Source organism: Poromitra crassiceps (assembly GCF_964638095.1).
Source record: "Poromitra crassiceps genome assembly, chromosome: 29".
NCBI lineage: Eukaryota > Metazoa > Chordata > Actinopteri > Beryciformes > Melamphaidae > Poromitra > Poromitra crassiceps.
The window spans coordinates 14211731-14274200 of NC_139641.1; the positions used below are offsets into that span (position 1 = coordinate 14211731).

Below are 62470 nucleotides of genomic sequence, written 5' to 3' on the forward strand. Positions count from 1 at the left end.
CCTCCTGTTCCTCTTTAATGTCTGGGGGCTCTGGTCCCTCCTGAAGCTGCTCTCCCTCCTGACTGGTCCGGGGCTCATCTTTAATGTCTGGGGGCTCTGGTCCCTCCTGAAGTTGCTCTCCCTCCCTCCTGATCCAGAGTTCCTCCTGTTCCTCTTTAAAGTGTGGGGGCTCTGGTCCCTCCTGAAGCTGCTCTCCCTCCCTCCTGATCCAGAGTTCCTCCTGTTCCTCTTTAATGTCTGGGGGCTCTGGTCCCTCCTGAAGCTGCTCTCCCTCCCTCCTGATCCAGAGTTCCTCCTGTTCCTCTTTAATGTCTGGGGGCTCTGGGTCCTCCTGAAGCTGCTCTCCCTCCCTCCTGATCCAGAGTTCCTCCTGATCCTCTTTAATGTCTGGGGGCTCTGGGTCCTCCTGAAGCTGCTCTCCCTCCTGACTGATCCAGAGTTCCTCCTGTTCCTCTTTAATGTCTGGGGGCTCTGGTCCCTCCTGAAGCTGCTCTCCCTCCCTCCTGATCCAGAGTTCCTCCTGTTCCTCTTTAATGTTTGGGGGCTCTGGTCCCTCCTGACTGATCCAGAGTTCCTCTTTAATGTGTGGGGGCTCTGGTCCCTCCTGAAGCTGCTCTCCCTCCTGACTGCTCCGGGGTTCCTCTTTAATGTCTGGGGACTCTGGGTCCTCCTGGTCGAGACTGGGGCTCCACTCCTGCTGCTCAGCGGGAACTAACAGCTGATGGAGGTCTGGAGGCAAGGCTTCTCTGTGTATCCGCACAGCGTCCAGCAGTTTATCTTCATCACCCGCAGTTAGGTGCTGCTTCACCACAGCTCTCAGCTTCTGGACTTTAGACATTTTAATTTTCACACAGTGACAGGAACTTTTCCTCCTGAACTTTACTGACAAACTTCCTTCAAAGCTCCAATAGCTTCACAGCTAACGTTAGCTTCACAGCTAAACCATTCATCTGAGTCCAGTGAGTCTTCTTCCTCTGATCAACGGAGCCCTGGTTCCACTTCATATATTCGTGATAATATCGTCCGCACATACGAGTCTTCTGTTTGTAAATTAAACTTCTTAAAGTATTATAAACGGGAAATAGGCTAGTATGCTACTGCTAGTGCTAACGTTACCCTTTTGTTGTTACAAGCATATATCTATGGTTACAAGAACGTTTGCATGATGGCCGCTTCAACACGTCACCCAATACCCAGAATGCCTTGGGGTAAGAAATGCGAGCGGGGTCGGGGGGAGGGAGGTGATGGGGGAGGGGCGCAGTGAGAACCTGCTGAGAACACAACAAAACTGCTGCCTACGCACTGTAGGGCTACGTTGATGTAGAAAAAATATATATATTTTTAAGGAAGTAATCATTACTTACTGGTTCGTTAACATTGTAACTAATGGTCGTTCTTAAGTACCGTAACTACTATTAAGGAACTACCTATTAATACCCTACTGCCGCGGAATCACACCAATCCTCCTAGTCCATCTGATGAACCTTAACGGGAATACTGTAGGCTACTAATTTATAAATATTAATTTAAATTTTTAAATTTTTGACTGTTTATAATTCATTGGTAACTTCTTCCCTAATACCTCATACCAACATTTCATACCTATTCGAATTTTAACCCCTCAAATGCCAGTGTACAGTAAGTACAGTAAAAAAATAATAAGTAGGCCTACATAAAAAAAAAAAGTTATTTTTTTCCCCCCTTTCCATAAAGACAAACTGGCTTTGGGTCTGATATTATGGACAGGTTGGGGTGTTTTACAAAAGTCACCACTGCAAGATGCCTAGTGTCAAAGATTGGCAGGAATGATGTCACAATACCTATGACATCACTAGCCTATGACATCATCAGTGATGTCATGAGATGATTTTTGGTCAATAATGTCACTGATGATGTCACCGACATTGTGACATCATCAGTGGGTTTTTGTATTTTTTTGTAAAAATAGTATTTTTTCATATTTTGAGCCAAAAATCCAAAAAGCGCATGTTTTGGACTACCAGCCATTTTCCCCAAAAAACACAAACGAGCTTTAGTCCAGCATCTATCCTGGTCTAAAGGCTTCAAATCAGTAGTGTGGACTGTCAAATTCAGTTTTCTAATATTTTCCCATCTTTGGCATAGGAATCAGTTTTTTTTACATTTCATGTAAACTGTATGGAATTGATTGCTATGCCAAAACTGGGGGAATATGGGGAAATAGGCAAACACAGTAGAAACTACAATTTTAACCCCTTGAGTCAAGGTGAGATGTGTAACATCAAGGAAATAATGATTTTTTGAAAAATTTGCTGGAAGTCCAAAAAAAAAGTTATTTTTGTGCAAAATTAACATTGAAATCAATGTGACAACTATGCAATGGACTTTGAGACCATGTAACTCCCCCAAAGTTTCTACCAACTCCAAGGTTAGATATTAAGGTCAAAGTTCAAGGTATTTGGTCCAGGATGCCCGCTGAAACAAATGAAATAAATTAATTTTGTTAAAATTTGCTGGGAGTACCAATAGAGTGTTTTCAATGGAAGTCAATGGGTCCATCAGATGGATTAGGAGTAAATTGAGGAGTATTTTTGAAACAAGGTCTTAGGATCGTAGAAAGATGATAGATATGATTGATTTTTGTCAAATACCCCCCAAAAAATACCTAGCCTTAATTTCAGACCATTTAAGCAAAAAATGTCGAAACGGCCCATACGCGACTACAGGAAATATCCATCAGATGGACTAGGAGGGTACAAGGGACTATTCATGAACTATTCATGAACTAATGATTAGTTCCTGACTAGTTCCTCAATAACTACCCATTTTTTGTGTTACAGTATTGTAAAGTGTTACCGACTGATGTAGGAAAAATGTGATCCTGTATTGCATACTCCGGTAAAGTAGGTGGCGGTATGCTCCTTTACAATTAGATTGCAATCTGCCAAAAAACGCAAAGAAGAAGAAATCAGCCAAATCAACTTCCGGATGACTTCGATATACAAAATAGTGTAAGAAGAGAGCATTGTTATTTAGGGAGTGAGAGAAGACACACAGTTGTGATGACTAGATTGAGACTGGGGCACTGTGGACTGGCATGGGACTTGTGCAACATGCAAAAAACAACAAACTGTGAAACATGTACTCATGGAATGTAACTGTTACACACAAGAAAGAGAAAGGATGTATGCTGCTGTATTAAGCCTGGGCACAAAGACTGTATCAATGAAGAGCCTGCTGAATCCCACTGAGAATCAGGCAAGGACTGTGAAAGCAGTCCTTGAATTCATCGCTGCCACAGGAGTACTTCTGTGGAATTAGAAACACCATAAACAGTAATATTTCCGACCAGTGAGAGGCAGCAATGTGCCGTAAGGCATCTAGTCTGCCGGAAAGCTATCAGAAGAAGAAGAAGAATCCACGCCATGACGTTTGTTGGCTGACGGTAAAAGTGAACTAGCAGCTCCGTTCTTGTTTTCTTTTTTGACAAAAAAGCGAGTTAATCGACTTCATGGGTCGTTTCCGTTTAACTAACAAATATGTTATAAAGTGAGTGAGCATAAAATTAAGGAGAACAGTAAAAACGTAAAATGACAAAGTCAGGACAACTGGAACGAAACGTTTGACAACCATGTTTTAATAGAGCAGAGTGGTGTATAAATAACTAAAATGAAACAGGAAAAAGGTTTACAAAAAGTCATCTTCGTGGTCCAATGGTGCCACCTGGCTGCCAGCCTCTGTACTTCATACTGGTGTTTGGTTGGCGTCTCACTAAGGTATCGCCTCGATCTATGTCTTTGGGTTGATCGAACACTGTGGTTATATGAAAGCCTGGTCTGGCCTTCTTTACAGGGCCGGAGTTCAACTTCTCTCCATGATACCTGCACAAAAACACAGGAATGCTCATTAGCATCATGAAAGCATTCTGAAATGACCATGTCCTCTCAGCGCTCATATAGCGTGTTGGTATGTAATGTAATTTTTTATTCAGTCATTATAAATAACATAATCACAGTATAAACACAGTCAAAACAACCAGAGACTGAACAGGCTCAGGCAGAAGCAAAATGCTTGCCTGACCTCATTTCTACTCAGTTAAGCTCTCCTCCAAAATGAAAGAAAAAATAACAGAAAAGTAATTTGCAACAGTCAATGTTTACAACACATTTTTTTTTTTTAACAGCATCAGAAACATTTATTCACACTTATAACGCTCAAAAATAGCTTCAGAAACCTTCTTTTTTTTTAAACCAAAAGCGAATTACACATCTTCAAATTTATATGTGCATCATTCTAAAGTTTCACCCCAACAGTAGAAACACATCTCCTTTTAATCTCTTTTTTAGCTTTTTGCACATTAAACTTGCACACACCTCTTAGATCGTACTTGCTGTCCCGTATAGAAAATAACTTTTGCACAGAGAATGGGAGTGACTTTGATTTTGCTTTAAACATTATTTGCATTATCTTATAATAGAACAAGTCGTTACATTTCATGACACGGGAATTTAGAAACAGTGGATTTGTGACAGGACATCATTAGTTCTGTTTTGTCAAGTCTGTATTTACTTAGTTTTTACTCACCCAAAGCCCCTTTTGCACTTGGGATGTTGTCCGTCATGTCCGTCAAGGGCGTCTGGGATCCCAGCCTGACTGTTCCCCAGACCTTCACCGTCCTTCCAGCCCTGCATCTCCATCACACGCCGGCCAAAGCCCTAACCCAAGAGAAGAGATGTTGAAAACATGTCTAGTATAGAGACACTGCATGAAATAGGCCACGCCCATCACGGGGGAAAAGCTCTGTTCATTTCCACACACCAGCATCATTTTCCTTGAATTAAACAGAGCTAAAAGCTGTTGTGTGGTGGGGCCGCGCAGACAACAAATGTAAAAAATTGCCAGTTCAAGTTTTTTTGTACTCCTGAGCAAAACAAGGAAGCCATTGGGAATTGACGAGAAGAAAAATGTGGATCTAGCTGTCAAGGAAGTAAGTTGGAGTGTTCATCTTCCGTATATACAATCTTTTTGTGCAACACGCAACCATGCACGCGACATAGGAGAACGCCAGGATTGGAGAGGGGGTTTCTGTTTTCCCCCGTCTTGGGCGTGGCTTCTGAATGATGACGCGTTACGCAGTGTCTCTATAGGCTCCATACACAGATTGGAGTCAAATCAACTGTTGTGGAGACCTCCTTACCTTAGTGAACTTCTCAAAGCTGCCGATCGTCTGGCTGTGTCCTGACCTATCTTCAAGTCCGTCCCTCAGCCTCTTTTCATAGCGCATGCGGACGTAGTCGCGGGAATCCATGTCTCCTCCATCTGTGGGAGGAAGATCTGAGTTCAAGGCAATCTGGCTCCACATGAACAATTAAGGAGCATTCTCAGACCAGCCTAGTTCTTGATTTGCACCAAATGCAACATTGTTGAGTTTTTCAGCTGGTTTTGGTTCAGTTTCACACCAGGTCAAAAGCAAGCGGACCACATAGCGCTGCCAACCGTCCCGGATTGGCTGGGAGAAAATGTAAATTCCCACTTCCCAGATATTTTGTATTGACAGCTGAAATGATAAGAATGTGACTGTGCGCGCGTGCTTTAGCCTACTCCCTTTTATATACAGTCTATAGAGACACTGCATGAAATAGGCCACGCCCATCACGGGGGAAATCGCTTCGTTCAGTCCCATTCACCAACGTCATTTTCCTTGAATTAAACATAGCTAAAAGCTGTTGTGTGGTGGGCTGCGCACACAATAAATGTAAAAATCGCCAATTAAAGTTTTTTTGCACTCCCGCAAAACAAGGAAGCCATTGAGCATTCGCAAGAAGAAAATGTGAATTTAGCTGTCAAGGAAGTAAGTTGGAGTGTTCATGATCTTTGTGTGCAACTACGTGACATACTGTAGGAGAACGCCAGCGCGTCTGATGCCATCTGTCTGATGTTACACCAGCGTTATTTTCATTCATTTAAACGTGCCTAAAAGCTCATGTCATAGTATTTCACTTCAGGCCACTGTGTGTGGGATCGTTTATCCAGCGTTGTTTGGGCAATGAAAAGGGACACTGCTCCAGGCCAACTGAGTTCATTTTCTCGATGTACCTTTCCCTCTCCATTGGAGGAAGTGTACTGAAATAATCTTTTGACATTATCTAAAAAGAAAACTGTCCGAATCCCTGTAAAACCCCGCAAAACTATTTATATCTGATGAGAGTTCCTCCGTTCGCCCCGGTTAGCCGCGGTTTGTTTTGCCAGCTGCAGTCGTCAGGCAGTGCTTCCTTGTGTTTTCCCCCGTCTTGGGCGTGGCTTCTGAATGATGACGCGTTTTGCAGTGTCTCTATGGTCGAGACCGGTGTGCGTATTTGCCATTGGGTGATGGTGACAGCGAATGTGTGTGTGTGAGAGAGAGAGACAGACAGACAGACAGACGGAGGAAGGGAGACGTCGGGTGCCAACCACAGCAGCAACCAGAATGTGCATCTGAACAGCCCTCTGTCTGAATCCCCAAATCTGAACCGATGTCTGTCATTCAACTCGCTCTGTATTCTCAAGGTCCCGCACGACATTTCCCTGTGTCAAGCATGCTTCTATCAAGAGTCGGGCTAAGGCGGCGTTCACGCCCAAAGCGCTTTTTTCAGTCAGAACGCTATGAAAATCATGTGGAGAGCGCTTCCATTGTGCACAAAACACAGCGCACGGAGCGGTTTTTTTGTGCTCCGTTTGTTTTCCCCTGTAGTGGCGTGCAGTACGGATCAGAACACAAGACCACACGGACGGTAGCCAGCTGGTTTTGTCTGTTTGATGTTGTTCACTGTCAACATGAAAGCCAGATTATTGCTAAGTCTGGCAGCAGCAGAGGTTGAAAATCCCTCGGGAGGAGAAAATGTAGGAAGAGTGAAAAAGACGAACAGGGCGCTTTTCCTCAATGTTCAACTTTTTTCAGCTTAAAAACGCCCACAGCGCTCCTCCAAAAACAACAAGACGCCACCAGCGCTGAAACACTCATTAAAAGTTAATTAAAAGAGGAGCACGTCTAGCGTGTCCTTGCATAGAGAATTAATTGCAGAAAGACCCTGGCAGCTCCAAAAACGCGTTTGGTCTGAATGTAGCCTAATATGTGTCATTAACGCGCGGTCATTTGGTAAAAAATAAAAATAAAACCTTCGAAACTTCTGCCTAAAGTAGGCTACTATCATGGAGAATATATATATATATACATATATATATATATATATATATATATTCCCCCCCCCCGATTTTTTATCCCATTTTATCCCCCATTAGTGCTCATTTGATTTCTCTGTCCTGGTTGCTGCTCCATCCTCTGCAGATCTGGGGAGAGCCGAAACTGGCTCCATGCTTCCTCCGAGACATGTTAGCAGTTAGCCAGCCGCTTCTTTTCACCTGACAGAGGAAGCTTCACCGGTAGGACATAGCACGTGGGAGGTTCACGCTATTCCAACCGGTTCCCCTCCCTCTGAACAGGCGCCCTCAACGACCAGAGGATGAACCACATTAGCAACCAGGATATTAAGAAGGAAACCCCCGGGAGGCACGGGGAGAACATGCAAACTCCACACAGAGAGGCCCTTTTGACGACCCCACCCGGGCGGTGGGCACTCGAGGACATGCGGACGGGCACGCATTTCTTCAGCGTTCACATCGTCCCAGGTGGGAATCGAACCCACGACCTTCGAGCTGTGAGGCGATAGTGCTTACCACTGCACCACCATACCTCCTCAATATCATGGAGAATATGACCGCTGTCAAGAATAAAATAATAACTTATAAAGATGCTGCGATCAGACAATCTTATCACATAAGAAAGCAATCATGCAAAAAAATATCCCCAAAGAATAATCCACCGTTTCGCCAGCCAACAAAACAGCATGTGAAGAATGAAGATGTTGTTTTTGGGGCCGTTGTGCAGAATGCACAGCAGGGCCCTTACATTCCACTCTGTCGCCCAGACCATTTTAGCATGGATTCACGGAGGATTCAGGCGATGTAATGTCTTTCCGCTTTCCAGTCCGGTAGGTGGCGGTAATGCACCTCTGGCTAATATTGTGGCTAGCTCGTTCAGAGAGTTCCACAAGAGCCGGTCGTCGGACATTTCACCGTCTGGTGCCTCTCTCGATCCGACTAGGAATTTATTGATTTGATTTTTGAGGAGTTGACATGTATCGTCTTTTTTGTCCTAATGTAAAGCAGCTGTGAATGTGACTAATCGTTTGCTCCTCGGACTAGGGCTGTCCCGGCGAGTCGACGTAATCGATGACGTCGACGCACGCTACGTGCCTCGACGCGCCCCAATCGTCACAAAATAAAAATAGTGTAGCTCATGTTTGCGGCTAACTGTTACTTGTCGTTACTTTACATGGCAGTATAATGCCACTGAATGACCAAATTGATTTAACTTTTAACCATTTCGATTTCCACTTTCCATACGGACCGCTAGCATTGGTTAGTTGTTAACGTCGTGACAATTTATAACGTTTATAACATACTCCGACTGGTTTGCGGTGTTGCGCAACAGATCCAACCCCTGGCTGTATTCAGACTGATAGTATAAACCGGAAGCTGGAGCACGTTATAAACATTATAAATATAGTCACGTTATAAAATAACCAATGCTGGCGGTCCGTATGGAAAGTGGAAATCGAGATGGTTAAAAGTTAAATCAATTTGGTCATTCGGTGGCGTTTTACTGCCATGTAAAGTAACGACAAGTAACAGTTAGCCGCTAACATATTAGCCACATTACCCATCAGCGGAGCGTCATTTGACGTCAGCACACTCTTCCAAACATGTCGCGTGCCTCATTCCAGTCGATTCCACGATTTCAGACGGACAAGCCCGTCTTTATTGTCACACGATTACACATCAACACATGCACGGATGGCCACAAACACACACATGCTTCCAGTGCGCATTCCCATGCTTTCACATGGACCCATGTTGGGTGTGGATGCTACTAACAGTCTTGTGTCTGGATGATGTGTGTACAGTAAATGTGTGTGACCATCTTACATGGAGCATTTTGTCTTTCTCCAAAATTAAGAGCACTGTTACTGTAAATTGCACACCATTGTACTGTAAGATGATGATTTTATGTTGGACTGCTGCTAAACTCAGTTGACATTGCACAAGGTTTTTGGTATTCCTCCTGAAAGTGACTTGAATTTAATTTATTCTACTATTTTATTTTGAATTGCACTATATTCATTTTATTTGAGGCTCTTGCTTTAATTTTATTTGATAGATTTAATGTTGGACTGTTAAAGAGAATGAGATGGTTAAATAATATAGACATCAGCAGGTGGTGGTGGAGGTGAGTCAGAAAATATTAGTGTTTTACCTATATGGCTACATCTGGGCAAGAGCAGTGCCACTCACTCAGCAAATTGATGGTTAAGACTGAAAAACAGTCTAATCTTAATGTAAATGGTCCTCTAATCTGGTTTCAAGGGGCCAAAATTTTAGACTGAACACAAATGACTCTACACCTTGGCAGAGTTCTGCACTTTACTGAGCACACCATGCCCTATGCCAGGTTTCGACCTGGCCTTGTTTTAACCATAAAATGCTCGTCCTCAGCCCGATTACCCACAATGCAGCTGGCTATGGCAGCTGTTGAATCAAAAATGATCTTGGTCGGATCACCAAATGAGGCAGGTACTGAAAACGCCCTAACACTTTGTGCATTTTCTGTTTGGTTCCATTTGTCAACCGAGGGAATGACAGTTGAATAATAGTGCATTTTAATTACCTTTGTCATAATAAACGCTCATGTCAACATCCCAGTCGTCTGCTGTTTGTTCATCAAAATCTAAAGAAAGGGGAGTAAAGAGACATCATCAATATTTCATCAAGTAAACATAATTCATGTATGGCAGTGGTATTCAACCCTGGTCTTCTAAACCCAGAGTATTACTGGTTTTCTTGGATTTTAGATCTGGGACGTCAGGTGAACGCAGTTAACCAATAACCACCTAATAGGACAGAAAACCAGCATTACTCTTTGTCTGAAGGACTGAAGTTGGGAACAATTGAGTTATGTCTTGATCCAAGAACATTTTTTTTTTTTTTTTTTTACAACCGTTATGTTAATGTTAGTTTGTGTGAAGTGTCTGTATACCTCCTTCTTCCTCCTGCCAGTACTGGGCATCAGTGTAGAACACCAGGCCTGAACCACCCTTTTCCCATTTCAGCTCAATCTCCTCTTCATAGAGCCTCTCCTTGCTCCGCTCCTGGCTCGTTACGTCCTCGTGCAAAGCTTCATGGCGCTCCCACTCCTCACATCGGTCATCATCCTGCACCCGAGGAGGAGAAGAACAAATGATGATAGCAATTCTTCCAGCAAAATACCACAGCCCCCTAGACATCCTATCACTAATACACTATGATTTTTTCCCCACATTGACTACTGCTTAACGAGCTGGTCGTTGGCATGTAAAACAGCTCTTAAGCCAATTGAATCTTTATTTAAAAAAGCCCTAAAGATCTTCGATAAAAAAACAATCTTTACCCATATCATCATGGGTCAACATTATAAAGAAGTATGATTTCCTTGATTTTGACCATTTTAACACGTTGAGTGCCAATGACGAGATATCTCGGCTTACAGGATCCAACCGTTGAGTGCCAAGGACGAGATATCTCGGCTTACATAAACATTTTTTTTTTTTGACGGTGGGACATCGATCAACCCCTTTTACGTCTCCTATACCAATATTGGAGGAAGAGAATGTGTATAATCTATTTTACCGACCAGCTAGGTGGCGACAGTGCTCTCCAGACAGAGAGAAAGCAGAGCAAAAAACAGCCGCGGGTCCGCGGGAGAAAGCCATTCTAATTTTCAAGGAAATAGCTGGGCGAAAACGCTTTCGATTTCACACACACACACACACACACACACACACACACACTCGAGTACCTTTGAGCATAAATAAGACCAGAATCGCAAAAGCTTCTTCAAAGCTCTCAGCCGACACCTCAAGAAACGAACGAGCCCGTTTTACAGTAATCCAGACTGCCCGAGAGCGGCCGCGGAGCCAGCAGGAGCCAGCAGCAGCAGCACAGACGGAGGGAGGAGTTTGGAGACACACACACACACACACACACACACACACACACACACACACACACACAATACAGTATACAGACTTGCCCAAGGGCACCCATAATCACAGGCACGTGAGGTGGTTCTAAAAATCCATTTATCTCAAAACTCTCTGAAAATATCTGAAACCATGCTGTACTCAACGGCTAATATCTACATAACTACTAACTCTACAAACTAACTATTTTAGACAGAGAAAGCACACATTCTATTAGTTCTTTTTAGATGATTGGTGTTCACGAAGTCTTAACAGAAAAGAATCCTCGGCTCTTGTAAAATGAGCCAGAATCCTCAAAAAAAAACCTGGCAGAACCTACCTACAGCATTGAAAAAAGGGCTGGCAGTCAATGTGTTAAAACCTTCAGACAGGCCTGTTTTGTTTTTAAGTGTCTCCATGGTCTCGCCCCACCCCCTCTGGGAGAGTTTTTTAAACGGAGGTCCGTGGAGGGCATGACCACCAGGGCGTGCCTAAGAGGAGACTGTGAGCTGGGCCAGAGACGCACCACTTTGGGGAAGAACGTCCTGTCCATTGTGGGCAGAAAGATATGGAACAGTCTCCCGGCCACAGTGAGGGAATGTCCCACTTACCCTACTTTTAAAGTCAAAATCAAGGAATGGCTCAAAACGACACAACAGTGCACCCATATTCAATAGCCTTCTCTTGGACATTTTATTTTTCTATCATTTTATTATCTTATCTGTTTGTGTGTATTGCTTCTATTCTGTGTATGTATTGTTATCCCTTGTGCATTTTTATTAGATTGCTTTTTTATTCCCGTATTCTGTATTTATCTTGTAGTTTTTAGTTGTTGATGTCCCGACGACTGCGGGTGAAAATTAGCTTGGGCTAACCCCGGCACTTTTACCGTTGTCACGTATGGATGATTCTGTACATGTATAACTGTCTTATTAATGTGCACTGTCCTGTCCAAATAAACAATAAAGTAAAGTACGGTAAGTAAAGTAAGTAAGGTAAGTAAGGTGCAAACAGATATAAAACCCACATCATTTGCATTTGACTGCACATCCTCCTCCTCCTCCTCCGGGTCATCGGTGTCGTCTGTTGTTTCTCGGTGGTCACCTAGCTGCTTGGCTCGTGAGGATGGAGCGACCACACCGCCTGGCCCTGATATTTCATGTCCAGCAGCTGTGAAGATATTCTCTTCTGTGGCTGGTACTGTGTGGGCGTCGTAGTACTGGAAAGGCACATTGCCATAGCGGCGGTTGGAGCTGGTCTTGGGGAAAGTGAGGCCCAACTTGCGGATGAGACGCGGAGGCAGACGGCACGACTGGATGAGCTGCAGGAATACTTTCACCGGTGTGCCCACGTTCCCATTGTGCATCAGGGAGGGTGGGTTTAACTCACATAAGCCTCGGAGGTCAGCCTCTGTGAAACGTTCTGTTAAGGACACGCGGTGCCGCTGCTCACACTTTGTCTTATAAGGGAAGCACTCCTCATCTGAAAACATAATAACAAGAGTTACAAAGTGCTTTATGATAATATTAACATTAAAAAAAGACAAAAGATGTAAGGTGACAAACATAATATCGACGTGGAAAACACTGATCAACTTAAAAACAACAAACCTTGAGACAACCACTAAGCAGAGAGACTGATCTAATAATTTACTTTTCTTCAACCCAACATCCTCAGACAAGAACTCATATAGGGTGGGTAATTAGGACACACTGAGGCCATTTACACCTGGCGCTAACATGTGTTTTCTGTGATCAGATTGCAATCAGATTGTGTTTTATCACTTGAAATGCCAGGTGTAAACACCCCCAAAACGCATTGAAGAAGGATTGCAATCTGATCGGCCAAACCACCTCCGGAGGTGGTCAGGGATGCATTGTGTACACATTGAACACAAGTGTAAATGCAATGTGTCCTCTCAATCTGGATACAGCAACTTTATGCGGATTGAGAGGACAACCATTTCTGCAATCTGATTGCAATCAACAAACAACAAACACAAGGTTGGTTGACCCGACGTCTACTAACTAACCTGTGTCATATGAAACTTTGACTCTCTTGATAACACAGCGTCTCGCCAGCCAGCTTCCTTTCGAGTCAATCCACTGGTTCCCTGAGTACATCTTGATCAATCTGTCCGCTTCCTTGGCATCGTGGACTGAGACTATACAGCAACAGGATTTCACGCGTGGCTTCGACGAGGAGGAATAGTCTTGTTTTGTGGTCTCCGAGGAGGAGATCGAGCTGTCCACCGTGCTCTCATCCGACGGGCCACCAGGTCCTCCAGCTCCTCCGTGTGTCGGCTCGTCGGACTCCTGCTTTGAGCCCTCCTCCTCCTCCTCCTCTTCGGTCTCTCTGAGAACCTCTGGTCGGTGTCGGTAGTGGAAACACTGGAACCCACCGCTTTCTATCAACTGGCTGAAGTAATTTCTGAGGTCCGCTGAACGAAAGGCGACAGGAATGTTGCTAATTGCGAGATACACAAGTGGTACGGAGTCCGCCATGATTGTTTGTTTCTGTGAGCTGTGAGCTGTAGTATCGTCCTACGTCATCAGTATCGTCCTACGTCATCGGAACGCGACGTGCCAAGCGTGCGTCAGATCACGTGAGCACTGGGTGTCGTGTGGAAGCGGCCATCATGCAAACGTTCTTGTAACAACACAGAGTAACGTTAGCACTAGCAGTAGCATACTAGCCTATTTCCCGTTTATAATACTTTAAGAAGTTTAATTTACAAACAGAATACTCGTATGTGCGGACGATATTATCACGAATATATGAAGTGGAACCAGGGCTCCGTTGATCAGAGGAAGAAGACTCACTGGACTCAGATCAGATGAATGGTTTAGCTGTGAAGCTAACGTTAGCTGTGAAGCTATTGGAGCTTTGAAGGAAGTTTGTCAGTAAAGTTCAGGAGGAAAAGTTCCTGTCACTGTGTGAAAATTAAAATGTCTAAAGTCCAGAAGCTGAGAGCTGTGGTGAAGCAGCACCTAACTGCGGGTGATGAAGATAAACTGCTGGACGCTGTGCGGTTACACAGAGAAGCCTTGCCTCCAGACCTCCAGCAGCTGTTAGTTCCCGCTGAGCAGCAGGAGTGGAGCCCCAGTCTCGACCAGGAGGACCCAGAGCCCCCACACATTAAAGAGGAACCCCGGACCTGTCAGGAGGGAGAGCAGCTTCAGGAGGGACCAGAGCCCCCAGACATTAAAGAGGAACAGGAGGAACTCTGGATCAGTCAGGAGGGAGAGCAGCTTCAGGAGGGACCAGAGCCCCCAGATATCAAAGAGGAACAGGAGGAACTCTGGATCAGGAGGGAGGGAGAGCAGCTTCAGGAGGGACCAGAGCCCCCAGACATTAAAGAGGAACAGGAGGAACTCTGGATCAGGAGGGAGGGAGAGCAGCTTCAGGAGGGACCAGAGCCCCCAGACATTAAAGAGGAACAGGAGGAACTGTGGATCAGGGGGGAGGGAGAGCAGCTTCAGGAGGGACCAGAGCCCCCACACCTTAAAGAGGAACAGGAGGAACTCTGGATCAGTCAGAAGGGAGAGCAGCTTCAGGAGGCCCCAGAGCCCCCAGACATTAAAGAGGAACCCCGGACCAGTCAGGAGGGACCAGAGCCCCCAGACATTAAAGCGGAACAGGAGGAACTCTGGATCAGGAGGGAGGGAGAGCAGCTTCAGGAGGGACCAGAGCCCCCAGACATTAAAGAGGAACAGGAGGAACTCTGGATCAGGAGGGAGGGAGAGCAGCTTCAACAGCTGGAGGAGGCTGATATCACCATGTTCCCATTCTCTGTTGTCCCTGTGAAGAGTGAAGAGGAGGAAGAGAAACCTCAGTCCTCACAGCTTCATCAAAGCCAAACTGAAGAGAACAGAGAGGCAGAGCCTGTAGCCACCTGCTCAACTGAACAGATGAAAACAGAAGCTGATGAAGAGGACTGTGGAGTATCAGAACCAGCCAGGAACTGTATATACTTACATCTAGCTAGTAATTCACAACCAACTAGTGATGACAAGACTTCAGACTCTTCTGAGACTGAAGACAATGATGGTGAATGGGTGGAAACTAGTGAACTTCAGTCAGGTTTAGGCTCACAGAAAAACAGTGACGTTCCAAGGAAGAAACACTTCAGCTGCTCAGTTTGTGGTAAAATATTTGCTTATGAAGCACACTTGAAGAGACACATGATAGTCCACACAGGTGACAAACAATTTAATTGCTCACTCTGTGGTAAATGTTTTGGTCATAAAGCAGTCTTGAAGAGACACATGATAGTCCACACAGGAGATAAACAATGTATTTGCTCAGTCTGTGGTAAATGTTTTGGTCATAAAGGAAACTTGAAGACACACATGGTAGTCCACACAGGAGATAAACAATTTAATTGCTCAGTCTGTGGTAAAGGTTTTGGTCATAAAGTTAACTTGAAGACACACATGATAGTCCACACAGGAGATAAACAATTTAATTGCTCAGTCTGTGGTAAAAGTTTTGGTCATAAAGGATCCTTGAAGATACACATGATAGTCCACACAGGAGATAAACAATTTAATTGTTCACTCTGTGGTAAAAGTTTTGGTTACAAAGGAGACTTGAAGAAACACATGGTAGTCCACACAGGACTTAAACAATTTAATTGCTCACTCTGTGGTAAAAGTTTTGGTCGTCAAGAATCCTTGAAGACACACATGATAGTCCACACAGGAGATAAACAATTTAATTGCTCAGTCTGTGGTAAAAGTTTTGGTCAGAAAGGACACTTGAAGAGACACATGCTAGTCCACACAGGAGATACACAATTTAATTGCTCAGTCTGTGGTAAAGGTTTTGGTCAGAAAGGAGACTTGAAGAGACACATGATAGTCCACACAGGAGATACACAATTTAATTGCTCAGTCTGTGGTAAAAGTTTTGGTCGTAAAGACAGCTTGAAGACACACATGATAGTCCACACGGGAGATAAACAATTTAATTGCTCACTCTGTGGTAAAAGTTTTGGTCGTAAAGGTCAATTGAAGACGCACATGGTAGTCCACACAGGAGATAAACAATTTAATTGCTCAGTCTGTGGTAAAGGTTTGGGTCAGAAAGAAGACTTGAAGAGACACATGATAGTCCACACAGGAGAGTAAACAATTTAATTGCTCAGTCTGTGGTAAAGGTTTCGGTTGTAAAGGAGACTTGAAGAGAGAAACATTTAACTCAGGGTTCCCACGGCCATGGAAAACCTGGAAAAGTCATGGGATTTCAAAATCTTGTTTTCCAGGCCTGTAAAACTCATGGAATTGTTCAAACCCATGAAAGTGTATGAAAAGTTGTGACATTTTGTTGTGTTTAATGCAATTGTTCCAGTAATCTTCCCGTGTATAACCTGCCATGTAATGTAACATAACGGTAACAGTAAATGTATTCTCTGTAGCTGTTGACGTAACGTAGCTCTAACTTGTTTGTCGATTTTAGTGCTTCTTGTATTTTATATTAATATTTTTGTGGAAAATTCCTGTTTTAGTTCAATAGCTTCCATGATGCAGTAAACGCACTAAAAACCAATATAAGGAGAAGCTGTGTCTATTTGTCTATAATCATTTCTGGTATTTAAAAACAGTACAAAAGTGTAGGCTACTACTGTATTACTGACTCAATAAATATGGGGGGGGGGGAAACAATGTTTATGTTGAAATAAAAAAAAGTTTATGTTCAAATAAATATACCAAGTAGTTATATAAGCTCTCTGGTTGTATTGCTTTGCCACGCACGCAATTTTTATTTATTTTAGTATTTTAATATATTCAAACAAATATGTTTTGTTTAGAGGGAATATTCAAATATGATTTTGGGGCTATTTTGACAGCCCTACATCCCACGCTCCAGAATCTCATCTAGCCTGATACGGGCTCTGCTGGGGAGTGCACTAATGCAGACAGGTGGAGCAGAGGAAAGGGGGGGAGGGGGGGTCCTTTAGGTCCTAACTAAAGGATAGTGTCTGTCAGACACTATCAACATGTAGTGATTACATTCTTATTACAATCAATCTATCTATTGCAATTGCATAATAAGTTGTTATAATAAAGTGAGTTATAAACAGTGTTGGGGGGTAACTCATTACAAAAGTAACATATTACATGTAATATATTACTTTTAGCAGTAACTCGGTAATATAACTTATTACTTATAGGATTTCAGTAATATTATACCAGTTACTTTGTCAAGTAACTCAAGTTACAAATTGAGTTTTTTTTTTAAATCAAAGCACATATTTAAATGAAGATACAATCATTTCCTAATCAAACTGTGTGTGTTTATGCAAATAACCACTATAGATGACAATAACAAAGGAAAAGGATAACATTTAGAATTTTGGATTGTTTACACTGACTTCAAGGCGGTTCAAAATTATTTTTCGGGATGTTCCGGGGTGGCGATGTCATTCTGCTGCTGCTGTTGTTTTGGTAAAAGTAATGCAAAAGTAGCGTAATAAGTAACAAGTTACTCTACACAGAAAGTAATATTGTAATGTAACTTATTACTTTCAAATGAAAGTAACTAGTAATATGTAGTATATTACATTTTGAAAGTAACTTGCCCAACACTGGTTATAAAGTGAGTGCGCATAAAATTAAGGAGAACAGTAAAAACGTAAAATGACAAAGTCAAGACAACTGGAACGAAACGTTTGACAACCATGTTTTAATAGAGCAGAGTGGTGTATAAATAACTCAAATAAAACACTAAAAAAGGTTTACAAAAAGTCATCTTCGTGGTCCAATGGTGCCACCTGGCTGCCAGCCTCTGTACTTCATACTGGTGTTTGGTTGGCGTCTCAGTAAGGTATCGCCTCGATCTATGTCTTTGGGTTGATCGAACACTGTGGTTATATGAAAGCCTGGTCTGGCCTTCTTTACAGGGCCGGAGTTCAACTTCTCTCCATGATACCTGCACAAAAACACAGGAATGCTCATTAGCATCATGAACGCATGCTGAAAGACCATGTCCTCTCAGCGCTCATATACGCGTGTAGCCCCATAACGTGACACCACTTTATACTGTACTCAGAGATATTCTCCTACAGTAAAGCGGCCCCACACAGCGTTAGAATCCTCAATAGGTGGACAAGGCTGTTCAAAAAGCTCTCCTACCCGTATCCCACCTCCGATTGCAGATCTGAAGATATGATCGTCCACCCAGTGAAGCCAGTAATTCAGCCGGAACACGGCGCTGTTAAAATGATACTGCTTGCGTGAAACAACCGTTTAGAAGCAGTCTTTGCACAGCCTGTGCTGTATTAAGGACAGGAACTTTGGGAGTTTGAGTATTTCATGACATGTTTTGCTTCCCAGGTGCGCTGGATTTGCGTTGATCACTAACAGCCGCCGTCTCCTGACTGCATGTGTTGTTTGCTCGCCGCGTGCAAGCAGTGCACCATGTTAGTAAGATCAAACACACCCTGCTGTAAGTGTAAATTCAGCTGCGCAGGCTGTGGAAAGACTGCTTCTAAACGGTTGTTTCACGCAAGCAGTGTCATTTTAACAGCGCCGGTGTTCCGGCTAAATTACTGGCTTCACTGGGCGGACGATCATATCTTCAGATCTGCAATCGGAGGTGGGATACGGGTAGGAGAGCTTTTTGAACAGCCTTGTCCACCTATTGAGGATTCTAACGCTGTGTGGCGCCGCTTTACTGTACGAGAATATCTCGGAGTACAGTATAAAGCGGCGTCACAGGGCTAATACGCGTGTTGGTATGTGACAGGACATCATTAGTTCTGTTTTGTCAACTCTGTATTTACTTAGTTTTTACTCACCCAAAGCCCCTTTTGCACTTGGGATGTTGTCCGTCATTCTCAAGGGCGTCTGGGATCCCAGCCTGACTGTTCCCCAGCCCTTCACCGTCCTTCCAGCCCTGCTTCTCCATCACACGACGGCCAAAGCCCTAACCCAAGAAAAGAGATGTTGAAAACATGTCTCTATAGGCTCCATACAGATTGGAGTCAAATCAACTGTTGTGGAGACCTCCTTACCTTAGTGAACTTCTCAAAGCTGCCGATCGTCTGGCTGTGTCCTGACCGATCTTCAAGGCCGTCCCTCAGCCTCTTTTCATAGCGCATGCGGACGTAGTCACGGGAATCCATGTCTCCTCCATCTGTGGGAGGAAGATCTGAGTTCAAGGCAATCTGGCTCCACATGAACAATTAAGGAGCATTCTCAGACCAGTCTAGTTCCTGATTTGCACCAAATGCAACATTGTTGAGTTTTTCAGCTGGTTTTGGTTCAGTTTCACACCAGGTCAAAAGCAAGCGGACCACATAGCGCTGCCAACCGTCCTGGATTGGCTGGGAGAAAATGTAAATTCCCACTTCCCAGAGATTTTGTTTTGACAGCTGAAATGATAAGAATGTGACTGTGCGCGCGTGCTTTAGCCTACTCCCTTTTATATACAGTCTATGGTCGAGACCGGTGTGCGTATTTGCCATTGGGTGATGGTGACAGAGTGTGTCTGTGTGTGTGTGTGTGTGTGTGTGTGAGAGAGAGAGAGAGAGAGACAGACAGACAGACAGACAAGACAGACAGACAGACAGACAGACAGAGGAAGGGAGACGGCGCGTACCAACCACAGCAGTGAACCAGAATGTGCATCTGAACAGGCCTCTGTCTGAATCCCCAAATCTGAACCGATGTCTGTCCTTCAACTCGCTCTGTATTCTCAAAGTCCCGCACGACATTTCCCCGTGTCAAGCATGCTTCTATCACCTGTCAATCAATGATCGCAACGTGAGACGCAAGAGTCGGGCTAAGGCGGCGTTCACACCCAAAGCGCTTTTTCCAGTCAGAACGCTATGAAAATCATGTTGAGAGCGCTTCCATTGTGCACAAAACACAGCGCACGGAGCGTTTTTTTTGTGCTCCGTTTGTTTTCCCCTGTAGTCGCGTGCAGTACAGATCAGAACACAACGACCACACGGACGGTAACCAGATAGTTTTATCTGTTTGATGTTGTTCACTGTCAACATGAAAGCCAGATTATTGCTAATTCTGGCAGGAGCGGAGGTTGAAAATCCCTCGGGAGGAGAAAAGGTAGGAAGAGTGAAAAAGACGAACAGGGCGTTCAACTTTTTTCAGCTTAAAAACGCCCACAGCGCTCCTCCAAAAACAACAGATGCCACCAGCGCTGAAACGCCAGGTGCGTTCATTAAAAGAGGAGCACGTCTAGCGCGTCCTTACATAGAGAATGAATTGCAGAAAGACGCTGGCAGCTCCAAAAACGTGTTTGGTCTGAATGTAGCCTAATATGTGTCATTAACACGCGGTCATTTGGTAAAAATAAAACTAAAACCCTTGCAACTTCTGCCTAAAGTAGTAGGCTACTATCATGGAGAATATGACCGCTGTCAAGAATAAAATAATAACTTATAAAGATGCTGCAATCAGACAATCTTATCGCATAAGAAAGCAATCGTGCAAAAAAAATCCCCAAAGAATAATCCACAGTTTCGCCAGCCAACAAAACAGCATGTGAAGAATTAAGATGTTGTTTTTTTAACCATAAAATGCTCGTCCTCAGCCCGATTACCCACAATGCAGCTGGCTATGGCAGCTGTTGAATCAAAAATGCGCTTGGTCGGATCACCAAATGAGGTAGGTAGTGAAAACGCCCTAACACTTTGTGCATTTTCTGTTTGGTTCCATTTGTCAATCGAGGGAATGACAGTTGAATAATAGTGCATTTTAATTACCTTTGTCATAATAAACGCTCATGTCAACATCCCAGTCGTCTGCTGTTTGTTCATCAAAATCTAAAGAAAGGGGAGTAAAGAGACATAATCAATATTTCATCAAGTAAACATAATTCATGTATGGCAGTGGTATTCAACCCTGGTCTTCTAAACCCAGAGTATTACTGGTTTTCTTTGATTTTAGATCTGGGATGTCAGGTGAACGCAGTTAACCAATAACCACCTAATAGGACAGAAAACCAGCATTACTCTTTGTCTGAAGGACTGAAGTTGGGAACAATTGAGTTATGTCTTGATCCAAGAACATTTTTTTTTTTTTTTTTTTTACAACCGTTATGTTAATGTTAGTTTGTGTGAAGTGTCTGTATACCTCCTTCTTCCTCCTGCCAGTACTGGGCATCAGTGTAGAACACCAGGCCTGAACCACCCTTTTCCCATTTCAGCTCAATCTCCTCTTCATAGAGCCTCTCCTTGCTCCGCTCCTGGCTCGTTACGTCCTCGTGCAAAGCTTCATGGCGCTCCCACTCCTCACATCGGTCATCATCCTGCACCCGAGGAGGAGAAGAACAAATGATGATAGCAATTCTTCCAGCAAAATACCACAGCCCCCTAGACATCCTATCACTAATACACTATGATTTTTTCCCCACATTGACTACTGCTTAACGAGCTGGTCGTTGGCATGTAAAACAGCTCTTAAGCCAATTGAATCTTTATTTAAAAAAGCCCTAAAGATCTTCGATAAAAAAACAATCTTTACCCATATCATCATGGGTCAACATTATAAAGAAGTATGATTTCCTTGATTTTGACCATTTTAACACGTTGAGTGCCAATGACGAGATATCTCGGCTTACAGGATCCAACCGTTGAGTGCCAAGGACGAGATATCTCGGCTTACATAAAAAAAAAAAAAATTTTGACGGTGGGACATCGATCAACCCCTTTTACGTCTCCTATACCAATATTGGAGGAAGAGAATGTGTATAATCTATTTTACCGACCAGCTAGGTGGCGACAGTGCTCTCCAGACAGAGAGAAAGCCGAGCAAAAAACAGCCGCGGGTCCGCGGGAGAAAGCCATTCTAATTTTCAAGGAAATAGCTGGGCGAAAACGCTTTCGATTTCACACACACACACACACACACACACACTCGAGTACCTTTGAGCATAAATAAGACCAGAATCGCAAAAGCTTCTTCAAAGCTCTCAGCCGACACCTCAAGAAACGAACGAGCCCGTTTTACAGTAATCCAGACTGCCCGAGAGCGGCCGCGGAGCCAGCAGGAGCCAGCAGCAGCAGCACAGACGGAGGGAGGAGTTTGGAGACACACACACACACACACACACAATACAGTATACAGACTTGCCCAAGGGCACCCATAATCACAGGCACGTGAGGTGGTTCTAAAAATCCATTTATCTCAAAACTCTCTGAAAATCTCTGAAACCATGCTGTACTCAACGGCTAATATCTACATAACTACTAACTCTACAAACTAACTCTTTTAGACAGAGAAAGCACACATTCTATTAGTTCTTTTTAGATGATTTGTGTTCACGAAGTCTTAACAGAAAAGAATCCTCGGCTCTTGTAAAATGAGCCAGAATCCTCAAAAAAAAACCTGGCAGAACCTACCTACAGCATTGAAAAAAGGGCTGGCAGTCAATGTGTTAAAACCTTCAGACAGGCCTGTTTTGTTTTTAAGTGTCTCCATGCTTTAGCTTGGGCTAACCCCGGCACTTTTACCGTTGTCACGTATGGATGATTCTGTACATGTATAACTGTCTTATTAATGTGCACTGTCCTGTCTAAATAAACAATAAAGCAAAGTAAGTAAAGTAAGTAAGTAATAAGGTGCAAACAGATATAAAACCCACATCATTTGCATTTGATTGCACATCCTCCTCCTCCTCCTCCGGGTCATCGGTGTCGTCTGTTGTTTCTCGGTGGTCACCTAGCTGCTTGGCTTGTGAGGATGGAGCGACCACACCGCCTGGCCCTGATATTTCATGTCCAGCAGCTGTGAAGATATTCTCTTCTGTGGCTGGTACTGTGTGGGCGTCGTAGTACTGGAAAGGCACATTGCCATAGCGGCGGTTGGAGCTGGTCTTGGGGAAAGTGAGGCCCAACTTGCGGATGAGACGCGGAGGCAGACGGCACGACTGGATGAGCTGCAGGAATACTTTCACCGGTGTGCCCACGTTCCCATTGTGCATCAGGGAGGGTGGGTTTAACTCACATAAGCCTCGGAGGTCAGCCTCTGTGAAACGTTCTGTTAAGGACACGCGGTGCCGCTGCTCACACTTTGTCTTATAAGGGAAGCACTCCTCATCTGAAAACATAATAACAAGAGTTACAAAGTGCTTTATGTTAATATTAACATTAAAAAAAGACAAAAGATGTAAGGTGACAAACATAATATCGACGTGGAAAACACTGATCAACTTAAAAACAACAAACCTTGAGACAACCACTAAGCAGAGAGACTGATCTAATAATTTACTTTTCTTCAACCCAACATCCTCAGACAAGAACTCATATAGGGTGGGTAATACTGAGGCCATTTACACCTGGCGCTAACATGTGTTTTCTGTGATCAGATTGCAATCAGATTGTGTTTTATCACTTGAAATGCCAGGTGTAAACACCCCCAAAACGCATTGAAGAAGGATTGCAATCTGATCGGCCAAACCACCTCCGGAGGTGGTCAGGGATGCATTGTGTACACATTGAACACAAGTGTAAATGCAATGTGTCCTCTCAATCTGGATACAGCAACTTTATGCGGATTGAGAGGACAACCATTTCTGCAATCTGATTGCAATCAGATTGCAGGAAATGCATGTTAACGCCAGGTGTAAATGGAATCAGGCTGAAGTGATCAAATACAATCTGATTGCAATCTGATCACAGAAAACGCATGTTAGCGCCAGGTAATGGCCTCAGTGAATTGCACAACAGAAACATACGGGCCAAACAACAAACACAAGGTTGGTTGACCCGACGTCTTCTAACTAACCTGTGTCATATGAAACTTTGACTCTCTTGATAACACAGCGTCTCGCCAGCCAGCTTCCTTTCGAGTCAATCCACTGGTTCCCTGAGTACATCTTGATCAATCTGTCCGCTTCCTTGGCATCGTGGACTGAGACTATACAGCAACAGGATTTCACGCGTGGCTTCGACGAGGAGGAATAGTCTTGTTTTGTGTTTCTCTCCGAGGAGGAGATCGAGCTGTCCACCGTGCTCTCATCCGACGGGCCACCAGGTCCTCCAGCTCCTCCGTGTGTCGGCTCGTCGGACTCCTGCTTTGAGCCCTCCTCCTCCTCCTCCTCCTCCTCCTCCTCCTCCTCCTCCTCCTCCTCCTCCTCCTCCTCCTCCTCCTCCTCCTCCTCCTCCTCCTCCTCCTCTTCGGTCTCTCTGAGAACCTCTGGTCGGTGTCGGTAGTGGAAACACTGGAACCCACCGCTTTCTATCAACTGGCTGAAGTAATTTCTGAGGTCCGCTGAACGAAAGGCGACAGGAATGTTGCTAATTGCGAGATACACAAGTGGTACGGAGTCCGCCATGATTGTTTGTTTCTGTGAGCTGTGAGCTGTAGTATCGTCCTACGTCATCAGTATCGTCCTACGTCATCGGAACGCGACGTGCCAAGCGTGCGTCAGATCACGTGAGCACTAGCAGTAGCATACCATAGATATCTATGTAGCATACTAGCCTATTTCCCGTTTATAATACTTTAAGAAGTTTAATTTACAAACAGAAGACTCGTATGTGCGGACGATATTATCACGAATATATGAAGTGGAACCAGGGCTCCGTTGATCAGAGGAAGAAGACTCACTGGACTCAGATGAATGGTTTAGCTGTGAAGCTAACGTTAGCTGTGAAGCTATTGGAGCTTTGAAGGAAGTTTGTCAGTAAAGTTCAGGAGGAAAAGTTCCTGTCACTGTGTGAAAATTAAAATGTCTAAAGTCCAGAAGCTGAGAGCTGTGGTGAAGCAGCACCTAACTGCGGGTGATGAAGATAAACTGCTGGACGCTGTGCGGTTACACAGAGAAGCCTTGCCTCCAGACCTCCAGCAGCTGTTAGTTCCCGCTGAGCAGCAGGAGTGGAGCCCCAGTCTCGACCAGGAGGACCCAGAGCCCCCACACATTAAAGAGGAACCCCGGACCAGTCAGGAGGGAGAGCAGCTTCAGGAGGGACCAGAGCCCCCAGACATTAAAGAGGAACAGGAGGAACTCTGGATCAGTCAGGAGGGAGAGCAGCTTCAGGAGGGACCAGAGCCCCCAGACATTAAAGAGGAACAGGAGGAACTCTGGATCAGGAGGGAGGGAGAGCAGCTTCAGGAGGGACCAGAGCCCCCAGACATTAAAGAGGAACAGGAGGAACTCTGGATCAGGAGGGAGGGAGAGCAGCTTCAGGAGGGACCAGAGCCCCTAGACATTAAAGAGGAACAGGAGGAACTCTGGATCAGGAGGGAGGGAGAGCAGCTTCAGGAGGGACCAGAGCACCCAGACATTAAAGAGGAACAGGAGGAACTCTGGATCAGGATGGAGGGAGAGCAGCTTCAGGAGGGACCAGAGCCCCCAGACATTAAAGAGGAACAGGAGGAACTCTGGATCAGGAGGGAGGGAGAGCAGCTTCAGGAGGGACCAGAGCCCCCAGACATTAAAGAGGAACAGGAGGAACTGTGGATCAGGGGGGAGGGAGAGCAGCTTCAGGAGGGACCAGAGCCCCCACACCTTAAAGAGGAACAGGAGGAACTCTGGATCAGTCAGAAGGGAGAGCAGCTTCAGGAGGCCCCAGAGCCCCCAGACATTAAAGAGGAACCCCGGACCAGTCAGGAAGGACCAGAGCCCCCAGACATTAAAGCGGAACAGGAGGAACTCTGGATCAGGAGGGAGGGAGAGCAGCTTCAGGAGGGACCAGAGCCCCCAGACATTAAAGAGGAACAGGAGGAACTCTGGATCAGGAGGGAGGGAGAGCAGCTTCAGGAGGGACCAGAGCCCCCAGACATTAAAGAGGAACAGGAGGAACTCTGGATCAGGAGGGAGGGAGAGCAGCTTCAACGGCTGGAGGAGGCTGATATCACCATGTTCCCATTCTCTGTTGTCCCTGTGAAGAGTGAAGAGGAGGAAGAGAAACCTCAGTCCTCACAGCTTCATCAAAACCAAACTGAAGAGAACAGAGAGGCAGAGCCTGTAGCCACCTGCTCAACTGAACAGATGAAAACAGAAGCTGATGAAGAGGACTGTGGAGTATCAGAACCAGCCAGGAACTTTATATACTTACATCTAGCTAGTAATTCACAACCAACTAGTGATGACAAGACTTCAGACTCTTCTGAGACTGAAGACAATGATGGTGAATGGGTGGAAACTAGTGAACTTCAGTCAGGTTTAGGTTCACAGAAAAACAGTGACGTTCCAAGGAAGAAACACTTCAGCTGCTCAGTTTGTGGTAAAAGATTTGCTAATGAAGCACACTTGAAGAGACACATGATAGTCCACACAGGAGATAAACAATATAATTGCTCAGTCTGTGGTAAAGGTTTTGGTCAGAAAGGGAACTTGAAGACACACATGGTAGTCCACACAGGAGATAAACAAGTTAATTGCTCAGTCTGTGGTAAAGGTTTTGGTCGTAAAGTAGACTTGAAGACACACATGATAGTCCACACAGGAGATAAACAATTTAATTGCTCAGTCTGTGGTAAAAGTTTTGGTCAGAAAGGAACCTTGAAGACACACATGGTAGTCCACACAGGAGATAAACAATTTAATTGCTCAGTCTGTGGTAAAGGTTTTGGTTATAAACACACCTTGAAGTCACACATGGTAGTCCACTCAGGAGATACCCAATTTAATTGCTCAGTCTGTGGTAAAAGTTTTGGTCATAAAGGAGCCTTGAATACACACATGATAGTCCACACAGGAGATAAACAATTTAATTGCTCAGTCTGTGGTAAAGGTTTTGGTCACAAAGGATCCTTGAAGACACACATGATAGTCCACACAGGAGATAAACAATTTAATTGCTCACTCTGTGGTAAAAGTTTTGGTCAGAAAGGATCATTGAAGAAACACATGATAGTCCACACAAGAGAGTAAACAATGTAATTGTTCAGTCTGTGGTAAAGGTTTTGGTTGTAAAGGAGACTTGAAGAGAGAAACATTTAACTCAGGGTTCCCACGGCCATGGAAAACCTGGAAAAGTCATGGGATTTCAAAATCTTGTTTTCCAGGCCTGTAAAACTCATGGAATTGTTCAAACCCATGAAAGTGTATGAAAAGTTGTGACATTTTGTTGTGTTTAATGCAATTGTTCCAGTAATCTTCCCGTGTATAACCTTCCATGTAATGTAACATAACGGTAATGGTAAATTTATTCTCTGTAGCTGTTGACGTAACATAGCTCTAACTTGTTTGTCGATTTTAGTGCTTCTTGTATTTTATATTAATATCTTTATGGAAAATTCCTGTTTTAGTTCAATAGCTTCCATGATGCAGTAAACACACTAAAAACCAATATAAGGAGAAGCTGTGTCTATTTGTCTATAATAATAATTTCTGGTATTTAAAAACAGTACAAAAGTGTAGGCTACTACTGTATTACTGACTCAATAAATATGGGGGGGGGGGACAATGTTTATGTTCAAATAAAAAAAAGTTTATGTTCAAATAAATATACCAAGTAAGTAGTTATATAAGCTCTCTGGTTGTATTGATTTGCCACGCACGCAATTTTTATTTATTTTAGTATTTTAATATAATCAAACGAATATGTTTTGTTTAGAGGGAATATTCGAATATGATTTTGGGGCTATTTTGACAGCCCTACTACATCCCACGCTCCAGAATCTCATCTAGCCTGATATGGGCTCTGCTGGGGAGTGCACTAATGCAGACAGGTGGAGCAGAGGAAAGGGGGGGGGGGGGGGGGGGGGGGGGGGGGGGGGATTATTTAGGTCCTAACTAAAGGATAGTGTCTGTCAGACACTATCAACATGCCAAAAGTGAAGAGTTACTACCATCCTGGATGTGTTGTACTGGCTTCATACAGCCTGTAGTCGGGTTCAGGAGCACTGAGGAGGCTGATTTTTGGACAAAATAAATTAAAACTACTTTTTTCCCTACCACCTCCTCCTTTGTTACAGCAGTCTACCACAGTAACATAGCCTAACCAAAACCACCAAGAGCAACCAACACATGCTTTATTGGCTCACATCTCTTTGCAACCTTGATTCAACACATTAAAATGGTAAAATAAGCTTTGATTCTCATACAGATAATAATTTAAATAAATACCATAATTATCATCAACAAATGTGATAACCAGTATCATTGAACAAAGCCTACAGGCTTCTTGATTTTTTCTGGAGCATTTGACTCCCCCCCCCCCCCCCCCCCTATCCTTTTCAGGGGAGGCTATGTTTAAATATGCATCAATAAGTAAACAGTTAACAGCTGATTCTTTTCTTTTGGCATCATCACAGTCATTTGTGAAAACTCAATTTTTATTATACAATCATTTCTGCAAAGTGCTTTGTGACAATATGCCTCACAAATAGGTTGTAATGTATTTTTATAGTCTTTCTTCAATAAAAGAAAAACAACTCTTTCAGTTGGTCGCACAGCACATGATTTGGTCTCTCTCTCTCCTTCTTCTTCTATGGATTTGATTGTCGGTTGGCATCCTTAAATGGTGCATTACCGCCACCTACTGGACTTTGATGTCTTCTTCATAGTTAGGTTAGGTTTTTGCATTTGGCTACACTACAGGAACAACAATGGTGGGAGTATAAATAGGGAGACGAGGACAAGTGGCGCATCATCTCCAGAGTCTCTACCCTAGGAATCGAGTGCACAAGATTCCTAGTATAATAAAAGTTGAAGTTGTGTGTCTGTCTGTATCAGTGATGTGTGACGTCATCATCAGTGATGTCATAAATCCCTCAAAACTCATGCATTGTGACATTATCAGTGATATAACTCTTTCTCTACTATAATTGGAGGGCTGGCGGCACAGTGTGGCACACAATTGCTAGCCTGGGTAAACCCATCCCCCACGTGACCTGCTCTCAGACCTGTTCTCAGTCACTAGGGTCTGGAATCCCACCTATGTTAATCGATTTCTAGCGGTGGCGGTGGTAATAATAATAAGCATTTGACTCCCCCCCCCCCCCCCCCCCCCCCCCTTATCCTTTTCAGGGGGGGCCAGATGGCTTCTTTTTATACTCTTATACTAACTATATTTGGTTATTACATTTATGTAGCTCCTGCATCTAAACACACACATGGGGGGGGGGGGGGGGCCGGGGGGGGGGGGGGGGGGGGGGGGGTGCCGGGGGGGGGGGGGTGCCCTACAACAGAACAGCCCCAAAGTGTCGACTCTTTCAACATTGTTTTCATATCCTTTCACATGGTTGGTCCATTTACACAGTCTTCCACTTGGAAGTGCAGTGAAGACCAGGCTCCTTACTTCAGGTTGCTCATTTAATTCCCCCCAAAATGTCACTTTTTTTTTGGATCACTTATTTTAATTGATTTTTAAATTGCAGAAACAAACAATTCTTCCCTTCCTTCCCCTCCCTCCCACCCACCCTCCCCTGAGCCATCATTACATACGAAAACAACAGTGCTTTTACACTGTCTTCACTTATGTGTGTGCCTACTACCTCAGACTTCACAACACATTACATGTAATGGAACTGGATTTTGGTGGCCACCACTTCCACATTCTTGTTTCCACGAAATACACACAATTAATAATTGATCAGTTCCCCATCATACAACATTTCTACCACTGATTGCACCAGTTCCAATTCTTATGTTTACATTGACTACGGTCCCTACACTATTTGGTTATTACATTTATGTAGCTCCTGCATCTAAGCACACACATGGGGGGGGGGGGGGTGCCCTACAACAGAACAGCCCCAAAGTGTCTACTCTTTCAACATTGCTTTCATATCCTTTTACAGGGTTGCTCATGGCTAGTCTGGACATTTTCAACCTGATGAACTTACAGTGTTACTGTCGCTGTGGCAGGAACATCTGTCCCAAAGCTACTGACTTTTTTGCTATTTTTTCTTCAAAGACTCTTTGTATTGGGCTTCTAAATGTGTTTTTCCTCGGATTTTGGCACAAGGGATAGTAACATCTTGTCCTGTGTATTAATTAATAATAATAAACAACATGCCTACTTAACCTCAACCTGATCTGCTGCTGATGCTGATGCATGTTACAAAAAAAAAGAATACTATAAAAAAACAGACCTTACACACAATCATTGTTCACTAAATAAAGTTTTAAATGGTGGCTCAGTGGTTAACACTGTTGCCTCACAGCAAGAAGGTCCCGGGTTCAAACCCCGGTCCGTCCCAGGTCCTTTCTGTGTGGAGTTTGCATGTTCTCCCCGTGTCCGTGTGGGTTTTCTCCGGGTGCTCCGGTTTCCTCCCACCATCAAAGAAAGACATGCATGTTAGGGTTAATACTCCTGTCAGTGCCCCTGGCCAAGGTACTGGCAAAATAACTGGAGTTGGTCCCCAGGCGCTGCACAGTGGCTGCCCACTGCTTCTAGTTCTAGGAAGGTTCCTAGTAGAGGATGGGTCAAATGCAGAGGATGAATTTCCCCAAGGGGATAAATAAAGGATAACTTAAAGCCCCATTCAGTAACTTTTCCAACTGCGCCCTCTGCGTGCATTCGTATCGATAACGATATCGCCGTTCAAAGTCAACAAAACACAGCGCCAGAAAGCTCTATGTACATGTTGTGACATCGGGTACTCACCACGTGATGAAATAATAATCCATAGTTCCGTGAAACATAATTTTCGTAGCGAATCCGAATCGAGTTACTTCCTTGCTTTCAGGCAAACAACACTTACGCTGTACAGCGCATGCGCACATCCTTTTCTTTTTTTAGATTGTATTGAAACGGGACGCTGACAGCAAACTGCTTAGTCCCAGTGCTGGCCAATGGAGGGCGGTGTGGGATAAATAAAGCCGAGAGTCTTCCTATTACCAGTCAATCTACCATGTCCTGTGACTAAATAGCTGTTTTTTTACAGTAAAAAATGTCAAAAATCTTACTGATTGGGGCTTTAACTTACCGGTAACTTAACTTAAATCCATTCATTTCTCTACAGTCTATTCTTTAAAGCCTCTCTATACTATATCATTGTTATTACAGTGTTGTCATTAAAAGGCCCACCTTGCAGCAACAGAATTTAATTGATCAGCATTCACCCATCACTCATGCTTGTTGCCTTCTGCATTGCCTTCCAAAAACAGGTTTGGTCACCAAATGACAGCCACTTTAGTTGCCACTGACGGCCTATTATGAGCATGACTAACCCCTTGTCTTACCAGTGTTGCAATTACAACTACTTATCTGCATACAGTCATCTGCTTCTATCTGCACTGGTTAGGTGTAGCACAGCCTGGTGGAGATCTGCACTCCACCGAGTGCGCTTTTCTAGTTATCACAGTTTTCACTTCCATGACTGTGCACACCTCCACAGTAAGTGTGTGTGTGTGTGTGTGTGTGTGTGTGTGTGTGTGTGTGTGTGTGTGTTGTGAGTGAGTGACCAAATCATGTGCTGTGCAACCAACTGAAAAAGTTTTTTTTCTATTAGTGAAGAAAGACTATAAAAATAGATTGCAAAAAAACTCGTAACGGACAAGCCCGTCTTTTATTGTCACACGAACACCACAATACATGCATGCAGCCACAACACACTCAACTGCAACCTATTTGTGAGGCATATTGTCACAAAGCACTTTGCAGAAATGATTGTATAATAAAAATTGAGTTTTCACAAATGACTGTGATGATGCCAAAAGAAAAGAATCAGCTGTTAACTGTTTACTTATTGATGCATATTTAAACATGGCCTCCCCTGAAAAGGATAAGGGGGGGGGGGGGGGGGGGAGTCAAATGCTCCAGAAAAAGTCAAGAAGCCTGTAGGCCTTTGTTCAATGATACTGGTTATCACATTTGTTGATGATAATTATGGTATTTATTTAAATTATCATCTGTATGAGAATCAAAGCTTATTTTACCATTTTAATGTGTTGAATCAAGGTTGCAAAAGATGTGAGCCAATAAAGCATTAATACAATGAAATGGTTTGGTGTTGGTTGCTCTTGGTGGTTTTGGTTAGGCTATGTTACTGTGGTAGACTCTGCTGTAACAAAGGAGGAGGTGGTAGGGAAAAAAGTAGATTTAATTTATTTTGTCCAAAAATCAGCCTCCTCAGTGCTCCTGAACCCGACTACAGGCTGTATGAAGCAAGTACAACACATCCAGGATGGTAGTAACTCTTAACTTTTGGCATGCCAGAAATTATTATTATAGACAAATAGACACAGCTTCTCCTTATATTGGTTTTTAGTGTGTTTACTGCATCATGGAAGCTATTGAACTAAAACAGGAATTTTCCACAAAAATATTAATATAAAATACAAGAAGCACTAAAATCGACAAACAAGTTAGAGCTACGTTATGTCAATAGCTACAGAGAATACATTTGCCGTTATCGTTATGTTACATTACATGGCAGGTTATACACGGGAAGATTACTGGAACAATTTCATTACACACAACAAAATGTCACAACTTTTCATAAACTTTCAAGGATTTGAACAATTCCATGAGTTTTACAGGCCTGGAAAACAAGATTTTGAAATCCCATGACTTTTCCAGGTTTTCCATGGCCGTGGGAACCCGGAGTTAAATGTTTCTCTCTTCAAGTCTCCTTTACAACCAAAACCTTTACCACAGACTGAGCAATTACATTGTTTCCTCTCTTGTGTGGACTATCATGTGTTCCTTACGAGCAAAACTTTTACCACAGAGTGAGCAATTAAATTGTTTATCTCCTGTGTGGACTACCATGTGTCTTCAAGTGTCCTTTATGACCAAAACTTTTACCACAGAGTGAGCAATTAAATTTTTATCTCCTGTGTGGACTATCATGTGTCTCTTCAAGACTGCTTTCTGACCAAAACCTTTACCACAGACTGAGCAATTAAATTGTTTATCTCCTGTGTGGACTATCATGTGTCTCTTCAAGACTGCTTTCTGACCAAAACCTTTACCACAGACTGAGCAATTAAATTGTTTATCTCCTGTGTGGACTATCATGTGTCTCTTCAAGTCTCCTTTACAACCAAAACTTTTACCACAGACTGAGCAATTGAATGGTTTATCTCCTGTGTGGACTATCATGTGTGTCTTCAAGTTTTCTTTACGACCAAAACCTTTACCACAGAGTGAGCAAATACATTGTTTATCTCCTGTGTGGACTACCATGTGTGTCTTCAAGTTTTCTTTACGACCAAAACCTTTACCACAGATTGAGCAAATACATTGTTTATCTCCTGTGTGGACTACCATGTGTGTCTTCAAGTATCCTTTACGAGCAAAACCTTTACCACAGACTGAGCAATTATATTGTTTATCTCCTGTGTGGACTACCATGTGTGTCTTCAAGTATCGTTTCTGACCAAAACCTTTACCACAGACTGAGCAATTAAATTGTTTATCTCCTGTGTGGACTATCATGTGTCTCTTCAAATCTGCTTTCTGACCAAAACCTTTACCACAGACTGAGCAAATACATTGTTTGTCACCTGTGTGGACTATCATGTGTGTTTTCAAGTGTCCTTTATGACCAAAACCTTTACCACAGACTGAGCAATTAAATTGTTTATCTCCTGTGTGGACTATCATGTGTGTCTTCAAGTCTGCTTTACGACCAAAACCTTTACCACAGACTGAGCAAATACATTGTTTGTCACCTGTGTGGACTATCATGTGTCTCTTCAAGTGTGCTTCATTAGCAACTATTTTACCACAAACTGAGCAGCTGAAGTGTTTCTTCCTTGGAACTTCACTGTTTTTCTGTGAGCCTAAACCTGACTGAAGTTCACTAGTTTCCACCCATTCATCATCATTGTATTCAGTCTCAGCAGAGTCTGAAGTCTTGTCATCACTAGTTGGTTGTGAATTACTAGCTAGATGTAAGTATATAAAGTTCCTGGCTGGTTCTGATACTCCACAGTCCTCTTCATCAGCTTCTGTTTTCATCTGTTCAGTTGAGCAGGTGGCTACAGGCTCTGCCTCTCTGTTCTCTTCAGTTTGGCTTTGATGAAGCTGTGAGGACTGAGGTTTCTCTTCCTCCTCTTCACTCTTCACAGGGACAACAGAGAATGGGAACATGGTGATATCAGCCTCCTCCAGCCATTGAAGCTGCTCTCCCTCCCTCCTGATCCAGAGTTCCTCCTGTTCCTCTTTAATGTCTGGGGGCTCTGGTCCCTCCTGAAGGTGCTCTCCCTCCCTCCTGATCCAGAGTTCCTCCTGTTCCTCTTTAATGTATGGGGGCTCTGGTCCCTCCTGAAGCTGCTCTCCCTCCCTCCTGATCCAGAGTTCATCCTGTTCCTCTTTAATGTCTGGGGGCTCTGGTCCCTCCTGAAGCTGCTCTCCCTCCCTCCTGATCCAGAGTTCCTCCTGTTCCTCTTTAATGTCTTGGGGCTCTGGGTCCTCCTGAAGCTGCTCTCCCTCCCTCCTGATCCAGAGTCCCTCCTGTTCCTCTTTAATGTCTGGGGGCTCTGGTCCCTCCTGAAGCTGCTCTCCCTCCTGACTGATCCAGAGTTCATCATGTTCCTCTTTAATGTCTGGGGGCTCTGGGTCCTCCTGAAGCTGCTCTCCCTCCTGACTGATCCAGAGTTCCTCCTGTTCCTCTTTAATGTCTGGGGGCTCTGGTCCCTCCTGAAGCTGCTCTCCCTCTTTAATGTGTGGGGGCTCTGGGTGCTCCTGGTCGAGACTGGGGCTCCACTCCTGCTGCTCAGCGGGAACTAACAGCTGCTGGAGGTCTGGAGGCAAGGCTTCTCTGTGTAACCGCACAGCGTCCAGCAGTTTATCTTCATCAGCCGCAGTTAGGTGCTGCTTCACCACAGCTCTCAGCTTCTGGACTTTAGACATTTTAATTTTCACACAGTGACAGGAACTTTTCCTCCTGAACTTTACTGACAAACGTCCTTCTAAGCTCCAATAGCTTCACAGCTAACGTTAGCTTCACAGCTAAACCATTCATCTGAGTCCAGTGAGTCTTCTTCCTCTGATCAACGGAGCCCTGGTTCCACTTCATATATTCCTGATAATATCGTCCGCACATGCGAGTCTTCTGTTTGTAAATTAAACTTCTTAAAGTATTAAAAACGGGAAATAGGCTAGTATGCTACTGCTAGTGCTAACGTTACTCTTTGTTGTTACAAGAACGTTTGCATGATGGCCGCTTCAACAATACCCAGAATGCCTTGCGGTAAGAAATGCGAGCGGGGTCGGGGGGAGGGAGGTGATGGGGGAGGGGCGCAGTGAGAACCTGGTGAGAACACAACAAAACTGCTGCCTACGCACAGTAGGGCTACGTTGGTGTAGAAATAAAAAATAAAAATATATATATTTTTAAGGAAGTAATCATTACTTACTGGTTCGTTAACATGGTAACTAATGGTCAGTTCTTAAAACTACCATTAAGGAACTACCTATTAACTATTCATGAACTAATGATTAGTTCCTGACTAGTTCCTCAATAACTACCCATTTTTTGTGTTACAGTATTGTAAAGTGTTACCGACTGATGTCGGAAAAATTTGATCCTGTATTGCATACTCCGGTACAGTAGGTGGCGGTATGCTCCTTTACAATTGGATTGCAATCTGCCAAAAAACGCAAAGAAGAAGAAGTAGAAATCAGCCAAATCAACTTCCGGGTGGCAACATCCACACACCGTGACGTTTGTTGGCTGACGGTAAAAGTGAACTAGCAGCCGTGTTCATGTTTTCTTTTTTGACAAAAGAGCGAGTTAAATCGACTTCATGGGTCGTTTCCGTTCAACTAACAAATATGGTAGTGGTAGTTAACGTTGATTCAACTCGGGAACTGATTCGGCTCGTGAACCTGGACCACGGAGAAGAAGAATGCCGTTGCTGGTCCGCTAGCTAACGTTAGCTGTCTGGATGGGCTAACCAGTAGCTACTGTCTCTAATGTTAACGTTATAATACTAGCCTCGACGCAAGACTCCCTGAATGAATGTTGAAGTAGCTAACTAACTAGCGTGTGTCGAAACCGTGGAGAGAAAAGAGCAGCCCTGTGTGCCTTTTAGCTACCTCAACTGTGGCGGATAGTGTGTTTACACGATGAAGAATTGCGAGTACCAGCAGATCGACCCACGGGCTTCACTGTCTGTGTCCCCCTCGTCAGGTCGACCCTGCGCCGGGAAGACGGTGCACAGGCAGCCGCGGAGGAAGTGGGAGGTGTTTCCAGGGAAGAACCGCTTCTATTGCGATGGACGGGTGATCCTCGCCAGACAGAGCGGCGTCCTTCCTCTGACACTGGGCCTTATTGTTGTCACTTGTGGCCTCTTCTTTGCTTTCGAGTGAGTATTGTATCCTCCTCCAGCAGGGTTTCTTTCCAAGCAGGTCTAGAAAGTCATTGAGATAAAAAATAATTATAATAACACACACAAACTCACTACCTCCTCCTAAACTCAACTGAACCCCCCCATAAAACTGGAACTCATATCTAATTTAATGCCTGTCTAACTGGGACTGTAAATTCCCTGCACATTAATGCCTATTTAACTTAGCCTGTACATTTCATGTACATTCAATGTAAACTCTTATTTAACTCCGACTGTAAATTCATGTAAATCCACTGCCTATTTAACGTCTATAAGTGACTTCTGCTTATCCTCCCCTCCCCCTCCTCCTCTCCGCTCTACCAGTGGCTCTACCGCTTCTCTGAAATGAGGACAGGGTTACGCTTATGTTGTTGTTGTTGCTTATGCCACCCGCACGTCCCTCACGCATCAGGGTTGAATGGAGTTGGCCTTTTTTATTATTACATCCGCAGGATTTTAATAGACCTTTTTCGCTAACCCCGGACAGCGCCATATTGTTGACATACTGTCCTGCAGCTGACAACTATAGTAACGGCCTTATTGACGTTTCTGTTCCATTACAAAATAGCGATAGTGATGACAGCAATAAAAACCCCAGAGTTGTTGTTTGTATGCTGCCGTTAATGCCTGTAATAATAAACAAAAGAAAAAACGAGGTGAACAGGCTTTGCTGTGAGGAGCTGTCAGAAAGTTTCACCTGTCTCTCCTAACTATCCACACATCTCCTGTGCTGCTGACGTATCCTCCGTCTCGCTCCCTTCACGTCTGTGGACGGTAGAGATAGAAACAAACCACGGGGACTTTATTGCTGTCATTACTACAGCCGTGTGTAACGCAGGTCACCATCCGAACACAATTGGAACGATACAGGTAACGCTAACAGCGGCTAGCTTCCTATAAACGCTGCTCTCACATAGGCTGTCACTTAAGAGCTGCTGCGTTATGTCGAGAACATGGCGGCGGTGGGCGTGCCCGTACGTGAGTGACGTCAATCGAATAAGGTCTATTGGAACAGATAATTAATCACGATGATCCCGATGTAGAAGACTCAGAGGTCGATGGGGCGAGCCCCATCGACAACGGTCGATGCCATCGTCCATCCTACCACACAGTGCTCTCTTTCTATGGTTTTGTCTGAAATGATCTCATTCTGACTGATTCACCTGTTCATTACTTTGAAGAGAACGTGTGACCGAGTGTCTCACCTCGGTTCTTCTCTGTTTTAAAAGATATCTCAGGATCCTCCACGTACCGCCCCCCTCCACGGACCAAGGAGATCCTCATCAACCAGCAGGTGGTGAAGCTCAAATACTGCTTCACCTGTAAGATGTTCCGGCCTCCTCGGACGTCCCACTGCAGCCTGTGTGACAACTGTGTGGGTAAGGAGGAAAAAATAGACCTTGAATACCTGGTATACACACAATTATTTTAAGTGACAGAAACGGGTCGCTTAAAAATATATATCATCAATATACATGTTTGGTATTATCCTTATCCTGCTAGCCGGGCGCTTCTCGCTCATACTGAGCATTAGCGCCCGGCGAACGTCAATGCATTTCCCATCAAACAATCGTGCCGCTCTCACGTCTAGGTATAAAAACCAAACCTTACCTGAGCCAAAAACGTGAAGTGAAGACGCTATCCGATGCCAAACACCCTCTTCTTTTAAATACATATAGGTGCCTCTTCCAAATTGTAGCATGAAATCCACTTTTCTGTCTTTGAAAAACCGAAAATGTAGGTGCAATACCATTCCGGAAGTGTGGGGGGCATTACTCTCTCGTAACGGACAAGCCCGTCTTTTATTGTCACACGAACACCACAGCACATGCATGCGGCCACAACACACTCATGCTGACGGTGGCCGGTGAAAAGTGTCCTCTGCATTTAACCCATCCAGGCATGTCCGTTCCTCCGGGGGGCAGGCCAGGAGCAGTGGTCGCTTTCTCGTACAGCGCCCGGGGACCAACTTCGGATGTTGTCGTCACTGGTCGGATGACGATGACGATCTGATCTTCTGCATGTTTTTAGTGGGGGGGTTATATACGGAGGAACCCCCTGGGGGAGCACGGGGAGAACATGCAAACTCCACACAGAGAGAAAGGCCCTTACGACGAGATACCCCACCTGAGCAGTAGGCACTGAAGATATGGGGGGGAACACAACTCCAGCGCCCACAGTGTCCCAGGCGAGAATCGAACTCAGGACCTTCTAACTGTGAGGCGACAGCGCTACCGACTGCGCCACCATACCCCCTGCATTAGTGAGTATACAGTGAGTAAACAGTGAGTCATTGTTCCGGGTTGCTCCAGATGAATGATTTTCGCTTTTTCAAAGACAGAAAAGTGGATTTTATGCAACAATTTGGAAGAGGCACCTATTTAAAAGAAGAGGATGTTGCGCATCGGATAGCGTCTTCACTTCACGTTTTTTTGCTCAGGTAAGGGTTGGTTTTTATACCTAGACGTGAGAGCGGCACGATTGTTTGATACTGTTTGATGGGAAATGCGTTGACGTTCGCCGGGCGCTAATGCTCAGTATGAGCGAGAAGCGCCCGGGCTAGCGGGGTAAGTGTATTATCCCAACACGTTATGTACTGCTATAAGCTTTTCTTCTAATATCTGCTACATATACTTTGTTGTTGCCGTCAGAACGATTTGATCACCACTGCCCGTGGGTGGGGAACTGTGTGGGAAAGCGCAATTACCGCTTTTTCTACAGCTTCATCATCTCCCTCTCTTTTCTCACATCATTCATCTTTGGCTGTGTCATCACACATCTCACTCTTCGTAAGTATTCGTCCTGCACAGAAACACACGTCACTAGGGGGCGCTCCAGTACTGTGTTTTGTTTTGTGTACCTGTCATGTTTTTGATCAAAAGACCATAATTTAAGATTGCTTTGTTTCTGATTTGTCTCTATTCCCTCCAGGATCTCAAGCAGGTAAAGGCCTCGTCCAAGCCATTCAGGAGAGCCCTGCCAGATATCCTTTCTCTACGCCACATTCCTATTCTCAGTCCATAAGCCACTTCTAAACATGAAGTCTGGATCATGTCCGGCTAGCCAGAGCAGGATATTTTCCGGTTTGACCTTTCTAGACATGAGGGGTCTTTGTTTAGAAACAGCTGGAAATGGTCCGTTTTCTCTGGCGAGTAGAGTGGGCGGGGGGAGTGGGGTGTGGTAGGGCGTATCGATCAAAATAAATGCCATAAATGCAATGTAAACGGCTTTAGCGAATCCGTAACCAAACTCCATTCAAAAACATGCAGTTTTAATGGAGGATGCGTTCCGACGCATTCAGGCGATAACGTGGGGTGGCAATGTGCCAGAAAAAGTGAGCGCATGGCTTTGTTACATAGTCCCAAAAGCCGCCAGTCAAAATAGTGGTCGCACTAACATTACACTGGATGATTTTACAAGTGGCGTTCAAGTCATATCTGACTAGTTTTCAATTTATTTCTCCCCACAAAAGTTAGGCTATATGTCTCGATATAGGCTGATGCGACACTCACGTAACTACGTCCATTCATGAAATTATTAAATAAAAAAATAGCACAGGGACATTAACTCATTGAGTGCCAATGACGTCTAAAGACGTCAATTCAAATAGTAATGTAGAGTGCCAATGACGTCTAAAGACGTCAATTGCGTTTTTTGACGGTGGGACGTGGATCAAAGCCTGATGCAAAATATGGGAGCTATTGAAGGTGTATAACCTATTTTACGGACCCATTAGGTGGCGACAGTGCTCTCCAGATTTGAGAAAGGTGAGGAAAAACAGCAGAAAAAGCCGTGATGAAAGAGAAACCGATGCATGCTGGACCCAGAGCGGCACAGATTGCTCTGGCTGGAGCTAACGTTAGCTGCAACTGAGCCCCTCTGTTTCTGCTGCGATAGTTTCTCCACACGATTAGCCGCCAGAAAAGAAAACCAAAGCCAAACCATTCTCATGAGAATGGTTTGGCTTTTCGGTGTCGCGCTGGGAGCCGGCGCACAAGGCGGAGCGCTCCGAAAATAGACTCTGGGTGCGTTGCACTTTGAAACGCGCAGCAGAAAGCCCATAATCGGACGCAGCTTCATCCCAGCTCACAACCGAAACCTCAGAAACGCAGACGAACTCAGCGAGCCCGATCCAGACTCCCCCGACGAGCGGCCGCCATCCGAACGTGGATCCGCAGGCAGCAGAGACTCGCCTGACACACGCAGCAGAGCGAGCAGAGCCACCAGAGACACTCCCACGGAGGAGGAGTTTGCAGTTGAGGGGGGTGGGGGTGCTGTTTTATTGAAGGAAATTACTGTTCAGATGTTTCAGGTCAGAAAATATTAGCTTCAGAGTCAGTGATTTGCTTGAAATACTTCATTTCACAAAAGGCTCATTATCTCAGCTTCTAGATTGAAACGTCTGTTTTTGGTGAAATCAACCTATCTTCTCCGGCTGATAACTAAAGAACGGAAAATGATATCAATAAACTTTTTTTTGCTGCTGATACAAGAGAGTCTCATCGTTCTTTGGGCGTGTTCGGTGTTTACATAGTAATATCACACAATATTCTGTGGGTCTTGAGTTATCACTGAAAACGCTCTGAAAGGGCTGGCACTGGGAGCATCCGTTTTCCAAAAGTGGCTGGCACTCAATGAGTTAATGGTTTGTAAAGTGACATACATGATCCGGAACATGAGCTGCCTGTGTTAAACAACAGCCGTTTTGCTAATGATTCAGATCCTGTACTAGGTGCTCAGATGGTCATGATCCGCACTTGCGGGAGTTGCTCATAAGGCGGATAATTGTTTCTAAACATGCAGGCCGACCGGCTAGCAGCTGGTTATAATCCGGATTCCACTGCATGTTTAGAAGGGGCTATTCACCTTATTCTTTGCCCATACAAGGACGCTTCTGCATGACGTCATTTTGTAATCGTCTTTCCGGTTTTAAACACGGAAGTAGAGTACGCCTACCGCAGTCATTTAGACTTGCCAAAAAGCTGTTTTCAAGCTAAAAATAATAATTTGACTGTTTCAGAGAAGAGGTAGTAGGCCTATGTCTAAAGAAATCTCATTTGCAATAGAACTGTACCAGATATCTCCATACAACTACTGGTCAGTGTTCAATAGCACCGTAGACAATTCAGTAATGGTATATTTTTCAGGGATTTCAGTTTCTCTGATAAATGAGAGAAAAGTGATGGAGTCCTATGTTCCTATCACCACAAAGTACAATTTCCGCCTAAACTAAAGCTATATTTACAGGACTATAATTCATTATATTTTTAGGTAAATAATTGTCTGACTATTTGGTGATGTAGGGCAGCCACCTGGTTCATACCTCAGCAAATCTGATGAGGAAAAGAGTGAGCATTCTCAAGTTATTGGCTTTTTTGTCACCTTTCCCCTATTCGGACTGGCCTAATTTGGCTCTTTTTCAGGGATTGGGGTAGTTCTAAAGAAGAGCCAAAAAAAGATTTTTTCCCCCAATTTTTTTTTGACAACAATCAATTTCATTAATGGGAGACCCTAAAGATAAGAAAAATCATTGTCATTTGTTCTACCTCGGGTAGGGGTATCTCAAAAACTAAAGCCTTTTTTGAGGACTTGCTGCTAGACTATATGTTTCATTATCACAGTTTTCACTTCCATGACTGTGCTGTGCACACCTCCTTTCTAAAACATGTGCATCACAGTAACTGTGTGTGTGTTGTGAGTGAGTGACCAAATCATGTGCTGTGCAACCAACTGAAAAAGTAGTTTTTCTTTTATTGAAGAAAGACTATAAAAATACATTACAACCTATTTGTGACGCATATTGTCACAAAGCACTTTGCAGAAATGATTGTATAATAAAAATTGAGTTTTCACAAATGACTGTGATGATGCCAAAAGAAAATAATCAGCTGTTAACTGTTTACTTATTGATGCATATTTAAACATGGCCTCCCCTGAAAAGGATAAGGGGGTGGGGGGGGGGGGCGGGGGTCAAATGCTCCAGAAAAAGTCAAGAAGCCTGTAGGCCTTTGTTCAATGATACTGGTTATCACATTTGTTGATGATAATTATGGTATTTATTTAAATTATTATCTGTATGGGAATCAAAGCTTATTTTACCATTTTAATGTGTTGAATCAAGGTTGCAAAGAGATGTGAGCCAATAAAGCATGAATACAATGAAATGGTTTGGTGTTGGTTGCTCTTGCTGGTTTTGGTTAGGCTATGTTACTGTGGTAGACTCTGCTGTAACAAAGGAGGAGGTGGTAGGGAAAAAAGTAGATTTAATTTATTTTGTCCAAAAATCAGCCTCCTCAGTGCTCCTGAACCCGACTACAGGCTGTATGAAGCAAGTACAACACATCCAGGATGGTAGTAACTCTTAACTTTTGGCATGTTGATAGTGTCTGACAGACACTATCCTTTAGTTAGGACCTAAAGGATCCCCCCTCCCCCCCTTTCCTCTGCTCCACCTGTCTGCATTAGTGCACTCCCCAGCAGAGCCCATATCAGGCTAGATGAGATTCTGGAGCGTGGGATGTAGGGCTGTCAAAATAGCCCCAAAATCATATTGCAATATTCCCTCTAAAGTTACAAAACATATTCGTTTGAATATATTAAAATAGTAAAATAAATAAAAATTGCATGCGTGGCAAAGCAATACAACCAGAGAGCTTATATAACTACTTGGTATATTTATTTGAACATAAACTTTTGTTTATTTCAACATAAACATTGCTCCCCCCCCCCCCCCCCATATTTATTGAGTCAGTAATACAGTAGTAGCCTATACTTTTGTACTGTTTTTAAATACCAGAAAATGAATATTATAGACAAATAGACACAGCTTCTCCTTATATTGGTTTTTAGTGTGTTTACTGCATCATGGAAGCTATTGAACTAAAACAGGAATTTTCCACAAAAATATTAATATAAAATACAAGAAGCACTAAAATCGACAAACAAGTTAGAGCTACGTTACATCAATAGCTACAGAGAATACATTTGCCGTTACCGTTATGTTACATTACATGGCAGGTTATACACGGGAAGATTACTGGAACAATTTAATTACACACAACAAAATGTCACAACTTTTCATCAACTTTCAAGGATTTGAACAATTCCATGAGTTTTACAGGCCTGGAAAACAAGATTTTGAAATCCCATGACTTTTCCAGGTTTTCCATGGCCGTGGGAACCCTGAGTTAAATGTTTCTCTCTTCAAGTCTCCTTTACAACTAAAACCTTTACTACAAACTGAGCAATTAAATTGTTTACTCTCCTGTGTGGACTACCATGTGTGTCTTCCTTTCTGACCAAAACTTTCACCACAGAGTGAGCAATTAAATTGTTTACTCTCCTGTGTGGACTACCATGTGTGTCTTCCTTTCTGACCAAAACTTTTACCACAGAGTGAGCAATTAAATTGTTTACTCTCCTGTGTGAACTATCATGTGTCTCTTCAAGGTTCCTTTATGACCAAAACTTTTACCACAGAGTGAGCAATTAAATTGTTTATCTCCTGTGTGGACTACCATGTGTGTCTTCAAGTTTCCTTTCTGACCAAAACCTTTACCACAGACTGAGCAATTAAATTGTTTATCTCCTGTGTGGACTATCATGTGTGTCTTCAAGCTGTCTTTACGACCAAAACTTTTACCACAGACTGAGCAATTAAATTGGTTATCTCCTGTGTGGACTATCATGTGTGTCTTCAAGTTTCCTTTATGACCATAACCTTTACCACAGACTGAGCAAATAAATTGTTTATCTCCTGTGTGGACTACCATGTGTGTCTTCAAGTGACCTTCACGACCAAAACCTTTACCACAGACTGAGCAATTAAATTGTTTATCTCCTGTGTGGACTACCATGTGTGTCTTCAAGTTTGCTTTATGACCAAAACTTTTACCACAGACTGAGCAATTCAATTGTTTATCTGCTGTGTGGACTACCATGTGTGTCTTCAAGTATCCTTTCTGACTAAAACCTTTACCACAGACTGAGCAATTAAATTGTTTATCTCCTGTGTGGACTACCATGTGTGTCTTCAAGTTTCCTTTCTGACTAAAACCTTTACCACAGACTGAGCAATTAAATTGTTTATCTCCTGTGTGGACTACCATGTGTGTCTTCAAGTATCCTTTCTGACTGAAACCTTTACCACAGAGTGAGCAATTAAATTGTGTATCTCCTGTGTGGACTATCATGTGTGTCTTCAAAGATCCTTTGTGACCAAAACTTTTACCACAGACTGAGCAATTAAATTGTTTATCTCCTGTGTGGACTATCATGTGTGTCTTCAAGTTTCCTTTATGACCAAAACTTTTACCACAGAGTGAGCAATTAAATTGTTTATCTCCTGTGTGGACTATCATGTGTCTCTTCAAGTGTCCTTTCTGACCAAAACTTTTACCACAGAGTGAGCAATTATATTGTTTATCTCCTGTGTGGACTATCATGTGTGTCTTCAAGTATGCTTCATTAGCAAATATTTTACCACAAACTGAGCAGCTGAAGTGTTTCTTCATTGGAACGTCACTGTTTTTCTGTGAGCCTAAACCTGACTGAAGTTCACTAGTTTCCACCCATTCATCATTGTCTTCAGTCTCAGAAGAGTCTGAAGTCTTGTCATCACTAGTGGGTTGTGAATTACTAGCTAGATGTAAGTATATAACGTTCCTGGCTGGTTCTGATACTCCCCAGTCCTCTTCATCAGCTTCTGTTTTCATCTGTTCAGTTGAGCAGGTGGCTACAGGCTCTGCCTCTCTGTTCTCTTCAGTTTGGCTTTGATGAAGCTGTGAGGACTGAGGTTTATCTTCCTCCTCTTCACTCTTCACAGGGACAACAGAGAATGGGAACATGGTGATATCAGCCTCCTCCAGCCGTTGAAGCTGCTCTCCCTCCCTCCTGATCCAGAGTTCCTCCTGTTCCTCTTTAATGTCTGGGGGCTCTGGTCCCTCCTGAAGCTGCTCTCCCTCCCTCCAGATCCAGAGTTCCTCCTGTTCCTCTTTAATGTCTGGGGGCTCTGGTCCCTCCTGAAGCTGCCCTCCCTCCCTCCTGATCCAGAGTTCCTCCTGCTCCTCTTTAATGTCTGGGGGCTCTGGTCCCTCCTGAAGCTGCTCTCCCTCCCTCCTGATCCAGAGTTCCTCCTGCTCCTCTTTAATGTCTGGGGGCTCTGGTCCCTCCTGAAGCTGCTCTCCCTCCCTCCTGATCCAGAGTTCCTCCTGTTCCTCTTTAATGTCTGGGGGCTCTGGTCCTTCCTGAAGCTGCTCTCCCTCCCTCCTGATCCAGAGTTCCTCCTGTTCCTCTTTAATGTCTGGGGGCTCTGGGTCCTCCTGAAGCTGCTCTCCCTCCCTCCTGATCCAAAGTTCCTCCTGTTCCTCTTTAATGTCTGGGGGCTCTGGGTCCTCCTGAAGCTGCTCTCCCTCCCTCCTGATCCAGAGTTCCTCCTGTTCCTCTTTAATGTCTGGGGGCTCTGGGTCCTCCTGAAGCTGCTCTCCCTCCCTCCTGATCCAGAGTTCCTCCTGTTCCTCTTTAATGTCTGGGGGCTCTGGGTCCTCCTGAAGCTGCTCTCCCTCCTGACTGGTCCGGGGTTCCTCTTTAATGTCTGGGGGCTCTGGGTCCTCCTGGTCGAGACTGGGGCTCCACTCCTGCTGCTCAGCGGGAACAAACAGCTGCTGGAGGTCGGGAGGCAAGGCTTCTCTGTGTAACCGCACAGCGTCCAGCAGTTTATCTTCATCACCCGCAGTTAGGTGCTGCTTCACCACAGCTCTCAGCTTCTGGACTTTAGACATTTTAATTTTCACACAGTGACAGGAACTTTTCCTCCTGAACTTTACTGACAAACCTCCTTCAAAGCTCCAATAGCTTCACAGCTAACGTTAGCTTAACAGCTAGCTAAACCATTCATCTGAGTCCAGTGAGTCTTCTTACTCTGATCAACGGAGCCCTGGTTCCACTTCATATATTCGTGATAATATCGTCCGCACATACGAGTCTTCTGTTTGTAAATTAATCTTCTTAAAGTATTATAAACGGGAAATAGGCTAGTATGCTACTGCTAGTAAGTGCTAACGTCTTTGTTGTTACAAGAACGTTTGCAGGATGCGCGCTTCAACCCAATACCCAGAATGCCTTGCGGTAAGAAATGCGAGCGGGGTCGGGGGGAGGGAGGTGATGGGGGAGGGGCGCAGTGAGAACCTGCTGAGAACACAACAAAACTGCTGCCTACGCACAGTAGGGCTACGTTGATGTAGAAAAAATAAAAATAAATAAATATATTTTTAAGGAAGTAATCATTACTTACTGGTTCGTTAACATTGTAATGGTCAGTTCTTAAAACTACCATTAAGGAACTACCTATTAACTATTCATTAACTAATCATGAACTATTCATGAACTAATGATTAGTTCCTCAATAACTACCCATTTTTTGTGTTACAGTATAGACCAAATCAGCGGGATGTTTACATTTACTTCCGGGTACCCCTGGGTCCACACATTATAATGGCGGTGAACGGCACAAACTGACGTGTTGAAGACAAAAACAGACAAAGAAGACAAAAATGGTTCGTCCGTGTTGTGTTGTTGTTTAATATCATTCATAACAACACTTTCACTAACGTTAGTGGAGACCAGACTAGCTTATTTACCTGTTGGACCAGACCAGAGTAGACTTGACGCTAAATTAAATTAACGTGGCGTCGGTAGCTCTGTCTGTAACGTTAACGAGTCTGCTCTCGCCGAGAAGAGCCTGGTGACGCGAGGTTAGGAGTCTGCAAAAAAACAGCGAGTTTGACAGACAAACAAACATTATTAGCTAGCTAACACTACATAAAACAAACACAGAAGAAAGGCTAGATACGTCGGACAAGCATGTTTACCAACCGTTTAACCATTTAAATTGAAAGTAGTCGGCCGAAAACAACGAGAGGGTTTGACATCATTTATTTGACAACACGCACATTTAAACCTGCCGCCTTCCCCAAGTGGTACCCGGAAGTAAATTTGTTTACATGGTGACGTCACGGTGATTTGGTCTATTGTAAACAATGTAAAGTGTTACCGACTGATGTAGGAAAAATGTGATCCTGTATTGCATAGGTACAGTAGGTGGCGGTATGCTCGTTTACAATTGGATTGCAATCTGCCAAAAAACGTGAAGAAGAAGAAATCAGCCCAATCAACTTCCGGGTGGCTACGTCAACCATGACGTCAACATCCACACACCGTGACGTTTGTTGGCTGACGGTAAAAGTGAACTAGCAGCCGTGTTCGTGTTTTCTTTTTTGACAAAAGAGCGAGTTAAATCGACTTCATGGGTCGTTTCCGTTGAACTAACAAATATGGTAGTGGTAGTTAACGTTGATTCAACTCGGGAACTGATTCGGCTCGTGAACCTGGACCACGGAGAAGAATGCCGTTGCTGGTCCGCTAGCTAACGTTAGCTGTCTGGATGGGCTAACCAGTAGGTACTCTCTCTAATGTTAACGTTATAATTAGGGGTGTCACAATATATCGTCCCACGAAATTTCGCGATAGTAAAACGTCACGATATGTATCGTTGAGATGAAATCTCATATCGTGAAAAAAAAAAAAAAAAAAAAATTTTTTTTTTTCAAAAGTAGACAAAGAAACGTCTTTGTTTGTTGAAGTTCAATGTGTGGAAAGTAGTTCAGTTGAACAAGTCTCTGAAGAGACACATGAGAAGTTATACAGGAGAGAAACCATTCAATTGAGTTTCTGGCAAAACTGTTTACTTGACAGGAAAAACTGAAGATGCATAAAAAATAGACTAAGAAAAGTCTTGTTGTTTGAGTTTGAAGAAAAACTGAAGATGCATAATGAGAATTTATACTGCTGAGAAACCTTTTAGTTCAAAGTAAATCTAAGTGACGGTGTAACTCATTCTATTTCAAGATAAGCCTTATCTCCAATCTCATGTTTTTTCTAGTTGTTATTGTAATAACAATTTCCCACAACAGCATGTTTTGTATTTGTGCATTTCAAATAAAATACTACTTTTCCAGTCATATATTGTCATTATTCAAGTTTAAAAAAATATTGTTAAAATCGTATCGTATCGTATCGTTATCGTGAACCCAGTATCGTGATACGTATCGTATCGTGAACTGAGTGTATCGTGACACCCCTAGTTATAATACTAGCCTCGACGCAAGACTCCACGAATGAATGTTGAAGTAGCTAGCTAACTAGCGTGTGTCGAAACCGTGGAGAGAAAAGAGCAGCTCTGTGTGCCTTTTAGCTACCTCAACTGTGGCGGATAGTGTGTTTTTACATGATGAAGAATTGCGAGTACCAGCAGATCGACCCACGGGCTTCACTGTCTGTGTCCCCCTCGTCAGGTCGACCCTGAGCCGGGAAGACGGTGCACAGGCAGCCGCGGAGGAAATGGGAGGTGTTTCCAGGGAAGAACCGCTTCTATTGCGATGGACGGGTGATCCTCGCCAGACAGAGCGGCGTCCTTCCTCTGACACTGGGCCTTATTGTTGTCACTTGTGGTCTCTTCTTTGCTTTCGAGTGAGTATTGTATCCTCCTCCAGCAGCGTTTCTTTCCACGCAGGTCTAGAAAGTCATTGAGATAAAAATAAATAATAATCATTTCCAGCTCTTGAATATTTGGGAATTTGAAAAGACGTCTAGTAAGGTACACACACACACACACACACACACACAAAAACTCACACACACACTCACTACCTCCTCCTAAACTCAACTCCCCCCCCCATAAAACTGGAACTCATATTATGCCTGTCTAACTGGGACTGTAAATTCATGTAAATTCCCTGCACATTAATTCCTATTTAACTCAGTCTGTAAATCTCATGTAAATCCAACGTAAATTCATATTTATCATCCACAGAACACTTCACCACTCATGTACATACTGTATTGTATATATTTACTCGATTTGATTGCACTTGCAACTTTGTGATTGTCTTTAGTTATCTTCCTACTTCTTATCTCTGGATATTGATGTGACCGCTACGCTGCATACAGACACTAAGACAAATTCCTCGTATGTAACTTGCATACTGTGGCAATAAAAGTGATTCTGATTCTGAAAGTATGGGAAATGTTGTGGTACAGGTCACACACATAATTATAGCTTTTGTGTTGTTGTAGACGCATTGAGTCCACAGTATTTGTATAAATCATATTGAACGCCACACAAAATCTTCAAAACAAATCAAGGCCTGGGAAAAAAAAATGTAATTGAAAATGTGTAGGAAGGAATCTTGCATTGTATTACTGTATGTTGCAACTTGAAGTCTGGATTCGCAAAAAGGGCAGACTGAGACAAACTCATGTTCTGTCATGTCTCCCTCCACCTGCAGTTGCCCCTTCCTGGTGGAGCATCTGACCGTCTTCATACCTGTCATTGGTGGCGTGCTTTTTGTGTTCGTCGTCATCTCCCTCCTGCAAACCAGCTTTACAGATCCAGGCATTCTGCCGAGAGCGACGCCAGATGAAGCCGCAGATATAGAGAAGCAGATAGGTAAGTAAGGCAGATATAGAGAAGCAGATAGGTAAGTAAGGCAGATATAGAGAAGCAGATAGGTAAGTAAGGCAGATATAGAGAAGCAGATAGGTAAGTAAGGCAGATATAGAGAAGCAGATAGGTAAGTAAGACAGATATAGAGAAGCAGATAGGTAAGTAAGGCAGATATAGAGAAGCAGATAGGTAAGTAAGGCAGATATAGAGAAGCAGATAGGTAAGGCAGATATAGAGAAGCAGATAGGTAAGTAAGGCAGATATAGAGAAGCGGATAGGTAAGTAAGGCAGATATAGAGAAGCAGATAGGTAAGTAAGGCAGATATAGAGAAGCAGATAGGTAAGTAAGGCAGATATAGAGAAGCAGATAGGTAAGTAAGGCAGATATAGAGAAGCAGATAGGTAAGTAAGGCAGATATAGAGAAGCAGATAGGTAAGTAAGGCAGATATAGAGAAGCAGATAGGTAAGTAAGGCAGATATAGAGAAGCAGATAGGTAAGTAAGGCAGATATAGAGAAGCAGATAGGTAAGTAAGGCAGATATAGAGAAGCAGATAGGTAAGTAAGGCAGATATAGAGAAGCAGATAGGTAAGTAAGGCAGATATAGAGAAGCAGATAGGTAAGTAAGGCAGATATAGAGAAGCAGATAGGTAAGTAAGGCAGATATAGAGAAGCAGATAGGTAGGTAAGGCAGACGCTGGGACTTGCACACTGGTGGGACAGATGGGGTCAGAGAGCTTTGCCATATGGGGGGATCATGGAGGGAGCTGCTTCACATAGAACCACAGAGCAGTTGGTCGACCTATACAGATTACTCTCTGTCACTGTCGAAAAGCACAAAGGCCATACAGTAGGGTTGTGCCATGTCAACCAAATGGCTGATGGTTCCACAGCGAAACATCGTGATGGACGATGGCGTCGTCGTTGACGACGGGGGGATTAATTAATGATTCATTAAGTCATTAACGATTAGGGTTGGCACCATGGACGATGGCATCGACCATCGTCCATGGGCCGACCCCCATCGACCTCTGACCCTTCTACATCGGACCATCGTGATTATCTGTTCGAATTAAAATTTGGCAGATTTAATAATAAAAAAGGCGATCTCCACTCAACCGCGACACACGGGGGACGCACGGGCGGCATTAAACAAGCGGCAAAGCACACCTTATCCCCAGTTCAGAGAAGCGTTAAAGCGGAGAGGAAGAGAAGATAAGCAGAAGTCGGTTGTGTTGTGAAAATGTTAAGAAAGAAGAAACTTCACGTTCTTTCCCGTTTTCAACCCAATGTGAGTAATGTTACAAGTCTTCAACTGTGAATTCAACTCGCCTGTTTCCAGGAACTCTCTCCATTACATAGGCTGCCTGCTGCTGTGTTTCTATCTCTCCTTAACGTCGTAACCCAATGTTAGGTTCAAAACTGAGCCCACACAAATCTAACGTTAGCCGCCAGTAATTCTGCCCCTTTTCTGCCAGCTAGTTAAATTAAACACACACAAGTTGGTCACGATCTGTAACGTTAACGTTTGATTGTTTTACGCCTTTCAATATTGCTGGTAGTGATAGCCTACTGTTTGAATCCCCTGGCTCTGTGCTGTAGTAGTAGCCTATCCAAGCCCGCTGGTCTCATGACATGTAGAGCTCAGTTGTCCTGTTGTAAACGTCAACGTACATTGCAGTGGCGCAGCCAAACGGCACCGCATGGACTTCATAAATCATTAATTAACCCCACCGACATCGTCCATCGCCATGTTTCACTGTGGAACCATCACGATGGTTATTCAGGTGACATCGCACAACCCTAGTTACGATGCCGTTTGGCTGCACCGCACGTTCACGTTTACAACAGGACAGCTGAGCTCTACATGTCATGAGAGGCCAGCGGGCTTGGATAGGCTACTACTAGAGCACAGAGCCAGGCGACTGAAACAGAGTAGGCTATATTGAAAGGTCCAAAACAAATAACGTTACAGATCCTGACCAACGACGTGTGTGTGTTGAACTTAACACATTGAGTGCCAGCCATTTTTTCAATCCTGTAGGTAAGTTGTGCCAGGTTTTTTTTTGAGGATTCTGGCTCATTTTACAAGAGCCGAGGATTATTTTCTGTTAAGACTTCGTGAACACCAATCATCTAAAAATAACTAATAGAATGTGTGCTTTCTCTGTCTAAAAGAGTTAGTTTGCAGAGTTAGTAGTTATGTAGATATTAGCCGTTGAGTACAGCATGGTTTCAGAGATTTTCAGAGAGTTTGGAGATAAATGGATTTTTAGAACCACCTCACGTGCCTGTGATTATGGGTGCCCTTGTCTCCCACTCTGTGTGCTCTCTCTCTCTCTCTCTCTCTCTCTCCTCTCTCTCTCTCTCTCTCTCTCCTCTCTCTCTCTCTCTCTCGGGACTAGAGAGAGAGAGAGAGAGAGAGAGAGAGTGTGTGTGTGTCTCCAAACTCCTCCCTCCGTCTGTGCTGCGGAGTGCTCTGCTGCTGGGAGTTTGAGCAGCGAGTTTGAGCAGCCTCTCTCCCTGGCAGCGAGTGTGGATAGGTCTCACTGTCTCTTGGGTTTGAGAGCCCCGATGAAGCCCCGTGCGACTCTAGGCTTTATGCTGCTCACCCAGTCCATTTCTGGAACCCGGCACCGCAGCAGCGCGAAAGCGTCCCCGTCTACAGTATGAGAATGAGGCTCGTTCGTTTCTGACTGTAAAATCGCCAAGCCATTTCCGCGGGAGGCGGCTGCTTTTGGTTGACTTTATCTCTGTCGGGAGAGGACCGTCGCCACCTAGCTGGTCGGTAAAATAGATTATACACATTCAATACTTCCAATATCTCCATAGGAGACGCGGGGGGCATTGATCCACGTAGCACCGTCAAAAAAACGCCCAGCTATTTCCTTGAAAATTAGAATGCTTTCTCCAGCACGGAAAGCCACAGCCACGGGTCCTGTGGCTGTGGCTTTCTCTCTGTCTCTGTCTGGAGAGAACTGTCGCCACTTAGTGGTCGGTAAAATAGATTATACACATTCTCTTCCTCCAATAGTGATATAGAAGACGTAAAAGGGGTTGATTGATGTCCCACCGTCAAAAAAAAAAAATGTTTATGTAAGACGAGATAGCTCGTCTATGGCACTTAACCGTTGGATTATGTAAGACGAGATATCTCGGCTATGGCACTCAACGTGTTAACTAGCTGGCAGAAAACGGGCAGAATTACTGGAGGAAAACGTTAGGTTCATGCGGGCTCAGTTTTGAACCAAACATCACATTAAGAGAGAAACGCAGCAGCAGCCTATGTAATGAAGCGACTTCATGGAAACACTTGTAACATGACTCAACATGGGGCTGAAAACGGGAAAGAACGTGAAGTTTCTTCTTTGTCTTAACATTTTCACAACACAAGCGACTTCTGCTTATCCTCCCCTCCCCCTCCTCCTCTCCGCTCTACCAGTGGCTCTACCGCTTCTCTGAAATGAGGACAGGGTTACGCTTATGTTGTTGTTGTTGTTGTTGTTGCTTATGCCACCCGCACGTCCCTCACGCATCAGGGTTGAATGAAGTTGGCCTTTTTTATTATTACATCTGCAGAATTTTAATAGACCTTATTCGCTAACCCCGGACAGCGCCATATTGTTGACATACCGTCCTGCAGCTGACAACTATAGTAACGGCCTTATTGTCGTTTCTGTTCCATTACAAAATAGCGATAGTGATGACAGCAATAAAAACCCCAGAGTTGTTGTTTGTATGCTGCCGTTAATGCCTGTAATAATAAACAAAAGAAAAAACGAGGTGAACAGACTTTGCTGTGAGGAGCTGTCAGAAAGTTTCACCTGTCTCTCCTAACTATCCACACATCTCCTGTGCTGCTGACGTATCCTCCGTCTCGCTCCCTTCACGTCTGTGGACGGTAGAGATAGAAACAAACCACGGGGACTTTATTGCTGTCATTACTACAGCCATGCCTAACGCAGGTCACCATCCGAACACAACAGGAATGATACAGGTAACGCTAACGGCGGCTAGCTTCCTATAAACGCTGCTCTCACATAGGCTGTCACTTAAGAGCTGCTGCGTTATGTCGAGAACATGGCGGCGGTGGGCGTGCCAGTACGTGAGTGACGTCAATCGAATAAGGTCTATTGGAACAGATAATCACGATGGTGCCGATGTAGAAGACTCAGAGGTCGATGGGGCGAGCCCCATCGACGACGGTCGATGCCATCGTCCATCCTACCACACAGTGCTCTCTTTCTATGGTTTTGTCTGAAATGATCTCATTCTGACTGATTCACCTGTTCATTACTTTGAAGAGAACGTGTGACCGAGTCTCTCACCTCGGTTCTTCTCTGTTTTAAAAGATATCTCAGGATCCTCCACGTACCGCCCCCCTCCACGGACCAAGGAGATCCTCATCAACCAGCAGGTGGTGAAGCTCAAATACTGCTTCACCTGTAAAATGTTCCGCCCTCCTCGGACGTCCCACTGCAGCCTCTGTGACAACTGTGTGGGTAAGGAGGAAAAAATAGACCTTGAATACCTGGTATACACACAATTATTTTAAGTGACAGAAACGGCCCCCTTAAAAATATATATCATCAATATACATGTTTGGTATTATCCTTACCCTGCTAGCCGGGCGCTAATGCTCAGTATGAGCAAGAAGTGAACGTCAATGCATTTCCCATCAAACAATCGTGCCGCTCTCACGTCTAGGTATAAAAACCAACCCTTACCTGAGCCAAAAACGTGAAGTGAAGACGCTATCCGATGCCAAACATCCTCTTATTTTAAATACATATAGGTGCCGCTTCCAAATTGTTGCATAAAATCCACTTTTCTGTCTTTGAAAAACCCAAAAATGTAGGTGCAATACCATTCCGGAAGTGTAGGGGGCATTAGTGAGTAAACAGTGAGTCGTCGTTCCGGGTTGCTCCAGATGAATGATTTTCGCTTTTTCAAAGACAGAAAAGTGGATTTTATGCAACAATTTGGAAGAGGCACCTATTTAAAAGAAGAGGATGTTGGGCATCGGATAGCGTCTTCACTTCACGTGTTTGGCTCAGGTAAGGGTTGGTTTTTATACCTAGACGTGAGAGCGGCACGATTGTTTGATATTGTTTGATGGGAAATGCGTTGACGTTCGCCGGGCGCTAATGCTCAGTATGAGCGAGAACCTAGCGGGGTAAGTGTATTATCCCAACACGTTATGTACTGCTATAAGCTTTTCTTCTAATATCTGCTACATATACTTTGTTTTTGCCCTCAGAACGATTTGATCACCACTGCCCGTGGGTGGGGAACTGTGTGGGAAAGCGCAATTACCGCTTTTTCTACAGCTTCATCATCTCCCTCTCTTTTCTCACATCATTCATCTTTGGCTGTGTCGTCACACATCTCACTCTGCGTAAGTATTCGTCCTGCACAGAAACACACGTCACTAGGGGGCGCTCCAGTACTGTGTTTTGTTTTGTGTACCTGTCATGTTTTTGATCAAAGACCATAATTTAAGATTGCTTGGTTTCTAGGGCTGTGGCGATTCACTTATCTCCCGATTCGATTACTATCACGATTCTTGGGTGCCGATTCGATTTATATTGCGATTCTTAAGTATTTGCGATTCTACGATTATTGCGATTCGATATTACGATTTATTGCGATTTTTGTTTATTTTTTTCTTTTATTTTTTCAGTTTGTTTGCTTTTTTACACTAGATTAGAACATGGGAAAAGTTGAATCATACACTAGAGACTGTATATTATATCATGAGTAGGGCTGGGCGATATAGTTAAAAACGGGCAGATTTGGGCCGTTTGAAGCCCAATTTGGGCCGTTTGAAGCCAGATTTGGGCCGTTTGAAGTCCAATTTTACAATGAACCCTGAAGTGTAATTACTACTTCAGACTAACTAATAAAACCACTAGTAAACCAGTAGGCGGCGCCTGGCCTGCTGTTCAGTGAGTGGCCTGACTGCGGGCACCCAATTTTTTTTTTTTTTTTTTTTTGCGATTATCGATTCTGGAATAAAAGATCGATTAAAAAAATCGTGACATTAAAAATCGCGATACTTAGGTGAGTCGATTTTTTCCAACACCCCTATTGGTTTCTGATTTGTCTCTCTTCCCTCCAGGATCTCAAGCAGGTAAAGGCCTCGTCCAAGCCATTCAGGAGAGCCCCGCCAGATATCCTTTCTCTACGCTACATTCCTCTTCTCAGTCCATAAGCCACTTCTAAACATCAAGTCTGGACCATGTCCGGCTAGCCAGAGCAGGGTATTTTCCGGTTTGACTTTTCTAGACATGAGGGGTCTTTGTTTAGAAACAGCTGGACATGGTCCGTTTTTTTAGTACCGCTATTCGTTTCCTCAAGGAACTGGACTGATGACATGACACCCGACTGATCTGCTGAACCCGACCAAGCGGCGAGCACCATGGATGGAAGCTAACGTTGCAGACCTACAGGCACACTGATGCTGTCATGAAAAGCTTTGTGAAAATTACCGTAAATTCCGGACTATAAGGCGCACCGGTGTATAAGCCGCACCTGCAGAGTTGACTGTTTTTTACATATATAAGCCGCACCGGTCTATAAGCCGCGTGTGTTTTGATGTTTAATTACCATATGTAAGGCTTCGTGCACAGAGGGGATTGTCGGGAAAGAGATGGCTGTTTGGGGAAGCTCCCATTTATTAACATTTCAACAAAACAAAAGTCAGGTCACTAATCCCCAGACAAAATCACACATTGTGAGATGCTTAAAAATCACCATCGGCGGGAGCTTTACTCCAGATGCTGTGCAGCCAAGAACACAAGTGAAATTCGTTCTCTCGTGACCTGTGGTTCTCAACGTGATGGACGATTCACCTTTCTTGTTAACAGTCCTAGTGAGAGGCAGGTCGAACGTCAAAGGCACTTCATCCATATTTATGATCTGCTCCGGTCCGATGGAATATTCCTTGATCTTTCTTTGTGTGAATTCGCCGAAGTTTGTAATTTTCTCCTGGTAGTCGGGAGGGAGTTGCTGACACAGTCGTCCGCGCCCTGACGGACAGTCCCTTTCGTCTCGGGTTTGTGCATGATCCTTTGCTGCTGCTGCTGTTGTTGTTCCTGTCTCGCTACTGTCTCAGACATGGCTTTCAGGCTCAATCGCCGCCATCGTCGTAACACAGCCAGTTCTCCATCTTTTGAAGCATGATGTTAGATTACAACGAGCTAGTTGTGTGGCTTAGCCTTCCAAAATGTTGCTGTTAGTTTTTTAGAATGTAATACATAGAATTGGGAATGTTACATTCAATTTCATTCAGACTGTCTTTCAGGCTCAATCGCTGCCTTTTTCCCCCCGGAGCGAGGGAGGAGGGAGGGTGTTTTACCGTAGTGGCTGAGAGAGAGTAGTGGCACAGTGCTCCAATCAGGTCGCGAGGCACATTTTTTGCAACATCATCCAATCAGGGTCTCGCTCTCATAATGTCTGTCTTGCTCTCGTTCTGCCTCATACCAACATCCATAGATTTTGGAGGTTCCCGAGTGGCCGTTTGCTGGAAAAATCCATAGATAAGCCGCACCGTTATATAAGCCGCAGGGGGCAAAAAAGGCCAAAAAACGGGAAAAAAGCCGCGGCTTATAGTCCGGAATTTACGGTACATTTAAAGTGTGTAACGTTAATCTGCGTGTGCATGGCTCATCATAATTTGTTACTCATTATGCTCTCTTCACATTTAATGTTAAGGACTATTGCTCATGAGTTTAGTCGTTAATCTGGGAGCTTTACAAATAACCACTCAAAATACTGCTAGATTTGAGATGATTTATTATGCTGGGGAACATTTCTCTGTCAGTGCAATGGTACATGTTAGGAAGTTTATGTGCTTGCCTTGGGTGAAGTGTGAAGTGTGCTGGATCTTAGGTAAGAGCTCACGGGCAGTGATCGGTTAGAACCACAGAGATGTCTTTCAGGTGAATTTATTGAAATATCAGACAGATAGGAGCAAGGCAGAAGCCGCGTACAGAGCTTACAGATTGCAGAAAGGGGAATAGGACCGATACATATCATAGCAGAACAACACCTTTTATACCCCCCCACATTCGATGTATGACATCGTTGGTGATGTCACAACATCCGGGGAGGTATGACAGCATCAGTGACCTCATAAAGTCACGTCTAGACCGTCTGACATCGCTGATGACCTCACAGGTGAACTCTGACATCATCATCCATGATGTCACGGCGGTGTCATCATCATTACGTCGTTGGCGCATTGGTTCGTGGGCGTCAATTGTCCCAAGAAGAGGCCTGATGGTGGGCCATTATGGACCATTTTCTACAGTACATTTTCATGACCGGAGAATATTATTTGATTGCTTTCATTTCTTGCATCATAATAGACAGAGATTGCCTCCAAAGATTGTGGTGATGTTGCTCTTGTTGTTGGAGGAGGATATAATGTGCAAAATCATGTCACGTTACATCTGAATCATGTAGGCTATTGCATGCAGACCAGCTAATTCTCCATTGTCTGGTGATAGGCACACTTGGATCAAAATGATAAGATGTTTGTAAATTAATATGTTGATGTTGAGTGAATGTGAAATCAACCAACCCTGCACCAGAAGAAGAAAAATACCATGCCAACAGCCTTCAAATCTCCAGACTCCTTATATGTATTAAAATGTGGTGATGTCTGTAATCAATACATAGCCTACACCATGCAGCATGGATTTCAAACTTTAACAATGTTCCTCCTCACCGGTGGCCTGTACTGTACCGTAGAAAACAGTGAAAAGTTTAACTTTTGTGTTCAACTGCTGCTTGGTGGAATCCTGGTAAATTCGGCATATAGACTATATGCACAATTTACCAGAAGACCCCAGCAGATTGTGCTACATCTTAAGTGTTCTATGATAAAGTATGTTTATCAATAATCAACTATGACGCAAACAGACAGCTTTTTCACTGAGCTTGGCGGAACCTCTCCATGCAAGACAGGTGTGAGTATCGGTGATCAATGCACCTGAATGTAGAGCGATACAAACCACCAACAGCTTTCAAACAACACGTGGGTTTGGTGGGCGCACAGTCGGGCAGTGTATTTTCATCTGTGATTCCAGTCGTGAAATGGATTTCTCTGACTTTTTCTATGTAGGCTACTCTCATATGCAGAATGAAATGTTCAACAGCTTGCTGCTCATATTGGCCACATTCTTGTTAAATAATTATTTGATAGTAACACCAAAGTACAATCAGAAATCCCAATATCACAGGTGGTGTTGCTCCATGGTTTGTGTTTTGTGGATTCACTTGTGTTGTTCAGTCAGCCCTCAGCCAGGCAAGAACCCTGCTGAAGAGAGGAGAGATGTCCCTTCTCTATTCTGTCCAATAGAAGAGTGACTGTTTCCACCACGTGACTTTGTTCGGAAAGTTTTGTGCGCTTCACAAATTGTGTGAAAGTCAACCAGACGAAATGCAAATTGCAACAATGTTGCAACTTCACCCCCCTGAATCTCATCGAGTCCACCAGCTTATGTGTGAAAGAGACAGTATGAGAACAGTCGCTAACACATTACATTCCGGCGATGTCTTGTCACACACATGCTCTAAGCTTGGGGGACAGCGCCGGCCTGGCGGAGATCTGCACTTTTCTAGTTATCACAGTTTTCACTTCCATGACTGTGCACACCTCCTTTCTAAAACATGTGCATCACAGTAACTGTGTGTGTGTGTGTGTGTCCAATTATGATATCACCGATGACATCATCTGTGTGTGTGTTGTGAATGAGTGACCAAATCATGTGCTGTGCGACCAACTGAAAAAGTTGTTTTTCTTTTATTGAAGAAAGACTATAAAAATACATTACAACCTATTTGTGAGGCATATTGTCACAAAGCACTTTGCAGAAATGATTGTATAATAAACATTTAGTTTTCACAAATGACTGATGATGCCAAAAGAAAAGAATCAGCTGTTAACTGTTTACTTATTGATGCATATTTAAACATGGCCTCCCGTGAAAAGGATGGGGGGGGGGGGTAAAATGCTCCAGAAAGAGTCAAGAAGCCTGTAGGCCTTTGTTCAATGATACTGGTTATCACATTTGTTGATGATAATTATGGTATTTATTTAAATTATTATCTGTATGAGAATCGAAGCTTATTTTACCATTTTAATGTGTTGAATCAAGGTTGCAAGAGATGTGAGCCAATAGAGCATTAATACAATCAAATGGTTTGGTAATGGTTGTTCTTGGTGGTTTTGGTTAGGCTATGTTACTGTGGTAGACTCTGCTGTAACAAAGGAGGAGGTGGTAGGGAAAAAAGTAGATTTAATTTATTTTGTCCAAAAATCAGCCTCATCAGTGCTCCTGAACCCGACTACAGGCTGTATGAAGCAAGTACAACACAACCAGGATGGTAGTAACTCTTAACTTTTGGCATGTTGATAGTGTCTGACAGACACTATCCTTTAGTTAGGACCTAAAGGATCCCCCCTCCCCCCCTTTCCTCTGCTCCACCTGTCTGCATTAGTGCACTCCCCAGCAGAGCCCGTATCAGGCTAGATGAGATTCTGGAGCGTGGGATGTAGGGCTGTCAAAATAGCCCCAAAATCATATTCCAATATTCCCTCTAAACAAAACATATTCGTTTGAATATATTAAAATAGTAAAATAAATAAAAATTGCATGCGTGGCAAAGCAATACAACCAGAGAGCTTATATAACTACTTGGTATATTTATTTGAACATACACTTTTGTTTATTTCAACATAAACATTGCTCCCCCCCCCCCATATTTATTCAGTCAATAATACAGCAGTAGCCTACACTTTTGTACTGTTTTTAAATACCAGAAATTATTATTATAGACAAATAGACACAGCTTCTCCTTATATTGGTTTTTAGTGTGTTTACTGCATCATGGAAGCTATTGAACTAAAACAGGAATTTTCCACAAAAATATTAATATAAAATACAAGAAGCACTAAAATCGACAAACAAGTTAGAGCTACATTACGTCAATACAGAGAATACATTTGCCGTTACTGTTATGTTACATGACATGGCAGGTTATACACGGGAAGATTACTGGAACAATTTAATTACACACAACAAAATGTCACAACTTTTCATAAACTTTCAAGGATTTGAACAATTCCATGAGTTTTACAGGCCTGGAAAACAAGATTTTGAAATCCCATGACTTTTCCAGGTTTTCCATGGCCGTGGGAACCCTGAGTTAAATGTTTCTCTCTTCAAGTCTCCTTTACAACCAAAACCTTTACCACAGAGTGAGCAATTAAATTGTTTACTCTCCTGTGTGGACTACCATGTGTGTCTTCAAGTTTCCTTTCTGACCAAAACTTTTACCACAGAGTGAGCAATTAAATTGTTTACTCTCCTGTGTGGACTATCATGTGTCTCTTCAAGTTTCCTTTATGACCAAAACTTTTACCACAGAGTGAGCAATTAAATTGTTTATCTCCTGTGTGGACTATCATGTGTCTCTTCAAGTGTCCTTTATGACCAAAACCTTTACCACAGACTGAGCAATTAAATTGTTTATCTCCTGTGTGGACTATCATGTGTGTCTTCAAGTATCCTTTCTGACCAAAACCTTTACCACAGACTGAGCAATTAAATTGTTTATCTCCTGTGTGGACTACCATGTGTGTCTTCAAGTTTCCTTTATGACCAAAACTTTTACCACAGACTGAGCAATTAAACTGTTTATCTCCTGTGTGGACTACCATGTGTGTCTTCAAGTATCCTTTCTGACTAAAACCTTTACCACAGACTGAGCAATTAAATTGTTTATCTCCTGTGTGGACTACCATGTGTGTCTTCAAGTATCCTTTCTGACTGAAACCTTTACCACAGAGTGAGCAATTAAATTGTGTATCTCCTGTGTGGACTATCATGTGTGTCTTCAAAGATCCTTTGTGACCAAAACTTTTACCACAGACTGAGCAATTAAATTGTTTATCTCCTGTGTGGACTATCATGTGTTTCTTCAAAGATCCTTTGTGACCAAAACCTTTACCACAGACTGAGCAATTAAATTGTTTATCTCCTGTGTGGACTACCATGTGTGTCTTCAAGTATCCTTTCTGACTAAAACCTTTACCACAGACTGAGCAATTAAATTGTTTATCTCCTGTGTGGACTACCATGTGTGTCTTCAAGTATCCTTTCTGACTGAAACCTTTACCACAGAGTGAGCAATTAAATTGTTTATCTCCTGTGTGGACTACCATGTGTGACTTCAAGGTGTGTTTATAACCAAAACCTTTACCACAGACTGAGCAATTAAATTGTTTATCTCCTGTGTGGACTATCATGTGTGTCTTCAAGTTTCCTTTATGACCAAAACTTTTACCACAGAGTGAGCAATTAAATTGTTTATCTCCTGTGTGGACTATCATGTGTGTCTTCAATTCTCCTTTACGACCAAAACCTTTACCACAGACTGAGCAAATACATTGTTTGTCACCTGTGTGGACTATCATGTGTGTCTTCAAGGATCCTTTGCAAACAAAACCTTTACCACAAACTGAGCAATTAAATTGTTTATCTCCTGTGTGGACTATCATGTGTGTCTTCAAGGTTCCTTTCTGACCAAAACTTTTACCACAGACTGAGCAATTAAATTGTTTATCTCCTGTGTGGACTATCATGTGTGTCTTCAAGTATGCTTCATTAACAAATCTTTT

The 62470-nt window shown here is 43.6% G+C and overlaps 4 protein-coding genes across 4 annotated transcripts; 2 read left to right on the plus strand and 2 right to left on the minus strand.

Moving 5' to 3' along the window:
- Nucleotides 1-3676: 3676 nt before the first annotated feature.
- Nucleotides 3677-13576, minus strand: LOC310800141 (G patch domain-containing protein 3-like; the record flags this gene model as incomplete). The annotated part of the gene is made up of 7 exons (XM_083662722.1): nucleotides 3677-3860; nucleotides 4564-4694; nucleotides 5177-5298; nucleotides 9743-9802; nucleotides 10112-10286; nucleotides 12100-12554; nucleotides 13105-13576. The coding sequence occupies 7 exons, from the start codon at nucleotides 13574-13576 to the stop codon at nucleotides 3677-3679; spliced, it is 1599 nt and encodes a 532-aa protein (XP_083518848.1).
- A 4245-nt stretch (nucleotides 13577-17821) lies between these two features.
- LOC310800075 (G patch domain-containing protein 3-like) lies at nucleotides 17822-24374 on the minus strand (the record flags this gene model as incomplete). The annotated part of the gene is made up of 8 exons (XM_083662659.1): nucleotides 17822-18005; nucleotides 18874-19001; nucleotides 19090-19211; nucleotides 20803-20862; nucleotides 21173-21347; nucleotides 22683-23137; nucleotides 23825-23984; nucleotides 24198-24374. The coding sequence occupies 8 exons, from the start codon at nucleotides 24372-24374 to the stop codon at nucleotides 17822-17824; spliced, it is 1461 nt and encodes a 486-aa protein (XP_083518785.1).
- An 11641-nt stretch (nucleotides 24375-36015) lies between these two features.
- LOC310800076 (palmitoyltransferase ZDHHC18-A-like) lies at nucleotides 36016-39313 on the plus strand (the record flags this gene model as incomplete). The annotated part of the gene is made up of 5 exons (XM_083662660.1): nucleotides 36016-36254; nucleotides 37322-37389; nucleotides 37508-37657; nucleotides 38930-39067; nucleotides 39210-39313. 5 exons carry the CDS (start codon nucleotides 36016-36018, stop codon nucleotides 39311-39313), a joined length of 699 nt encoding a protein of 232 aa, XP_083518786.1.
- A 9251-nt stretch (nucleotides 39314-48564) lies between these two features.
- On the plus strand, nucleotides 48565-56223 carry LOC310799977 (palmitoyltransferase ZDHHC18-A-like; the record flags this gene model as incomplete). The annotated part of the gene is given in 7 exon segments (XM_083662578.1): nucleotides 48565-48632; nucleotides 48634-48659; nucleotides 48662-48803; nucleotides 49622-49782; nucleotides 54132-54281; nucleotides 55040-55177; nucleotides 55901-56223. Coding segments are annotated over 7 exon segments (789 nt in total). The 3' UTR covers nucleotides 56005-56223.
- Nucleotides 56224-62470: the final 6247 nt, after the last annotated feature.